General features: G+C 39.1%; 4 protein-coding genes across 9 annotated transcripts in view; all 4 read right to left on the reverse strand.

Annotated features, from left to right (window-relative positions):
* Nucleotides 1-488: 488 nt before the first annotated feature.
* Nucleotides 489-6,878, reverse strand: LOC119261911. 3 transcript variants are annotated; one of them, XM_037532047.1, is made up of 9 exons: nt 6,796-6,878; nt 5,813-5,953; nt 5,238-5,395; nt 4,933-5,069; nt 4,738-4,831; nt 4,312-4,644; nt 4,058-4,223; nt 3,852-3,976; nt 489-3,337 (listed from the first exon to the last, which is right to left on the reverse strand). In XM_037532047.1, the coding sequence occupies exons 3-9, from the start codon at nt 5,385-5,387 to the stop codon at nt 3,014-3,016; spliced, it is 1,329 nt and encodes a 442-aa protein (XP_037387944.1). In that variant the 5' UTR covers nt 5,388-5,395; nt 5,813-5,953; nt 6,796-6,878; the 3' UTR covers nt 489-3,013. The 3 variants fall into 3 exon arrangements, with proteins under 3 accessions (XP_037387944.1, XP_037387943.1, XP_037387942.1); XM_037532046.1 differs by lacking the exon at nt 6,796-6,878 and adding an exon at nt 6,076-6,186 and having other exon boundaries at nt 5,238-5,377; XM_037532045.1 differs by lacking the exon at nt 6,796-6,878 and adding an exon at nt 6,076-6,186.
* Nucleotides 6,879-13,245: 6,367 nt separating this feature from the next.
* Nucleotides 13,246-26,882, reverse strand: cxxc1b (CXXC finger protein 1b). Of its 2 annotated transcripts, none has more exons than XM_017719133.2 (14): nt 26,664-26,882; nt 26,015-26,130; nt 25,789-25,889; nt 25,532-25,659; nt 24,803-24,958; nt 24,276-24,413; nt 22,973-23,080; nt 22,499-22,674; nt 21,997-22,204; nt 19,364-19,474; nt 18,865-18,914; nt 18,485-18,581; nt 17,317-17,469; nt 13,246-14,303 (listed from the first exon to the last, which is right to left on the reverse strand). In XM_017719133.2, exons 1-14 carry the CDS (start codon nt 26,667-26,669, stop codon nt 14,157-14,159), a joined length of 1,695 nt encoding a protein of 564 aa, XP_017574622.1. In that variant the 5' UTR covers nt 26,670-26,882; the 3' UTR covers nt 13,246-14,156. The 2 variants fall into 2 exon arrangements, with proteins under 2 accessions (XP_017574622.1, XP_017574621.1); XM_017719132.2 differs by having other exon boundaries at nt 22,499-22,677.
* Nucleotides 26,883-38,696: 11,814 nt separating this feature from the next.
* On the reverse strand, nt 38,697-54,845 carry tfe3b (transcription factor binding to IGHM enhancer 3b). 3 transcript variants are annotated; one of them, XM_017719135.2, is made up of 9 exons: nt 54,759-54,845; nt 52,014-52,242; nt 49,612-49,836; nt 47,022-47,117; nt 45,828-45,939; nt 45,226-45,282; nt 44,983-45,058; nt 44,743-44,890; nt 38,697-39,850 (listed from the first exon to the last, which is right to left on the reverse strand). In XM_017719135.2, the coding sequence occupies exons 2-9, from the start codon at nt 52,197-52,199 to the stop codon at nt 39,419-39,421; spliced, it is 1,332 nt and encodes a 443-aa protein (XP_017574624.1). In that variant the 5' UTR covers nt 52,200-52,242; nt 54,759-54,845; the 3' UTR covers nt 38,697-39,418. The 3 variants fall into 3 exon arrangements, with proteins under 3 accessions (XP_017574624.1, XP_037388174.1, XP_017574623.1); XM_037532277.1 differs by having other exon boundaries at nt 54,699-54,835; XM_017719134.2 differs by having other exon boundaries at nt 54,216-54,835.
* A 14,110-nt stretch (nt 54,846-68,955) lies between these two features.
* gnl3l (guanine nucleotide binding protein-like 3 (nucleolar)-like) overlaps nt 68,956-72,089 on the reverse strand; it is a 12,248-nt gene continuing 9,114 nt past the window's right edge. Inside the window, exons 11-15 of the mRNA XM_017719136.2 lie at nt 71,436-71,578; nt 70,541-70,677; nt 69,660-69,808; nt 69,377-69,551; nt 68,956-69,177 (exon numbers count right to left, since the gene is read on the reverse strand). Of these exons, the coding sequence (XP_017574625.1) occupies nt 69,110-69,177; nt 69,377-69,551; nt 69,660-69,808; nt 70,541-70,677; nt 71,436-71,578 (672 nt within the window). The 3' untranslated portion in view covers nt 68,956-69,109. The remainder of the gene's footprint in view (nt 69,178-69,376; nt 69,552-69,659; nt 69,809-70,540; nt 70,678-71,435; nt 71,579-72,089) is intronic.

Consider the following 72,089-nt stretch of genomic DNA (forward strand, 5'->3'; position numbering starts at 1 on the left):
TTTATCAGCTCCACCAACTATATAGGTGCACTTTGTAGTTCTACAGTTACAGACTGTAGTCCATCTGTTTCTCTGCATACACTGCAAAATTTCAAGTGTTAAATTAACACTGAGAGTGTTAAATTTAACACCGGACAAGTGTGTATATGTGTCCACACTCGTCAGTGTTAAAACAACATTTACACTAGTGTTACCTTTTTGACACTAAATCAGAGTAAATTTAACTCTCTCTATAGTCAAAAATCAACACTGCCTGTAGTTGAATTTACTCTACACTGGGGTAGGTGTTACAAAAATAGCTCTGGTAGTGTTAAATTTTAACTCTACTATTTTAACACATTTGAGTGTAAACGCAAAAATAACTCCACCAGAGTAAAACTTTAAATCATATATTTCAACACTTTCAGGAGTTAACAGAAAGAAAACCACACTAGAGTAGATTTTAAACTAGTATTTCTGGATTGTACACAAAAAACCCAAAAACTAAGTATATTAAGAACCTTTTATTTAAAATGTTAACTTATTTCATCATCTTCAAACATGAACTGCACTGATGTGCTGAACTGATGGCGTTTCACATAAAGTTGCAGTAAGGTACAATATACATATGGTCATCCATGCTGTAAGAAAATTGGCCATCATAAGGTCTGTAGTACTTCAAATCATCAATACAAATCACTGTAAACAAATCTGTTGTCTCTTCAATACAGAAGGCATTCATGTGCTCATCAAAACGCACTGTAATGACATTTGTTGTTAGAAGGAACGCTTGCTCATCTTTAACAATTATATTGATAATCTTTCTGAAAACAGGCATTTCATTTTTGACATCACTGCAAACAAACATGCCAATCTGATACTCTGTTCCATAATTTTTCACCCAGCAAGTAGTAGAGATGTAACCAGACACATTTAATACATCACTTAAAATTTCACTGCCCTCTAAATAGTCAAGCACAACACTTTTAATTGGACCAAACTGAAATCTTCTAAAACTAAAATTTTCCCAGTGAAATGCCAGCTGACTCTGATGTTTCTTAACAAGTGATTTTGTGATGTTTTTGAAGTTTTTAACAGATTTTTTGAAAAAGTTGTGTTTCCCTTCAAATCTCATGCACCACATATGAATGAGTGGTCCAATTCTCCTAATACATCTTGGATAGTGAATCATTAGATGATGCTTTGGAATCAGGTTTTGTTCTGGATACAGAGACTTAAACAATTTATGATGGTCAGCTATTAAATGCTTCAAGTAGCAAGTCATACCATCACTTACAACTGGTGAAAATACAAGATTCACAATCTGTATCAAATAGAGAATCAAAATCCAGTAGCAATCGTTTCTGTCAATTACATCTCCAAATATTAAGGGAGTGTTACGCAAAAGACACCAAGTCTGAATAGCATTAAGTCCAAGATCTTTGCGACCATCATCCATTTTCAACATGCTTGGTCTGTTTTTTCTCTCTATGTATCCATAATTGAAACTTTGAATCCTTTCAGACAAATTGTTCAGAGTTATGAATTTTTTTACCAAGTACTGAAACAGAAGCTTCAACTCATACTGTGCAACTCCTTCTAGTAAATCATGCATTATATCTACAGCATAGTTATCAGATACATGAAAAAACTGCAATGAATTGAGCAAACAAGTTCTTTTGACACCAAAGGTTGATGCTACAGATGGATTTTGTAGAAGGGTATTACAATGTTCTGAATGAAGTTCTTTTGTGCGAAAAACCAACCCTGTATGATCTTCGCAGAAGACTGACTGCAATTCTGTCTTATCAGTTAAACAAAACCGGCAGGAATAAGCTGCACTGAAAGACTCAACAAAACCAAATATTCCATGTAATGCCAAATTGTCACCAGTAACCTGAATAACAGATCCTTTCAGTGGTGCAGTTGAAAAAGGCACCTGGACTCCTTCAGTCTCCAAAATTCTCAAATCATCAACAAGTGGCTTTAGAATTGGATCAAACCCATATTTCTTCAAGTCTTCTGAGTGAAAGAGGGTAACAAGGTGAATATTCATCAGCACAGAATTAAGCTTAGGTGGCAAATTTCTTAAAATGAAATATATGCAGCCAAGTTTGTGTATGCCCTTCTTCGAGCCTAATGGATTAGCCGTTTCAAAGTCATCGTAATACAGCTGGATCTGAAAAGCATGTTCTTGCTTTGAAAACAAACAATGTTTTTTAAAGTATGACCCATCATTGATGTCTTTATAGATACCCTCTTCTTGCAGTTTTACTTGCTGAAAACTTTGACACAGCTCCTTGTTACTAAACATTGACTTCAGAGTTCCTAATATAGGTACATATGTGAATGTATCATTGACTGGAACCTGGCTTTAAGTACCAGTTTTGTTTTTACGTACATCAAAACGGACACCAAGAATAGGCTCTACAGGTTCAACTATATTCCACTTTTGCTCAAAGTACCTCTGTCTCTTAGTTTCAGTGTTCATGAATGAGAATGGATTTTCAAGCTGATCAAAACAATCCTCAACTTTATCCAGCGCTTGTTTAGGTAAATCAACAGAAAGGCATTTTATCACAGCTTCCTTTGCTTGTGCATGGATGTCATTTACAAGCTCCTCCATTGAACCAACCAAACATTGTACCGTGCCTTCAGGAATTCCAGATGCTTGCACCTGAGCAACAACAGAGCTACACATATCCAACAAATGCTTCTTTTCAATAGCAGGCTGTACTGTGACAGGACGCACCTCATTTACTGATTGCGAACCACAAGCTACAATATTGTCATGAACCTCTAAATGGTCAACTGTATCAGAAACAGGCACTGTATGTACTCGTAACAAGTGCTTTTTAAAACCATAATAAGTGCAAAAACCAGATGAGCACCCAGGTTCTCCACATTTTAAACGCAACGAACGTCCTGGACATAAACCATGCTCAAACTTCAAATGGCGAAATAACAATGAACAGTTTTTTTGGTGTACTTTGCAGACGAAACAGGTCCACATTGTTCAGCAAAATAAATGGCTTCACAGGTCACGTCGAAGAAGCCTCACTCGAATTTCTTTGACCCTTGGACTCTCCTTAGCCTTACCCACATCAATGCCATACACTGTGGTTTGGATGAATGTGAAGAAGTTGTTCAAGGCTTCATCATAGGACACAGCAAACACAAAGTGTGCCTTGAAGAGCTCGTCAAAAGCTGCAACAGCGGTCTTGGCCTCACAAGGAACTGCTCTCTGGTCCAGAATGATGTAGTAGTTGTGGATGCTGTTCTTCTTTTCCCCAACACACAGAAGATAGGGCTGTGCTGATCCACTTTTCTCAAGAAAGGCCACCATGCTCATTCCTACCTAAAAGAAAAGAAGACATATACACAAAGACAGGACTTTAATTTTCATCTGATTTGGTCATTCCAATTATCCAATCAACACATAAGGGACTATCACATACACTCTCTAAACAAGAATGAAGACAAGCAAGACAGGCTTCCTCCAATATAATGTTTTATTTTTTCAGCATGTATGATAAGTCTGTTGCTTATGCATCACCACCAAGCAGCTAAACATACTGAAGAAAGCACCAATTGCTCAGCTCTGATGCATCATCCAATACATCTCTATGGTAACAAGCAGGACACTAGTTGTGATGCTTGGAGGGTGCAATAACTACCTGCCTAAAGAAAGCAACAACAATTGTGCTTCTCTTAGGCTACAGCTGCTAATAAGACAAAGCAGCATGATTCAAACTGCTGATCCTCAAATCATATGGTCGGCACCTTAGCTTGCTGAGCCACTACTTCTTTTATTGAACACAAATGTATACAGCATTTACTTTTAAAATTTTTATCACTTCTAAAACACTTACTCTCATGAACTTCACCAAGCGGTCCTCAGCCTCAGATGCACTGATCTTTCCCATTTTTTTGCCCTTTGATGTTGGGGGTAGGAGATGAAGTAGCAACAGGATACATGCCAGGTCACTGTGCCATCCTAGTGGGGTTCATCAAACATTTTCCATTTTAATTTCAACCATTTACCCAAAATGTCAACACTCATGAAGAATAACATTACCATGATCAGATTCTTGGAATGCTAATGCAAGAAGATCATCCACATGTGAATTAGAGGGTATGGTTTTGCAGTCTGCAATTATCTTTGGCTTGAATATTGTTGGCCACTTCGCAAGGAATCTTCCTGAGACTTCCTCTCCAAACAGCAGAGTGAAATCCTGGGCAACCTGAAATCAAAAGGAAAATCAAATACAAGGTTTTAATACCATTTTTTAACTTTGACATTATGTGATGGAATTTACAAATTATTATTACCAAGCCAGTTGTATCTAGAAATCGAGGGAAGAGGTCTAGGATGACTGAAGTCTTCTCTGGATCATGAACAAGTTTCTGTCTGTGCTTGAATGTTGCTTTCATTTTGTCCTTAACCACTGTTTTGTCAGGTGAGTGGTTCATCAGGGACATTGCCTCTTTGCATTCATCACCAGATAACTGCTCTCCACAAACAGGCATCTCACGATGGGTCTTCGGGCCACCTTTGTAACTGGATGTACTTCCGCTCTTCCCCTCGCTTGCTGAGCTGCGCTGAACTGTTTTCAGTCTCCAGGCCAGGTAACCGGACCCACTTTGAGGATCATAGTAGTGCTCCTGTGAAGCAAAGTTCTTTTTTAAAGCCTGAAAGGAATCAGAGCTCAACCATGCAATAACTACATGTGCATATTTGTTCACTAATATACTTACATAGCCATTTACTGAATCCAAATCCTTTAAGTGAGGGAAAAGTGTTATTATCCCAAGGGCATATGAAATGCGGACATTTACAGGTGGGATCCTCCTTCATTAAAAAACAGAGAAATAACATTAATAAAAGTGGGCAGGATAATATGCTGACCGATATAAAATGCAGTTAAAATCAATCCTGTGTTGTTCACTCACCCATGGCCTTCCACCATATCTGCTACAAGTATGTTCACCATCTTTCTTCTAGTGCCATCAGAAAGGCCACTTGTTTTGTGATACTCCTGAAATATCTGGTCACCACCTGGCTTTGAGTGAAGCGCTACTTTGACTATCTGAAACATCAACAATTACATATGCTTTAAAATTGAGATTCACATTGTTTATATATCCCCATAAGAGTGTCACAGAAAAATAATAACTTTTTATTGCATACTGACAAATGGTCTAAAAAAACCCACCCCTATTGAATACCACAATGTGATGTTGACCTTCAAACTCACATCTCTTGCTGTAGTGAGATCAACTGGTCCATCGATCAACTGCCGTCGCCGTGCCTTTGTGGATTCCAGAATTAGAGTTGAACCTGATGAAGCTGATTCTTCTGAGCAGAATGAGGATTCAGAAGAGGATTGTCTCTCATCTGAGGACATGCACAAAACTGTATTGAAAGAGTCAGAGAAAAACTTATGACACTGGAGACAATTAAATTTTTTTTTTTTTAATTTAAAATGAGATCTTTGAACACAGAAGAGGTGGTGCAGCACAGAGACTCCCATTCAATGTGTTGTAGAGCTGATTTTTTAAAAATTCCCCTTTTCTTCCCAATTTAGGAAGCTAATTACCCCACCCACCCCCTTACACTAGGAGGGCGAGGACTAGCACATGCTTCCTCCGACACGTGAAGCCAGACTTCACCTCTTTTCCAAACTGCTGCAGCACTGCTGTGGAGCTAGCGCGCTTGCGGCTCCGATACCTCAGCTCGCAGATGAGCTGACATCACCATAAGGACATCACCTTAAGAATGATGTAGCGAAATACACAATGCTTTAATTTATTTAATATTTAAGCTACTTACCAGAGCTCTCTTCAGTGGAGACCACAAAAGACACTTGAGATGACTTCACAAGTTCATCAAAGATGTCTGAATCAACATCAATGCCAGACGAATCCTTCAAATCCACATGGGTTTCCTTTGGTAACCCAAATTTGGTTAAAACTGAAAAACACAGTTATACAAGTTATACACAAATAATGAGAAAATAAAACTAAAAACACAATAAGAAAATACGCGCAATTGTGACACTTGCCATCAACTCAAAAGACTGTCTTATGACTGACTTTCTGTAATGAACTCTGAGTAATCGTAGACATCTTCTTTCTTTGACACCCTAACCCATTTGCGAACTTCCTTATACTCCACAGGAACCAGCATCTTCACACTGAAAACAAAGTACATATAGCTGTATTTCAGTCTACAACTGCTCTCAACCCCCCCTCACACACACAACCACCCCCCCCCCCCCACCTCACACAGAGACCCCGCGCTCTCTCGTCCGTCCGCCGCCCCCACGCTTCTTATACCCTAAACACGACAGTGCATTTTTAAGTCTGTAAACACACAAAATACTTCATATAAAACATGTCCAGTTCAGTTGGTTGTAGAAACCCTCAGTACATGATCTAGGCTACATAACACAGTACACTACGACGGAAACCTAGCATTTGGGATTTATCCAAACCGCTAACGTCAGTTTCAGGTGGACTTGATGATAAATCTATGTATTTTAGTGTACACAGCACTGGTGTAACTCTGTAGGATGTGTGTGTTGTTGGGTGTGCGTCGCTCCAACTGAACTATTCTCATACCCACAGTGACTGTCTCTCGACAACAGGCGGGAGAGATAGCAAACTAGCTAGTTAGCTAGTTTTAAAGTGGCTCTCTGGCGAGCAGGAACAATTCGCTTAATACTTAACACAAACAGAACTACTGCACACCAACCGCTGTTTGTAGTCATTTAAGAGTGTTTCTACTGCAAAACCTGCATTTAAGACTCTTACCTTTGATATATAGAGAGAATTTTCTTCCTCCCAAGTCTTATTTCAGAGAGAACTCTCCTCCTCGCAAAACGGCGCCGATGCAGTTTGAAGAAAATGAAAACGAGGCTTGGGGGCGTGGCTCCGTTCTACACTGTAGATAGTTAATTGGTCTTAACACCTAAATTTTTCACCAACTCTGAATTAAACTAACAACGGACAGTGTAATATTGTGTATGCCCAGAGTTAAAACAACACCAACACTAGTCATTTAACACCAACACCAATTTTTTAACACTCCTGCTTTTGCTGTGTACCTTTTACCCTGTTCTTCAGTTGTCAGGACCCCCATGGACCCTACCAGAGCAGGTACTATTTGGGTGGTGAGTCATTCTGAGCACTGCAGTAACACTGACGTGGTGGTGGTGTGTTAGTGTGTGTTGCGCTGGTCTGAGTGGATCAGACACAGCAGTGCTGCTGGAGTTTTTAAACACCTCAGTGTCACTGCTGGACTGAGATTAGTCCACCAACCAAAAATATCCAGCCGACAGTGTTCTGTGCCCACTGATGAAGGACTAGAGGATGATTAGCTCATACTGTATAGCAAGAGATGTCATCTCTCTTTTTACATTTACAATAGAGTGGACAGTGAGTGGACACTGTTTAAAAATGAGCGCAGAAACAAGGAGGTGTTCGTAATATGTCTGATTGGTGTGTGTACAGATATAACATTGAGTCTTTATTAATCTTCAGCAACACTTTAGCCTCAAAATCCTTATCAGTGACTCCAGCTTTGGGTGAGAATCAGGCCTCAATCATCTCTCCGCTGATTTAAGATTTAATTCACCAGCCTTTAACGCTGAAGACTGACGTGCAGACTGTTGATCACACAGCAACACAGAGAACGACGAATCGATCATTTGGAGATGAATGAACTTAACATGAATCCACATTTATAAATCACTGGTTTCCTGATATGTTTAATCTGCAGCAACTCGGAAAAAATGTCCGTTTCTTTCGAATTCTCCCGCTTTAAATGGCGCAGCAGTACAATCTGGCGCCTCAGGCACCATTTAAGGTGGAACGGGACAATTCGAACGAGAAGCTGGCTGATGAGAAGTGACTTCAACTTTATAAAAAGTCAAACACTGAGAAACATTTTACAAGAAAGTCGCGGAGACGTTTCCTGAGATACAAGAAAAGCGGCTTCAGCTGAGCTAAAGGTTAACGCAGAGCAAAGTGAGTCTGAGTTTGCGTTTCTATTTTTAGCCTCTATCAGCATATCAGCACACACTGAGACATACAGCCAAGATGGTAAAACGGACATAGAATGTGCTTCCCAATGTTGTTTCAATATTGCTGGAAGGACAAAACGGCTCTTATTAACATTTCGGTTGCCGGTCCCGCTGATAAATGGTGAGGGTTGCGTCAGGAAGGGCATCCGGCGTAAAACTTGTGCCAAAACTATCATGCGGATCACAAATATGATTGCCATACCGGATCGGTCGAGGCCCGGATTAACAACGACCGCCTCCGGTGCTGTTGACCAGCAGGGTGCCGGTGGAAATTGGACTACTGTAGGTCGAAGACCATTAGAGAGGAGAGGAGGAAGGCGGGTTAGACGGCAGCGAGAGAGAAGGAAAGGCAGGAGTGTGGAGGTTAGGGTAGGGACTCTGAACATAGGGACAATGACTGGTAAAGGCAGAGAGCTTGCAGACATGATGGAGACAAGGAAGGTAGATATTCTGTGTGTCCAGGAGACCAGACGGAAAGGAAGCAAGGCCAGGAACATTGGAGGTGGATTCAAACTGTTCTATCATGGTGTAGAGAGGAAGAGAAATGGAGTAGGGATAATCCTAAAGGAACAGCTTGTGAAAAGTGTTCTGGATGTAAAGAGAGTGTCAGACAGGATCATGAGCCTGAAGTTGGAGGTTGATGGTGTGATTTTGAATGTGGTCAGTTCATATGCACCACAGGTTGGTTGTCAGTTGTCAGGAGAAAGAGGAATTTTGGAGTAAGATGGATGAAGTGGTAGATGGTGTCCCTAGAGAGGAGAGATTGGTGATTGGTGCAGACTTCAATGGACATGTTGATGAAGGGAACAGAGGGGATGAAGAGGTGCTGGGTATGTATGGTGTGAAAGACAGAAATGCAGAAGTTCAGATGGTTGTAGATTTTGCAAAGAGAATGGAAATGGCTGTGGTGAACACGTATTTTCAGAAGAGGGAAGAACACAAGGTGACATACAAGAGTGGAGGGAGGTGCACACAGGTGGATTATATCCTTAGCCAGAGATGCCACCTAAAGGAGACTGGAGATTGTAAAGTGGTGCCAGGGGAAAGTGTAGCAAGGCAGCATAGAGTGGTTGTCTGTAGAATGAGGTTAGAAACAAAGAAGAGGAAGAGAGTGAAGACAGAGCCAAAGATTACATGGTGGAAGCTGAAGGAGGAGGATTAGGAAGTGCAGAGAATTAGTAAGGTGGAAGTGAGGGCAGCTTTAAAAAGGATGAAGAATGGAAAGGCAGTTGGTCCAGATGACATACCTGTGGAGGTATGGAGATGTTTAGGAGAGAAGGCAGTGGACTTTTTAACCAGGTTGTTTAACAAAATCCTGGAGAGTGAGAGGATGCCTGATGAGTGGAGAAGCAATGTATTGGTCCCCATTTTTAAGAACAAGGGTGATGTGCAGAGCTGCAGTAACTACAGAGGTATAAATTTGATGAGCCACACCATGAAGGTTTGGGAAAAAGTTGTTGAAGCAAGGCTAAGGCGAGAGGTCCAGATCAGTGAGCAGCAGTTTGGTTTCTTGCCCAGAAAGAGTACCACATGCATTGAGAGTGTTGGTAGAGAAGTACAGAGAAGGTCAGAAGGAGCTACATTGTGTCTTTGTGGATCTAGAGAAGGCATATGATAGGGTGCCAAGAGAGGAACTGTGGTACTGTATGAGGAAGTCTGGTGTAGCTGAAAAGTATGTTAGGGTGGTGCAGGACATGTATGAGGATAGTGAGACAGTGGTGAGGTGTGCAGTTGGAGTGCCAAATGGTTTCAAGGTGAAGGTAGGGTTACATCAGGGATCAGCTTTGAGCCCCTTCTTGTTTGCAATAGTGATGGAAAGGTTGACAGATGAGGTCAGGCAGGAGGCTCCATGGACCATGATGTTTGCAGATGACATTGTAATCTGTGGTGAGAGTAGAGAGCAGGTGGAAGAGAATCTGGAGAGGTGGAGGTTTGCACTGGAGAGGAGAGGAATGAAGGTCAGTAGAGACAAGACGGAATACATGTGTGTGAATGAGAGGGTGGATAGGTGGAAAGGTGAAGATGCAAGGAGTAGAGGTCGTAAAGGTGGATGACAAATATCTTGGGTCAACCATCCAGAGCAATGGACAGCGTAGAAAAGAGGTGAAGAAGAGGATGCAGGCGGGATGGAGTGGGTGGAGACGGATGTCAGGGCTGATGTGTGACAGAAGGATAGCAGCAAGAGTGAAAGGGAAGGTTTACAAGACAGTAGTGCGTCCTGCTATGATGTATGGTTTGGAGACTGTGGCTCTGTCTAAAAGACAGGAGGCTGAACTGGAGGTGGCGGAGATAAAGATGCTGAGATTTTCGTTGGGAGTGACAAGACTGGACAAGATTAGAAATGAGCAGATCAGAGGGACAGTGAAGGTGGAGCAGTTCGGAGATAAAGCCAGAGAGGCCAGGTTGAGATGGTTTGGACATGTGTTGAGGAGGAATAGTGGATATATTGGGCAAAGAATGTTGGAGATGGAGCTGCCGGGTAGAAGGAGAAGAGGTAGACCTCAGAGAAGGTTTATGGATGTAGTGAAGGTGGACATGGAGATGGTGTGAAAGTAGAGGAGGCAATGGATAGGGCAAGATGGAGGCAGATGATCCGCTGTGGCGACAGGCCTGTTTTCTGAGCTTCTGCGACTTCTGCGCTCTATTTCTGCTTAACGTGACGATAATTTTTAAGTGTGGATGAATAAAATATGACCATTTATTCTATTTCTGTCTGTTTATTTTTTGGTTTTATGATTAGCTGGTGAAACTGTAAACCAAAACAAGAACTGACCCATTTCCCAGTTTTCAATACTGGATTTTAAGGTTAAAATCAAATGAACAGAGATGCACGGACCTATTTTCTGCTCATATATGCAATGTTAAAATTGAAAATTTACATTCAATTCTGATTTTAAATTTGCCATTTGGTATAATACCATTGACATTTCATTTTTATACGGCGCTCCGCTGGTGAAATCCTGTGTAAATAAAAATAACACGTGGCCATGACTTAGGAAAGCATGGGAACGAGATCCTAATGCATGGCCATGCCTTACTAAGTTGTGCCATCCTGGATGTGCTGCACTACCTGAGCCACTTGTGTGGGTTGTAGAGTCCGTCTCATGCTACCACGAGTGTGAAAGCACCACCAACGTTCAAAAGTGACCAAAACATCAGCCAGAAAGCATAGGTACTGAGAAGTGGTCTGTGGTCCCCACTTACAGAACCACTCCTTTATTGAGTGTGTCTTGCTAATTGCCAATAATTTCCACCTGTTGTCTATTCCATTTGCACAACAGCATGTGAAATTGATTGTCAATCAGTGTTGCTTCCTAAGTGGACAGTTTGATTTCACAGAAGTTTGAATTAATTGGAGTTATATTGTGTTGTTTAAGTGTTCCCTTTATTTTTTTGAGCAGTGTAGTAACAATGACAAACAGATCTGTATCATTCACTGTTACCACTACTACAACTACTATTAGAAACACACCACAGAGAATGTCAGTGACTACTGTTAGGGGTTTGTAATGATGTGTTGTAATGATCTGTTAGTATGAATATGAGAAGCACTTAGAGTATTGTGAGGTAGGTTAAACAATGCCTACGATTAAATAGGTGCATTCGGCAGTATCATCAGAAGTGTCAGTGGCATGCAGATGAGGCTTTCTGCACAGTGTTGGACAGCAGGTGTCACCACTACCTTGAACAGTAATGATTCAGTAGGTTTCTCTGGAATGATGCATTTAACATATAAACACCCTAGAATGTGTTTACAAACAGCACTTCCAAAAAACGAGACAGTATGTAAAATTATGAAAGAAAGAAAGCAAGAAGAAAGAAAGTTGCTTCAATCGTTTGACCTGTATTAAATTAAAAATAGTGCAGAAACACCTTTTAGATTTTTTTCCCCAAAAAGTTGGGACAAGAGCATGTTCATCACTGTATTACATGATCTTTCCGTTTAACAGCATTTACCAATCATTCTTGCTGTCATTGTCATTGTCGGGGTCTTGTTCATGAGTGATGGTAAAAGGGAGCAGGAGATTGGTGCTGGGTCAGAAGTGATGCGGGCTCTTTACCGGTCTGTTGTGGTAAAGAAAGAGCTGAGCCATAAGGCAAGGCTCTCGATTTACTGGTCGATCTACGTTCCCGCCCTCACCTATGGTCATGAGCTTTGGGTAATGACCGAAAGAATGAGATTGCGAATACAAGTGGCCAAAATGAGTTTCCTCCACAGGGTGTCTGGACTCTCCCTTAGAGACAGGGTGAGAAGTTCGGTCATCCGGGAGGGACTCAGAGTAGAGCCGCTGCTTCCTCACGTCGAGAGGAACGCTAAGGTGGTTCGGGCATCTGGTTAGAATGCCTCCTGGACGCCTCCCGCGGGAGGTGTCACAGGCAAGTCCAACCAGGAGGAGACCCCGGGGAAGACCCAGGACACGCTGGCGTGACTATATCGCCCAGCTGGCCTTGGAGCGCCTCGGAATCCCCCCGGGGGGGAGCTAGTGGAAGTGGCTGGGGAAAGGGAGGTCTGGGCCTCATTGCTTAGGATGCTGCCCCTGCGACTTCAACCCCGTAGAAGCGGAAGATAATGGATGGATGGATCTTGCTGTCATTCCACTGTACAAGCATACAAGGCTTTCATCATCTGGACCGCAAGATGGCCAGTTCAGCACCTGCAGTCTCTTGATTACTGGCATGTTGAAATAAGCATGGACGTCCCTGATATAGACGTGCAGAAGGCAGCATATGTTGCTCCAAAATGTGTTTGTATCTTTCAGCAATAAGCCTTGACAGATGTGCTACTGATGCCATGGTCACTAAAACACCCCATATCATGACAGACCATGACTTTTGAACTTTAGGCTTGTAACTATCTGAATGGTCCTTTTAGACTGTCACAAAATTTCTGGAATGTACTGCAGATATCAATTTCACAAGTATAACAAAAAACAACTAATTTGATAAGGTAAAATATTATTGTATTCGTACTGATTTTGTTTAAATGCAGGTTGAAGTGAATTTTTTAAATAAAAACACCGCTTTCTGTTTTTATTTCACATACTGTCCCAACCTTTTTGGAATTTATGTACATGTTAACTATTATGTGGAACTTCCCCTTGAGATGAACACTATGAAAGAGCTGTTGATACATTAATAGATTACTTTAACTGTAAATTAAATTCACAACATTCACAGATGACTTTCACATGAATTCATAAAGAAAAGTAGAGAAGAATGTTGGCAAGTTCACAATGAAGAAATTTCATTAGACAAATTCAAGTAAAGCTGACAAGTTGACAAAGAAGACACCAAATCAGGATCGGCTTCTAGAGGCTATTCACACAGCATAGACAAAATAATGGAAACATCAGATGACATGGAAACTACAGTGTGAGTCACATAAAACTCAATCTAGAAACAACACCGGGGTTATTAAAGGGCCATTATCACATTTTATTTTTCCCTGAGGTCTACAACATTTGTGTGGGTTTATGTACTAAAATCAGCCATCATTGATTTTTACACGACCATTTCCTAGGGCAGTTTTTTATTACTATGCTTTTAAGACTGATGTATGTAAACAATGTCCATTCTAATTGGTTGAGCTGTATTGTGATTCGTTCTAAAAGCAGCCAAAGCTAAAACACTTCATATAGCTTTAATGTGAATGGGCAATCTATCTCTAACTGCTATAGGCTTCAATACTATATCCTACATAGTAAATGTACTGTGGAAATGCACTGGTTTTCATGACAACACAAAAACACTAAATTCAGTGTGAGTGGTTGTTGCAGCTTAATTTCTATATATGGACTGGGGAGTGAATAACAACACACACAACATGAAACTGATTATAAAAAAAAAAACACCAAAAAAAAACATGTTTTCATGATATGGACCCTTTAAGATATATAAAACAATGAAATAAAACGACCAGAAATTATGCAAAATTATGAAACAGTTGCCTGCATTACAGAATGCAAAATCCTATATATCCCTTTGTACTTGTTTAAATTACATCTTAAATAAAAAACGTATAACTGATAATACAGATAGTGAATAACCACAACTGCAACTTCAAGATGTCAAGTATAACAGGCTGTATGGCTATCTGTCCTTGTTGCTGCGCAAGTCAGTGGTCAATGGGTCATGCTGTATGGTTTGGTGCAGCATTAGGGCCAGCAGGCCCGCTCTGTTCGTCATCGCTGTCCTCACGTTGCGCTCCTGCTCAAACAACTCATCCAGCTTGTACCACTGGTACAACACAAAAAACAGAGACAAGTTTAGTTACAAAGTCTGACCATCTTAAAATGAGAGCATCAGACTAAAAAGTTTAATATTCTCCCTGAATCTACTCATCAGCTCATTACAAAGCCATTCCTGAACTGATGTCTGGTGGAGCACAGAAAATGATCGGCACTGCAGAGTTGTGTCAGGCAGTGACAGCCTTTTTGTGATTAACCAGATCTTATCTGTAATGGCTTAAAGGAGTAATTTTTCAGTTTAAACCATAATTTAGGCTAAATAGCACTGCAAACCTAGCTGTAAACAATTGTTTTAAAATGCTTACTGCAACAAGAGTTTAAAAAATCAGTTTACAGTGATTAACATGTTTTCCATGGAGTACTACAATAACTCTCAAATAATCACAATTGTCCTTTTTTACCTTATTAGTTCATGTCCCGTCATATAAGTAGTGACATACAGTACCATGAAAAAGCACTTGCCTGCTTTCTGTATTGCTGCATGTTTGTACTAGTGTGTGTGTGTGTGTAATATTATATATTACACACACACACACACACACACACACACACACACACACACACACACACACACACACACATATATATATATATATATATATATATGTCAAAAGTCACAGGTTTTATTTTATTTTATTATCGACTTTTATCTTTGGGGCCATCTCAAACAAATTGTGTATGCTGAGAAAATCCGCAACAAACACCACCTTCAGCAACGCATCGTGGAGGGTGTGACAGCATGAAAAATAAAATTAAATGAAACGGTGTCCTGTGACTTTTGACTCTGTCTGTGTGTGTGTGTGTGTGTGTATGTGTATGTGTGTATGTGTATGTGTATATATATATATATATATATATATATATATATATATATATATATATATATATATATATATATATATATATATATATATATATATATATATATATATATATCCCACACACACAAAGTACAAAATTATTTCATTTATTTAAGGAGCAAAGACATCCAACATGTGAATATGCCATATGAAAAGGTGTTGTGATCATTTTCCATGCATGAACTGCTGGTTAACCTTAATATGAGTGAGATTGAAAATCAACAGGAGGTGAATATAATCAAGCCTGACTGTGTTCAATAAGCTATATCCTATAATTAATAAAATTTGGTTAATTTATTACATGAGTTTTTTCACAGGGGTGCTTTACACTTTGGATAACAGGCTTTTTAAAACAACTGAAATAACCAAAACGGTTCTCTTTGTTTAACGTTTCTGTCAAAGATGTATTGTCATGGCCAAAAGTTTTGAGAAAACCAACATTTGTGCCATTCACAAAGTTTCCTGCCTCAGTTTTTTTAGAACCTTTATAGCATTCCATACGTGTGTAAATTTTTTTATTGACAAATACATCCAGTTTAAGCAAAGACTTATTTACAGTGCTGACCCTTCTTCTTTAAGACTTATGCAATTCGCCTCGGCATGCTGGATATCAGCTTATAGATTTTCTCTTTTCCCACTTTGTACTATAATACTTTATACTAATAATGTTTGCTATCCGGTGTCGACCGTAGGAGGATGGTTTCCCCTTCTGAGTCTTGGTTCCTCTCAAGGTTTCTTCCTCTTTTAGGGAGTTTTTGCATGACACAGGACTCATGGTAGCGCTCACCTTTTCTTCACCAGATAATCATTTTTCCAGATGTCCCTAAAAGTCTAAAGCGGGCTTCATCAGAGAAAATAACTTTACCCCAGTCCTCTGCAGTCCAATCCCTATACTTCCTGCAGAATGTCAGTCTGTCCTTGATGTTTTTCTTGGAAAGAAGTGGCTTCTTTGCTGCCCTTTTTGACACCAAGCCATCCTCCAAAAGCCTTCGTCTCACTGTGTGTTCAGATGCACTCACAGCTGCCCTCTGCCATGCCTGAGCAAGCCCTGCACTGGTGAAGACCCGATCTTGTAGCTGCATCCTCTTTAGGAGATGGTCCAGATGCTTACTTGACTGTCTTAGGCGTCCTGAAGCCTTCTTCACTGCAGTTGAACCACTCTCTTTGAAGTTCTTGATCATTCGATAAATGGTTGATTGGGGTGCTATCTTACAAGCAGCAATGTCCTTGCCTGTGAAACCCTTTTCAATGATGACTGCATGTGTTTCCTTGGAGGTAACCATGGTTAACAGAAGAAAACTTCTAAAGCAATCGGTCTGCTCTTCTAATCAGCATGACAGAGTGATATCAGCTGTCTTGTCCTCATTAACCTTTTCTTCTGAGCTAATGAGATCATCACTGAAATGACGTTTGCAGGCCATTTTGTAGGGCTGAAATGCAATGGTTGGAATGTAGTAATTTTTGTGATATGGTCATTTTTCATGGCAGGGAATGACTGCAATTAATTGCAATTCAACTGATCACTCTTCACAATCTAGAGTTAATACAAATTGCCACCATAAGAACTGAGGCAGCAAACTCAGCAAACGTTTGGTGAAAACCAAAATTTGTGCCATTATCAAAACTTTTGTCCACCACTGTAAAAGCATTCACTGTGTAAAAAATGCAATAACAGAGAAAATGAGGAGCACTGCGAGTACTATTTCAGGGCACTTAAACACAAAACAAAAAAAATAAAAATAATAAGGGGGGGGGGGAATGCAAACCTTGTCCTTCCCACCACACACACTCACTCACTACCAAGTGAAAAAACAGAGCTAACACAGAAACTCTCCGTAATGCCATAAAATGTGTCATGGCACAAAAGGAAAATGTGCTGCGGTTTTCTATTCAAATTGCAGCAATGTTCACAACGTTGCTTAATTTTGTATCTTCAAAACATATCTATATATTTTAAATATCTGTCTGATATATCTCCCAGCCCTGCTTGCAGAACGTGTGATTATGCAGAGTGTGTAAAAGTGTTATCTAGAAAAATTCACTGAAAGAAAACTTTGTAGTTTGAAAATAAGGTTAAAGACTGTTGTAAACACATACACACTGAAACACTGTAACTGGGAGTGTGCGTGTGTTTTGACTTACCACTCTGACACGCTCTAGGTCCACTTCTGCCCTCCGGAGTTTCTCCCAACAGTAATGTTTGTTGCATTTGCGCTTTGAAACCCTGCAGTATTCACCTGTCGGCTCAAACACATTCTGCACTAAAGGACATCCACACACCTCATCCACTGGCACCTGCACAACAGAGAAAGAGCAAGAGAGAGAGGGTGAATGACAGACGGACAGAAATAGGGTACTGACAGTAGGAGTCTTCTTTTTGATACTTTTTTGGACAAAATAAAAACAGAACTTGTTAAGAACTTTTTAAAGGCATTTCTTCGATTTAAGACCATTAGCACAGCAATGATAAACATTAATAATGAGGGATAACTACAAGAAGACAATAAGGGAGACATCCATTCCTGAATTTAGGGGCATTGTAGGGATGACCAATTCCGGTTTCTTAAGGCCAAACTGGCCAATAGCCAATTTTCATTAGCCTATTTTTCTAAGCTGAAGATCACACTTTGTGGGCTAAATGAACACATAAAACACACTAGAACATTTCCAGTATTTTCTATTAGCAAAAATATAAATAATTGCTCTTTAATGGATGAACTGACATTTTAATTCATAAATGAACAAGGACAGTGTCACTGATGCAAAACACTGCTCTTATGAAGCATTAAAAGCTGTTTGCTAACGCCCTGAGAATATGCTACATGTGGACATGTGTGAATAAGAAGCCAGAACCATGAGGTTGCGTGCATTCAACAATCTGTTTAAATAGCATCAGCCAAATAAAGTGCTAATGAGTAATGACTCATACGTAATGTAACATTTTGGTATAGATGCAGCAGCAGCATGCAAATATACTGCAAATGCACTTACCTGCCTCACATTATTTGTGATGTAAAATCGCAACATAGATTAATAAAGAGGCCAATTGCTGATTGCACGTCTGAGGCCAAACATCTGCTGATTCCACTTTTGCACCACCAAGTCAGTTTTCAAAAGCATTTATTTATGGAATCTAGCATAGCTTTAATTTTGTGTGCATAGGCAATAAATTATGCAGCAAAACTAGCAATACTACTTTTTTGGTGTAACAGTTTAATAATATAGATCAATACACCAGATACAGTACATCCACTGTTAAGCATATATTTACATTATATTTCAGGACTTCAGAGAGAAAATAGTTTCTTACCTTTGGGTCTCTGGAGTGTTCTGGACATAATACTTGAAGTCTTTTGCAGTACGTTTTACTCTGAGGGTTATAAACATCACAAAACAGTCTCGTCGCCCTGGTAACACGGGGGTTATATTAAATCAGAAGGGGAAAAAGAATAAAAATAGTATTTATTTATATATGAGTTTATTTACAAAAAGTGCTTTACATTGATGATAAGCAAGACATTGGAAAGCTAAAACACTGGTTTTTATATAAAAAATTATGAAAAATAACATTTAAAACAAATTATAGAATACAAAAGAAAACAGACCCAATAAACTAAGCATACCATCAGATTTGATCCACCAGTGACTATGTTAGCCTGCAATATTAACTCTAAAGTAAGATTAGCTTACCCTTCTATTCGCGTTGGGAAAATAGACCCAAACGATGTCTGGCTTTCATACTGTCCAAGGCAAAGTTCATAAGGATGAGGGTGGGGGCACAAAAAATGTAAACAATTAATAATACTGGTTCTTACATACTTAAAATCCAGTTCATTTTGAATAGAAGAACTACAAGTCATTTGATACTTTGATTCAATTACGTTACATATTTTAACACCTGTACACTGTTTAGTTATTGATCATACTATATACACAGTATAAGCATTGCTTAGGAATGATTGTGGGGTGGTGTGAGTGATTTGGTAGTGCTTTATTTTGTATTTTTAAATTTTTTTTTTAAACATGCAACTTTGATAAAATCCTAAGTAAACATACTGATTAAGTGTAAAAGCACACCACATTTCGCATGCTAATGTTTTTTAACCATGTAACTTAATATGGGAAGATGTTTGTTACTGAATTGCAGAGATGAAGAAGAGATGGAGAAGTTAAAATTTTGTGCATTTACCTTAGCGTAACACCTCTCCATATGCCTCAGCGCCACCTTGGGGTTAATGGGATGACTGCAGGAAACACAGAAGATCTGAAGATCTGTATCCTCACTGTCTGTTTCATTCACCTGCAGACAGAGATAAAAGACAGGTGTTAAGGCCATTGTTTTGAATGTCCACATCATGGAAATTTTAAGCTTTGTAACTAAAAACAAAGGAAAAAAGGAAAAAAAGTTTGCTGTAGTTGATTTCCAAACTGTGGCACGCATACCCCCAGGGGTACATCGAATGACTTTGGGGCTACATCAAAAAACCTTCATTTCATTTCATTTAATCAGTCAGGTGCACAATTACACACTTCACTGATACAAGAAACACACACAATTTTTCAGCACAGGGCTAAATCTTGTTCTAATAGGTCAGCATTTCACTCTTTTATTCTAAAAGGTTGTATCAAAAAAAAAGAAAAAAAAGAAAGTGTTTCACTCCAGCCTATTCTTAGTGCTGTGCATTAAGGAGAAACTAACAGTAGTGTTGATTCAATTTATCATGCATTGCTGTGAGCATGGATAAATGCGCATCCTTCACTAACTGTCGTTTAGGCCTGTATGATGCTTGTTAGTCGTGCACTTGAGTTATTTCCACTTATGCAAATGTGGTTATTAGTTTGTAGCATTAAACTGTGTAGTAAATGCCTAAATAATGGATATACACTATGTTTCCAAAAGTATTCACTCACCCATCAAAATAATTTAATTCAGGTGTCCCAATCACTTCCATGGCCACAGGTGTATATAACCTAGGCATGCAGACTGCTTCTGTAAACATTTGTGAAAGAATGGGTCGCTCTCAGGAGCTCAGTGAATTCCAGTGTGGTACCGCTTGTGAAATTTCCTCGCTACCAAATATTCCACAGTCAACTGCCAGTGGTATTATAACAAAGTGGAAGCGATTGAGAACAACAGCAACTCAGCCACGAAGTGGTAGGCCACGTAAAATGACAGAAACTTTCTGCAGTCAATCACTACAGACCACCACAGACTACCAAACTTCACGTGGCCTTCAAATTAGCTCAAGAACAGCACCTAGAGAGCTTTATGGAATGGGTTTCCATGGCTGAGCAGCTGCATCCAAGCCTTACATCACCAAACACAATGCAAAGCGTCGAATGCAGTGGTGTAAAGAGCTGCCACTGGACTCTAGACTAGTGGAGACATGTTCTCTGGAAGGACGAATTACGCTTCTCCGTCTGGCAATCCAATGGACGTCTGGGTTTGCCGGTTACCAGGAGAACGGTACTTGTCTGATTGCATTGTGCCAAGTATAAAGTTTGGTAGAGGGGCCATTATGGTGTGGGGCGCCTTCGTCAAAGGAACTCTTAATGCTTCAGCAGGCCAAGAGATTTTGGACAATTTCATGCTCCCAACTTTGTGGGAACAGTTTGGGAACGGCCCCTTCCTGTTCCAACATGACTGCGCACCAGTGCACAAAGCAAGGTCCATAAAGACATGGATGAGAGAGTTTGGTGTGGAAGAACTTGAGAGTCCTGACCTCAACCTGATAAAACACCTTTGGGATGAATTAGAGTGGAGACTACAAGTCAGGCCTTCTCATCCAACATCAGTGTCTGACCTCACAAATGCGCTTCTGGAAGAATGGTAACCTTGTGGAAAGCCTTGCCAGAAGAGTTAAAACCGTTATAGCTGCATAGCGTGGGCCAATATCACATATAAACCCTATGGATTAAGAATGAGATGGCACCTGAATTCATATGCGTGTGAAGGCAGATGAGCGAATACTGTGTGTATATGTGTGTGAGTATATTTGTATAAGGAGCGAGAGGGCATACATAGTTCAAAGTTTAACACCTGAAGTTCAATGCTTGGAAGACAATAAAGAAGATAAATAAAAAGAGAATACAAAGAAAAGTGCAGTATCTATATAGAAGTAAACAAAAATGTAAGCTGTAAGGCTTCATCTCAATATTAAATGAACTGAACATTTTAAGTTAATTTACACTCTGATCTTGTGTTCTATATAAGGTGTGGCTCTTAAATTCTGAGCAAAATGAGTGTGAGGGGATTTTCTTATGTGGTTCAATTACTCCCTGCAAACTACAGACTCCACAACTGAATAAAGGTGCAAATCGGTAGCTATTAACATCTCTACGGAGCAAGTTATTTTTTTCACCTGTTCAGAATTGGCATATAGTGACTGCTTGAATCCTGTGGGGAGAAGTAGCTGCTGCAACCTGTTTTTATTTTCACAAGGTAAAGTTGGCTTCATGTTCGCCAGCTTTTTCCGATCCACCTTAAATGGAAGAGTAACATGTAACTGCCTCTCCATTTAAGATGGAATGGAAGTTCAAATAAGAAGCTGACTAAGTTCTTCACTAATGAGTTTGCACATCTGAGGTATTAGGGATACATCCTTGTGTTATGCCTTGCAATGTTGACCATTCAATCCACACTCTGCCCACTGTGTACACCATCCAAGTTTAAGCTAACCCAACCAGTTTTTTTCCAAGTTTATAGCATGAAACCTAACTGTATTCAATAAAAATTTAAAATATATTAGAAAATTCTAATATTTCACCATGCTCTGAATTAGTTCATAAAGAACTTTTGTAAAGCTGATGGCGTTCCCTCACCTCCTCATCCTGCTGCACCACCTGCTGTTTGGCTTTTGCAATGATCCCCTCCAGTTCATGGAAGCGACGCTCCATTTCAGCGAGGCGCATACGTGCAGCTTGCTGCTCACGCCGGATTCGTTCCAGCTGCTTCTTGCCCTGCTCCTCTGCCACACACGGACTTTGCTGCCATTGTTGGATGCGCTGTGGCAAAATCTCATAGATCCGACTGCCGACACAGACCAATACATAAAAACGTTTTTTCTATTTAGGAAGTTCATACCCCATCAACTAGCATCATGCAAACTGCATGTCTAAATCATGTCGAGTTGTTAAGTAATCTTAAATAGATTGCTTATGTTGTTTCTGTGTATGACACACAGTTATCTATAAAAGTAAACAAAGGTGCATCTTCTAGTTAAAAACAATAGGAGCAGGAGTCAAACTATTTCTAAGATTTGGTCGCACAATGTTTACGGCACTGATTGAACACAAACGGTGTTCAAACATGAGATGAACCTACTTGGCTGCTAGCTTCATGCCACAGTCCTCAGAGCAGTATTTAGAGTTTGGGCGGGCTGCCTCAATACAGTTTGGGCCCAGACACTGGTGTAAATCTCCAGTATGACGTCCGTCCGCCCTGTCACTGTGTCGCATCCTATCTTTATGCTTCTGTTTCTGCTTATGCCGACGAGACTCCTTCTATGCATACGATACACAGGAGCAAAGAAGAGAAGAACATCATTTAAAACCTCTGTAGTGCATTCTCACCTCTAATTTGACACAATCAGAATTAGCATTATTTGGCCATTTATACTTTTGATTTGACATTACCTAGCAAGGAAATTGAGAGAATAATAAGTATAAAAGACTTAAGTCAGAGCCTAAAAGCAACTAATATATGAATATGGACATATGATCAAGGTTTGCAAAGACACATGATCCAGCCTTGTTTTCAATATGTTACAGTTAAAATTACATTGCTCAATTTTCTTACCTTTTTGTCAATTTTCTTCTCTCGCCGCTTAACGTGCTTTACTTTTATTGCTTTTTTGCGTCGAGCAGGGCTATAAATAGGCCCATCCTCATCCTCACTTCCCCATGGCTGAAAAATTGTTAACAGACAGTAATGGCAAGTTAAAAACAGTGAACTAGATTACTATTACATTTCACAAATTTGGTAGCATGGCAAAAATATAACATCAAACCACTTGAAACCATATTCATAATACACAATACATATCTTGATAATTAATTTTTGGGAGTTTTTTTGTGATCTGTGAACAAACTAGAATGGACAAAATGCTCCAGTAAAACTGTACTGGCACATTTTAAAAAAGAACTTGAAAAAACTAAATTTTATATTTTTGGAGAAACAGGAGGAACAACCAATCAAACAACAGGCAAAATTAAATTAATAAAATAAGATCACGACATAATGGACTGTGTCAACTACCTGTTACTTACAAAGTAAGCAATTATTAAGCACTGCTTACTAATGCCCATGATATACTCATTTGGGCAACATAGTAGTGTACTCTGAAAGAATTTAAATCACAATAACATCATATTACCCAGCTCTACCTAAAAAAAAAAATATTATAAAAAGAAGTACAACATCATTCCCAAAAAAGCTGGGACATTGTTTTTATTTACATTTTGCACAATGTAAATTAAATGTTCTTTTTATACCCCATTATGTGTATATGGTTTCTTCTTTGCATTTCTAGTTTTAACTTGCATTTGTGGATGCAGTGACAAAGACCATGTTTTTCGGAGGTTTTTCTATGCCCATGCAGTGATTTCCTCTACAGAATCATGTCTGTTTTTAATGGAGAGCTTGAAGAATATGGCCAGCAAATATTGGTTTTCAGCCGGCCCCTTGCATACAGTGATTTCTCCAGATTCTCTGAATCTTTTAATGACATTATGCACTGTAGATGATGAAAACCAAAGTTCTGTGCTATTTTACACTGAGAAACGTTACTCGAATTGTTGCACTATGTGACCGCATAGTCTTGCACAGAGTGGTGAACCGCACCTCATCTTAACTTCTGAAAGGTTCTCTGGGATGTTCTTTTTATACCCCATTGACATTATACCCTGTTGTCAATTAATTTTACCAGCCTTTTATTAAAATGTCTCAATTTCAACATTTAAGATGGTGTTTACTATTTTCAATGAAATATAGAATTTAAATGATTTGCACATCATTGCATTTTATTTATATTTACATTTTGCACAGCGTCCAACTTTGTTGGAAATGGGGTTGTATTATGAAATTGTTGCTTTTACATTACCATGTTTTGCTCCTTGTAGTGCTGGTATAGCTCCATCTCATTCTCATCAAAGTCGTCTGAGTATCGTCTGTCTCTGTGCATTATGTTCTCCCTCCTCTCACGGAGGGAAAACTCCTCATCCCGAACGCGCAGCATTTTCTAAAGAGACAACATTAATAAGTAAACAATAGCACTTGGAAATAAAACAACACTCTTAATAACCATCTAAGACAGTGCTACAAGAGCTCTTTTAAAATGTTTTAGATCCATTCAGCTGATGTTTCACGTTTTATATTTGACTTAGATTTTTTTTTCTAGCACTACAAGACTACAGATAACTTTATACTTACAGATTTTATATGTCATATACTTATATTTAACTCTAAAATAAAGAAATGTAACTAGGTTCTCTGGTCTCTTGTTTTCTCTCTTCAGCTGTTCTGTGTTGTACTTGACCAACATGTATTCAGGGCAAAAACGTCCTTTACATACTGTGCATATGCATGATGATGCATAAAAGACTTGTTGATGTGACCTGTGGAAATTACCCGTGCACGAACTACACACTGTCGCAGTCGACATTTCTGCCGGATTTTGTTTGGGCCTCCGAATTTTTTCATGTCTTTGCAGAAGTCACATTGAGCACAGTCCTCAGTGCGTCGGCAGGGTTCACATTCGCCACACATACGTGCAGACCGCTTGACCTGATACACATCATGCAAACAGAAAACTTTCTTTAGTTACTTACATAAATATTCATGACTGTTTCTGTTCTCAGCTAAAAGTTGACTAAATCAACCTCCCCACTCTGAGGCCAATATTTATTAAATAACAAACACAGTATGGGAGAACAGTGGACTGAACAAATTAAATTAAACACTACATATGTTCTTTAAAAAAATGTATTGCACTTTATTGCACTCAACTCAGCTGGCTGTAATTTAGCATGACACAGCCTCATACACTTGTTTTAAGCAATGCAACAACTGAAGGATGTGATGCAAAAAGATATATATTTCTGTGTTGCATAGTTATCCAGAATAAAGTTGTTAAGAAAAAAATAGAATGATATTTTAGCCAATCAAAAATGTTTTAATGATTATTCGACTAGCCTGAGAGTGGACAGCGTTAGTATTTAATCACTGACAGAAACATACAATGAATACATACTTTAACAGGCCTCTGTTCAATGTTTTATGAATTTAAAGGCAACCAAGTAACTTACATTTTTTTGCGCTATATATACACACAGTGTGTGTGTGTGTGTATAAACTCACTTTAGATCCTCGACGCTTATCAAGTTTGAAGTCTGGAGTGCTTGACCGCTTCTCAGCTCTCTCTGGTTCTGCTTCCTTTTCTCGATTCTTCTTGGACCGGTACTTTATCTCAAGAGACGGATCCATCTCTGTCAGGCAGAGACACTTCAATTCAGGTTAATGCTGGAGCATTTAAAGCCACTGTGGCACCTTACTACAGGTATATCAGCAACAACTGAGCTATGATAGAAATAATTAAGAGAAGTAAAACCACTCACCCTGACATCGCTGGCAGTACCACTCTCTGATAGCTTTGGCCATCTTTTCAGTCACATTTATGCAGTGACCATGGAACCACTCATTACAGCTGTCACATCCACTGTGTACACAAGCAATGAGACTGTGTCAGCAATGCAACCATGATCCACTTACAACCAAAAACTTCTGCATATGCATTTGCACATGTAAGGGACATAAACATTATCCATTTTACAGTGACCTTACATCATGAAACAGTTGATATCTGGTTTCCGACATATGCAGTACAAGGGTGCATTCTCCTCCTCCATGCTGCTGTTGCCCACCGCTGGAGGCTGATCCACATCAGACATTTCACTGTCCTTGGGTGTAAAACAAAAACAGATTAGTTGGGGGAAAAAACATGACTTAACTACATCTCACAGCCCCACTCTCTAAAAAGAACAACATGGTCTATTTCTTTTTCCCTCTGAAGTTTAGTAACTGAACATTTTCGTAGAGAATCTGCCCGTTTCTATCACCGTGGTCGAAATGATGGCAAGTAACGTTAGCCTCTCAACAGATCAGTCAGTCAATGCTTTGACCCATTAGCTATATTAGAAGTACACGATCGGTAACTGCACGAAAATAAATAAAACTAGCTCACGATAGCTAGATATATGAAAGTTGTTTCTCAGTGTTCACTGTGAAGTCTGTTAGCCGATTAGCTTAGCTAAGTAAGCTAACGCTAGCGCGCTAACGTGATGACTGCAGAGCCAACAGCAGACCAAACTAACTCTAGAAAACTCTGACATGAAACTGGATCGAACATGTTACCCTAATTAATCACGATAACTTAACTATCGCTAACTATATTTGTTTTGTTTATTTTGCAGCGACCGGCCAGCAAACTTACCATCATCGCTAACGCTAGCCTGCTGGATGCTAACGTATATGTAAATTTGAAATAAAACTTTTCCTCTGATTAAACTAGATACCGTTTAACTGCGTTTTGCTTAATAGTCTTATAAACCTGGTGTAATTTTTAAAACTTTTCCACCTATTAAAGACACTTTGCGCAATAATAACAAGAGGGTAGCAACACAGGGTTGTTTCTCCACCCATGTTCCGACCGTTCCCACCCTCTGTGCGTGGGAACTAGCAGCCAATCCTGGCACAGGCGGGACGATCCTACCAGCCAATCGAAGCGCAGAATGGGCGGGCCGGGTCGGAATACCAGCAAGTAACTAATAACAATGGAAAGCGGAAAGTTTTGCGTGAAGTGAGAACTTCAAAGTAAAAGTCAGCAGGCAAACGAGTTTTGGTACCCATATTAAATAAAATATAATCGGAACAACTTCCCAAGTTGTTGTTTTAACGGAAAATCAGTTTTGTACGTGTTTAAGTTTTTATCTTATTGTTTTCATTTAGATTAAATAAAATCTGAAGCTCTGATATGAACGTGGAGAGCGATGTCTCAGTGGAATAAGAGGAGCGCTCGCAACAACCAAGGGATGAAAATATCGCGCAGGCTTTTTAAGGTTAGTTTCTTCATGATTTTAATGCGCTAATTGATTATTTTGGCCATTGTAGTTGATAAATTATTAACATTTTCAACTGATAAAACCATTAAAATTGTGATGAATTAATTATGTCATTTTGAAGTAAATATTTAGTTTCCCAGTTTCTAAAAAAAGCTGTATATTTTAGGACAGTTAAGAGAGCTTAACAGCAAAATGAGGTAAGCTCGACTTTAAATGTTGCCGTTAATTTATATGATACATTTAAATTCTGAAATGATCACTTTTTGCTTTGATGTTTAAACCTTAATTTGCATTCTTTAAAGAATGTAAATTAACTCCCTGTGTATAAAGTTTCATTGTTTTTTTTTTGCTGTTATTTTAAATATAACTGAATTAATAACAAAAGGAAACCTATCTATATTTTCTAAATACATTAAAAGTGGTTGATGTGCTTTCTCTAAAATACATTGAATGAAGTAAGCAAACGTTTAGGCTATTAGCTTGCTGTTAAGATTTATTACCCTCATTTTTTATGCTTTATGACTCCATCTTACCTATTGTAAATATATGTGCCAAATGGATGAATATTAATAATAGATTAATAACCATGCTATACTGCGCTTCATTAGAGCATTTCTGCTTGGCTGTGTACTTTGCATAATGGAAACCATCACCATTACTTTCTGGTGATAGATTCTGCCAATACAACACTTTCAGCCTCACATGAATATTCACTCAATGTGTTTCCTAATCTGCAGTTGAATTCTGTGACTGCTCAGATCTTAAAGCAGTGAAAATCCTAAGAGGGTTCGAAAACATGGATGATCTGGAGAGTGGAAATGGCAGAATGGGCCTAAATGAATCAAAATCCTCTTCAGTGAAAGATCTCATCATATCTGCAGACTCCACTGAATCGTCGGCAGTGAAGTGCATCGGTGAGACCAGCAAGCAGCACGTCTGCTAAAACTGATTCTAAAGGAAGCTTGCAGTGGACTCTTAAATGGCCGTATCCTGCATTTATCATGTTGTGTTTCAGATGCCGGTATGCTGGTCAACCAGCATGACCATGCAGGGTGTCAAGTTAAACCCAAACCAATCCAGCAACAACTAGCTTGGACCAGCATTGTATATGGCTTTCATGAAATTTAGTTTTCATATATAGACCATATGGACTCAGAAGTGAATGATGTTTTGAAAAGAGCAATTTATTGCATGCTATATCAGACTCTTTTATTTTTATTTTCTTTCATGATGTGGGCCCTTTAAAGGAGTCTACCAGTGTTTTTCAACCTAACAGCACATTATCAGTTACCACAGACAGTAATTTCAACACAGTTTCCCTGTGTTGAACAAAAAATTGTTAACCTAAAAACATACTTGCCATTGGGCAGCTGCTGAATTCTGTCCATAAACTCTTACATAAAACACACATTTTTCACTTTCATGAATTCTTAAATCCAAGGTTTTATTGAATAAAGCTATAAATTAAACAAAATTCATTGTTTCAGAGATGTAACTTTTAAGTAATAGAAAAAAATACCAGTGCAGTGGCGTGACCTGAGATAAATTATTGCAACACATCCACAAGATGTAATAAAATATGACATCAGCTGAACAGACCTTGACAGCAACCATTTCTGTCATCTGTTGAAGAAAAACAACTGTTGCTGTGACCTTGTTGTGCAAAATTATGAGAAATCAAAGCAGGTCATACCTCGCAAGTTAGCTTCCATTAACACTACATAGACAACCCTGACTGCCATCTTATTCAAAATCGTCTCATCTATTGTATCTATTATTTTTGAACAAATCCTTTACAACCCACAGCGTTAACAACTTATTAATAATTTCAAAATCTTAAAAAGGTCATCTAATAATAACACTTATGTTACAGAGACACTCTTGCTAAAACGACAAATTGCTATATCTGTTGCAAACATGTTTACTCGCACGCAGCTGTAGTAGTGTAGTGGTCTAGTGTTTAGAATGAAATTTTCTGTTTGTTAAAGGCTAGGGAAACCTTCTTCTGCTGATGTATCTTGAAGGTAGGAGAAACTTAAAAAAAATTAACTGCTTTGGGATGAATTTTTGGGGGTGAGCAGTTTGGAATTCCTTTTTGGTGAATATAGAAGAAATGTAGATATCTAACATTATTGCTATAGGAAGCATCTTACGGCAATGGTATACCTTGTGTATCTGTCTTCAATAGATTACTGAAGTGATAGAAAATTAGCAAGACAGCCGGCTATACTTTTCTCTTGCACAAAGGGTGAAATATGTCTCCAGCACCCATCTTGTAATGAATAAAGAGGGAATTGCTGTTTTCTTTGCAATGATATGTTTAAGTGCATGCTGGGTATTGTATTGAGAGAACAGTAGTAAACAAAAACACGAAAAACATGTAATTCTGCTGTAATACCACGTATCATGACAAATAACACTATAAATTCTAGTTTTAGGGAAAGTGCCTTTGATAATGCTAGTTAGTGGAGTGACATGCTTTTTATGTTGAGCAAATTATGTTGTGTTATTAACTGAAAATAATTTTTGTATAGCCGCATTATACATTATACATTATAAAATGTATTAATTGCTTTGTGCTGCAGCCCATAAGATCCTAGTTACGCTACTGCTCGGAGAGTGTAAATAATGCTGCACACACATAAACAAAGATTAAAAATGAGGTATTCATGTAGTTCAGCAGCTGTTTCTTTATGTTTAAAGCAGGTTTTCAGTCCTTTTCTATATACAGTGATATGTGTTCAAATCATTGTCTGTGGTAATCAACTGCTGCAGCACACAGATTAAGTTGAAAAGGTTTCTGGAATACTTCTTTAAATTTCTATTAATGTTCTGATTTCTCTCCCTGATGGTTATCAGTTAGTGAGTGTGACAGACCTGACATTAATGACAGTGAGCTGTCCCCAAACGACGATGCCTCTACCGCAGAAAAGTCACGGCCACAGCCTGCTTCTACACTTCTTGCTTTGGGTAAATCACCAAGTCTTTGGTTCAGACAGTTGTGTTTAAGTCTGATCAACAGTTTGGAGCTAATAAAGGTGCATTTGCTTTCCTCACAGATTTAGCTTTGCAAAGTGCAGAGTTTCCAGTAGAGAGGCTGTTGGTGAGGGATGCAGGCAGTTTGGTGTGTGATGCTCTACCCATCTGTACTCAGACACCTCCATCCAGGCACATCTCAGCTTCACTCTGCACCACATGCAGGTTTCACCCACATCATAACACCACCTCCACTGCTTCAAAGAGTGAACACGGCCTGAAAACTGCTAAAGCTAACCACCAACAGCTGGCTGGAGATGGTGAGATTGACATTGATCTAAGTTCATCACTTTGGTTTCATCGTTGTACAACCCCAATTCCAATGAAGTTGGGACACTGTGTAAAACATGAATAAAAACAGAATATGATGATTTGCAAATCCTTTTCAACCTATATTCAATTGAATACACTACAAAGACAAGAAATTTAATGTTCAAACAGATAAACTTTATTGTTTTTTGCAAATATTCACTCATTTTGAATTTGATGCCTGCAACACAATCCAAAGAAGTTGGGACAGGGGCATGTTTACCACTGTGTTACATCACTTGTGTTACATCACTTTTCCTTTTAACAACACTCAATAAGCGTTTGGGAACTGAGGACACAAATTGTTGATGCTTTGTAGGTGGAATTCTTTCCCATTCTTGCTTGATGTACAACTTCAGTTGATCAACAGTTCGGGGTCTCTGTTGTCATATTTTGCGCTTCATAATGCGCCACACATTTTCAATGGGAGACAGGTCTGGACTGCAGGCAGGCCAGTCTAGTATCTGCACTCTTTTACTATGAAGCCACGCTGTTGTAACATGTGCAGAATGTGGCTTGGCATTGTCTTGCTGGAATAAGCAGGGACATCCCTGAAAAAGATGTTGCTTGGATGGCAGCATATGTTGCTCCAAAACCTGTATGTACCTTTCAGCATTAATGGTGCCTTCACAGATGTGCAAGTTACCCATGCCATGGGCACTAACACACTCCCATACCATCAGACATGCTGGCTTTTGAACTTTGCGTTGATAACAATCCGGACAGTTCCATGATTTCCAAAAACAATTTGAAGTGTGGACTTGTCAGACCGTAGGACACTTTTCCACTTTGCGTCAGTCCATCTCAGATGAGCTTTCTGGGTGTTGTTTATATATGGCTTTTGCTTTGCATGGCAGAGTTTTAACTTGCACTTGTAGATGATGTTTTGATGATATTATGGACTGATGAAATCCCTAAATTCCTTGCAATTGCACATTAAAAAACATTGTTCTTAAACTGTTGGACTTTTTGCTCACGCAGTTGTTCACAACTGGTGGTGAACCTCACCCCATCCTTGCTTGTGAACAACTGAGCCTTTCAGGGATGCTCCCTTTATACCCAATCATGACACTCACCTGTTTCCAATTAACCTGTTCATCTGTGGAATGCTCCAAACAGGTGTTTTTAAGCATTCCTTAACTTTCCCAGTCTTTTGTTGCCCCTGTCCCAACTTTATTGGAACATGTTGCAGGCATCAAATTCAAAATGTGTGAATATTGCAAAAAACAATAAAGTTTATCCATTTGAACATTAAATATCTTGTCTTTGTAGTGTATTAAATTGAATATAGGTTGAAAAGGATTTGCAAATCATCGTATTCTGTTTTTATTTATGTTTTACACAACATCCCAACTTCATTGGAATTGGGGTTTTAGTAGGCCTATGTAGCCCAGAGATTTTTATATACAACATATATATATATATATATATATATATATATATATATATATATATATATATATATATACAATCTGGTATATATACCAGAGAAATCCATATCGAAATGGATCTGAGCCAGGTAATGCAGTGCTGAAGAATTTGGTCACCTGGCCCATGTATGTTATACATTGATGATGAAGGGGAATTCCATCAAATTTCTGGAGAAACTTACCCAGTCAGAACTATTCCCAATGGTGACAGGAACCAGACATCTGAAGAGTTTACTGCCTCAAAATGGTATTATTTTGGATAGCAAATTTAATGGCTCCAGGTTCATAGTACCACCATTGTAAAGAAAAGAGCTGATCTTCAATGCAATATTTACATAAAGCCGCTCTGAATAGCTTTGTTTCTCAGCAGTTTAATTAGCTAAAAATGTGAAAAATTGGTGGAATTCCCCTTTGACTCTTCTCTTCTCTTCTTGTAGACCTGTGTGCATCGCTTGTGCTGGCCTGTCTGTTTTGTCGGGGTGAGGAGTGTGTATCTGCTGCAGCAGATGTGCTGCAGCAATGTGTGAGCTTTCTGTGCTCTGAACTCTGTGCTAAACTGTGCTGCTGTGACCCTGCTTCTCTCGAGCCCATTCTGGAGGTGTTTCCCAGCTGTGACCCAGCTGGCTGCCTGGACCCGCACTGCTGCCTCTGCGGAGAGTGCTCAGTGTGTGAGCTCTGTCTTCATGCTACAGAGTGTCTGGAGTTAGGCATGGAGGTTTCCCAGCTTCTCTTTCATTGAAACACTTGTCACACTCTCCTGCATGTACAATAAAAAGAGCCTAAAGAACCCGTAATGTGAGAAAGCCCAGTTCAAAATGGTGTCCTAAGCCCTGCAGTCCTTAATAAGGGAATCTATTTGGAAGCAGTGTATGCAATAAAAATATGGACAATCATAAATACAAGTGATAAGGATGTTTTTTACTTTTTTTTCCTTATTTTATGTCCATCTGCTTACTGAACTCTAAAATATACTGCTCAAAAAAATAAAGGGAACACTCAAATAACACATCCTAGATCTGAATGAATGAAATATTCTCATTGAATACTTTGTTCTGTACAAAGTTGAATGTGCTGACAACAAAATCATGCAAAAATCATCAATGGAAATCAAATTTATTAACCAATGGAGGCCTGGATTTGGAGTCACACAAAAAATTAAATTGGAAAAAAACACTACAGGCTGATCCAACTTTGGTGTAATGTCCTTAAAACAAGTCAAAATGAGGCTCAGTATTGTGTGTGGCCTCCATGTGCCTGTATGACCTTCCTACAACACCTCGCATGCTCCAGATGAGGTGGCGAATGGTCTTCTGAGGGATCTCCTCCCAGACCTGGACTAAAGCATCCGCCAACTCCTGGACAGTCTGTGGTGCAAAGTGGCATTGGTGGATGGAGCGAGACATGATGTCCCAGATGTGCTCAATCAGATTCGGTACCTAATGGCAGTCAGGCTACCTCTGGCGAGCACATGGAGGGCTGTGCGGCCCTCCAAAGAAATGCCACCCCACACCATTACTGACCCACTGCCAAACTGGTCATGCTGAAGGATGTTGCAGGCAGCAGATTGCTCTCTACGGCGTCTCCAGACTCTGTCATGTCTGTCACATGTGCTCAGTGTGTGTGTGAAGAGCACAGGGCGCCAGTGGCGAATTTGCCAATCCTGGTGTTCTCTGGCAAAAGCCAAGCGTCCTGCACAGTGTTGGGCTGTGAGCACAACCCCCATCTGTGGACTTCAGGACCTCATACCCTCATGGAGTCGGTTTCTAACCGTTCTAACCTAACATTTGTGGCCTGCTGGAGGTCATTTTGCAGGGCTCTGGCAGAGCTCCTCCTGTTCCTCCTTGCACAAAGGCGGAGGTAGTGGTCCTGCTGCTGGGTTGTTGCCCTCCTACAGCCTCCTTCATGTCTCCTGGTAGCGCCTCCAGCCTCTGGACACTACGCTGACAGACACAGCAAACCTTGCCACAGCTCGCATTGATGTGCCATCCTGGATGAGCTGCACTACCTGAGCCACTTGTGTGGGTTGTAGAGTCCGTCTCATGCTACCACGAGTGTGAAAGCACCACCAACGTTCAAAAGTGACCAAAACATCAGCCAGAAAGCATAGGTACTGAGAAGTGGTATGTGGTCCCCACCTGCAGAACCACTCCTTTATTGGGTGTGTCTTGCTAATTGCCAATAATTTCCACCTGTTGTCTATTCCATTTGCACAGCAGCATGTGAAATTGATTGTCTATCAGTGTTGCTTCCTAAGTGGACAATTTGATTTCACAGAAGTTTGATTTACTTGGAGTTATAATGTGTTGTTTAAGTGTTCCCTTCATTTTTTTGAGCAGTGTATATAAGCCCAAAATGCCAGGTGCTCCAGGTGAGGATAAAAAAGTTTCCCTGCAAGCCTGAGACAGGAAATCACTCAGTAATAATAAAGGACACTGCTGCCCACATAGAAGCTCAGTTATTTCAGTGAACCAGTGATTCTCTGGTCAGTAGGGGATAATCAGGATAAGAAAGAGACCCTGTCGCGATAGAACTGTTGTGTTCAGGTCTCCCAGACAGCTGCATACAGCAGGGTCCTCGGCCACTTGTGGAATTGCGTCCAACTATCTCTGTTCTGAGTTTCCAGTCTCCAAAAGGTGATCTACCCTGGAAAGTAAATCTTCACCCAGATTTAAAATGGTGGTTACCGGAAAGTTTCTAAATGACAGGAGGCAAAAGCTCCTCCACAAAATCAGGAAGTGTTTCAGTGCACGAGGTAATGCAAGACATTTTAGGTAGTTTTGTGCACCGACTGCATGCGCTGACCTCCACCCTGGTTATCGTCCTACCCTTGTTTGTAGCACCCCAGCCCAGATCCAGGAGTCTGAGGCACACACCATATTTTAACAGTTTCTGTGCTCTTTCTGCTGCTATGCAAACTGTGTCTGAGGATAGCCCTAGGAAAGAGGAGTCTGGGCACTGTTCTTCCAGTTTATCAGGGAGCCTAATGCTGTCAGATGTTCTTGGAGCACTTTATTGTGTTGAAGTGTTTCCTAGGGCTACCAAAAGTCAAACCTGTGAGTTAACAGCCAGATGCGTTCTTTGAATTCTCTCTGAATTGTGTGATTGTTATCTCTGTCCACTTCCGTGCCACTATTTGGCAGGGCAGGCCTGAACCTGAGCCTGTAAATCTACTTTGTGACAACAGCAAGAGAGCTCCTCTTTTCCTCACAATGCATTTTCATGGTGGCCACTGCTGGGTGGTCCACATGCATGTTGTTGCTTCTGGACAAGCTAAGCTATCATGCCCATTCCTGAGCAAACATTGGGGTGCCTTGTAGCATGTCAGTCCTTTCTTTGTAAGACAGGTCTTTCCGTTCTTGCTAATGGCCACACTTGTGGTTTGTGGTCTTGCTTAAGTGCACACTTACCTTACGTTTGTATTTAGCCTAAGTGTGCAAGCACTCATTAAGAACACAAGCAGGTGGATATTTATCTTGGCTTTGTGGAACAGCTGGGCTTAAACTTTCTTAAAAGGTGAGCCCAACTGCATGTAGTCTATGAGTAGTTTGGAAAGAAACATCAACTCCATTATCTGCAGGCAGTGAAGCTGATCATTAGCACTTCATTACATCATTTATTATTTATATTCATGGATTATTCATTTTTATTTCCCTTAAGGTGCTATAAGACAGGAGTCCACCCATTGTAAGATGGCTTTCCTGCTACCTCTTGTTACACATTCACCAGCTATTGCAGCATTCACCAAATACAAAAAAAGTAATAAAGAAAAAATATGAACACAATCTTCCTCATTCAATTATAAATCATCTTTTTTCATGAATTAAAATATGAAAATATGTAATATTTTAAGAATTGAAGAATACATTTTTAAAAAATCCTTTTAACTTGCTCAACAGATGACAGAGACTGCAGCAAAGCAAGTTTTAATATACTTTGAAAGTTAACTGCATGAACATAGTGCAAATTAGTTACAGTTGTGTCTGTTCATAGTGCACTGGTCTGCATTATTAACAAAAAGATTGTACAAACTGCATCACTAAAATAAATAACTAAAATAAAGCACTAAGAACCTTAGGAGATCAATTAACCATGGATGATCTCCTAAGCCCCTTAGGAGGCAGTCATGGGCTGGAGGTTAGGGAACCAGCCCTGTGACTGGAAGGGCGCCGGTTCGATCCCCAGAGCTGACGGTACATGTCTGAGGTGTCCCTGAGCAAAGCATCTACCCCCAACTGCTCCCTGGGTGCTGCAGATAGGGTTGCCGACTGCTCTGGGCAAGTGTGCTCACGAGTGTGCATGTGGTGTTTCACTTCACGGATGGGTTAAATGCGGAGGTGAAATTTCCCCGTTGTGGGACTAATAAGGGTCACTTAATTACCAATTATGCTTTGCTATATGAACTTAATTTAAAAAGAGCAAAGTAAGCATATAAAGACTTTGATAACTAATAAGGGTCTTTTAATTAACAAAAAAAAACAAGAGTGAGATGCATGCATTAGTACCTGCTACTGGTAATCTACAATTGTAGGTAAAATTGTGCCTTAGACCTTTAGAAAGAAAGAAAAGAAAAAAAGTAATACAAAGATCAGGGTAGGGTTCAGGTTTATGCAGATCAGGAAAATACAAATCCATGTAGGCATTATTAAAAATATTCTAGTTTTAAATAATTTATTTTTCTTTTTTTATTTATTTGTAGAATGAAGAAAATTAGTTAAAGACATTAAAATCTCTGTATGCACATTTGTACACATTTTTCCCTTTATAAACACAGCCTATAACAGTCCTGATTAAAGGTAAAGGCACAAATATGGGTATCTTCAGAAAGGGGGAGCTTGGCTCTAAAATTCAGAAATTTCTTGTAAAAAGTTTCAATAATCAAATTACAGTGATCTCACTGATACAAACACTCTAGGTGGAGGTAGTTCTACAGTAGTTACTACTGAAAAGCCATCTGTGACACATGAAATACCAGATTTTTTATGTAAAAACATTTGCTATGTTATGTAAAGAATGCAGGAGAATAGTAAAGTGTAAGCGATGTGTAAACAACATATATCCACACAATCCCCTGGAAGTTATTAGTTAAGAACATAAGAATGTGATGTAAATGTAATAAAACCGTGCATGATCTATTATTAGTACGGTTACCTCCCTTTAGTTAAAAAAAGTAATTTTATATATATATATATATATATATATATATATATATATATATATATATATATATACACACACACACACACACACACACACACACACACACACACACACACACACACACACACACACACACACACACACTCTATGGAGCATTGTCCACCCTTATTCAAAGCCATCTTACAAAAGACAAACAAAAAAAAAAACACATGCATTCACATTCAATATTTACAATTTTTTCCCTCACTATGTTATACAAAAATGAATTAATGTATTTTAGCGGAGACATTTTAGCTGTTCTTTGTTTTCGTTTTTTTTAGTTCATTTTTGTTTTTAGTTCATACAAGTGGCTGTGACACCTTATTGCTTAGGAGAACATTATGAGTGAGTTAATTCTGCAGTGAGGAACCACATATCACATCACCAAGATAGAGGAAGCTCATAAAAAAACAGAAGGAACGTTGTGCATTTCATCAGAGTGGGGGTAAATAAATCAGCACCCTCTGTTAAATAACTGGAGCTACTTTAAAAACTCCAAAGCTATCAGACCTCAACTCTATTTAAGTTCAACCATATGCTAGTTATAACATGGTTTTAACTAATTTAAGCTTTACACTTACACATTACTACATCAAACCAGGTTACACCACACTAACTCTCTTTGATATTAAGCTTCTTAGCTACAAAAAAGTTCCATCTACCCCATGGAATTACACCAATTTTTTAAATCTTCTGCCTAATTGAATCATCAAGATGTAAACAAAGTCATTCAGTGTTTTGATGTTAAATGCATCCTTTCTAGGGAACCTTAAAAGTCAAAATTGTTTACATTATTCACTGAAGAGTTTAATGTCTCATTGTTTTACAACAGTTTTGAGAGAAGGTTTTGGCCTAAAATGTATTTTTAAAGGCTTTCATGCACAGTGTTGAACAGCAAATTAATATTCACATTTTTTAGTATTAACTAAACATTTTTCTTCAGATTTAGCAGTATTTTAACATTACATATAAAACTCAGAAGACATATGGGTTTATTGGTTTTTCCCTTTACATCATTGACATCATGACCTTGGTTCCCATCACTACCACTGTAAATGAACTGAGTTGGTAGGTTTCTCTACAATGCACTATTTCATAGCAAAACTCTGAATCACTGTTTACATCTAAAAGACAGAACTATTTAGAAGTTATCAGTGTAATGTCGATAGACATTAAGGTTTTCCCCTTTAATGTCTAACATTTGTCTCAGTAAACACTTTTATGACTAGCCTATGTTTGAACATACATGTGTCGGTGCAGTTGGAAGGTAACATTCTACCTCATTTAACACATCTCATTCATGTCAACTCATTATGATGTAATCAAATGCATTCGGCTGCTGGGGGTTGGACAGGCTTTACAGAACGCTGGCAAAGATTCCATTCAATGTCATGAGAAATGGTGGCACAGAACTTTGTTTTTTGAAAAAATAGCTAAATTCAATGATTTGTAATTAAGGGACTGAAACAATCATACTGGTACATACAAGCTACAAGCATTTACTCACATTCAATTTATTTCAGTGAGGTTGACAATCACAAGTACCCCTGGCAACCTCACCAAAATACCTCCAACAAGCATGTCTGTTAAGTAGTTTTGGCAGTAATTGGCTACAATTTGAGTTGCTGGTGTTTTTCCTTCTGTTGTACTACTACTGGTGGTGTTCTACTACTACTACTACTACTAATAGTGAGCTTATTTTCATGCAGTGGCAATCACATCAAATCAAATTACATTTCTTATCACATCACTTTAACACAGGTGTGAAGGTGAGTGAAAATCTTAGGTGCATAGCCACCTTGTAACACTGGGGCACTGGGTAAGAGTGTTCGCTTGTATATAGCAGTTTTGGTATTTGGACTATTTACTGACCTTGTAATTTAGAGGACCTTGTTGCAAAATGTATGCATGACAAAACTGGCTTTGCAAATTGGCTTTGTTTTTTTGTTTTTAGTTACAACAGGGGTGATTTTTGAAAATGACCTTCATTGTTCCCATACAGTAAAACAGTAGACCCAGAGTTCCTTAACTGGGCATGGCACCAAAGTTGGTGGCACGGCACTCCGAAGCCATCGTGAACTGAATTTGATGTGTTAAAGGAGGAAAAACACTGTGGACTTCCAGAACCTGAGTGTAAAACTCCAACTTCAATCTTGTCACAAGTCCTCCTCCATGTCGAGGCTGCTGCGCTGGCTGCTGGTTTTGGATGCTCCGGGTGAGTTTGAGTTGAGCAGGGCGTTGGGGGCCGTCCCAGGGGATAGAGTGCACTCCTCCATTAGCATGTCCCCCAGACTTACGTCTGGGTAAAGGCTTGAACCTGCAGGCTCATCGAGCTCTGAAAAACTTAGAGTGCCCAGGTCCAGTGGAGCGGCCAGGGCCAGGCCGGGAGACCCAGATGGGGGTGGGGCCAGGAAGGAGGAAGTCTGACCCACGGCTCCATCCAGGCCCAGGTGTGTGTGCGAGTGTGAGAGAGGCTCTCCCACGCTGGCCTGGGCTGGCGGCTGGAGAAACGGAGAGTCTGAACTGATGCCAGAGGAAGATGACAGATTGGAAGACAGGCCATGCAGTCGGGCCTGCATCTCCAACTCCTGTTGACACGCGTATTAGATTTTATACAATGTCAAAATGCAATATCATATGAATATCACATTATATATACACATATATATTCACTTGTGTTGCCCGCTATTTAGACGTGGCTGTGTATTGAATTATTTTCAGAGGACAGTAAATCTATACAAGCTGTACACTGACTTAATTTATATCCAAGGTTTATTTCTATAGTGTTGTTCCACGAAAAAATATAATAAAATATTTGCAGAAATGTGAGGGGTGTACTTACTGGGTGTGTGTGTGTGTATATACCACCTCATTGTGCATTTTATTTTATCCCCTTATAATACAGGTACACTTCATAATTTGTAAGCCCCCTCTTCAATGGTCAGAACCCCCACAGGACAGAGCAGGTACTCAGAGCAGATACCCAGCCAACACCGTCCTGTGAGCAGCATCCTGTGACCACTGATACTAGAGAATGACTGACACAAAATGTGCAGCAACATGTGACCTACCGTCTCTGACTTTACATTTACAAGATATGTCTATCTAACAGAGTGAACAGTGAGTGGACACAGTGTTTAAAAACTCTAGCAATGCTGCTGTGTCTGATCAATTCGTACCAGTACCACACACTAACATGCCACCACCACTTCAGTGTCAGTGCAGAGAATGACTCATCACCCAAATACTGCCTGCTCTCTGGTGGTCCTGGTGGGGGGCATGTTATTTAAATTTAAAATTACCATGTAAAAATGACCATTTATATTGGTAATAAGTGTTTTTGCACTTGTAAATACAAAACCAAATATGTTTTAAAAATTAAAAAGTGACTTACCACATCTCTCTCTCTATTATACACACACACACACACACACACACACATATATACACACTATATTGCCAAAACTATACTACTAAATATTCCTGAGTCAACTGTCAGTGGTATTATAACAATGTGGAAGCGAATGGGAACGACAGCGAATCAGTCACGAAGACAGTGTTTACTATGTGTGTACTATGTGTGTACTATTACTATGAAATATACTATGAAGTGGTAGACCACGTAAAATAACAAAGCAGGGTCAACGAATGCTGAGGCGCACAGTGCGCAGAGGTCGCCAACTTTCTGCAGAGTCAATCACTACAGACCTCCAAACTTCATGTGGCCTTCAGATTAGCTTAAGAACAGCATGTAGAGAGCTTCATGGAATGAATGAGTTACCATGGCCAAGCAGCTGCATCCAAGCCTTACATCACCGTAAATGTAAAAGCATTGAATGCAGTGGTGTAAAGAGCCACCACTGGACTCTACAGCAGTGGAGACGTGTTCTCTGGAGTGATCAATCATACTTCTCTGCCTGGCAATCCGATGGACCAGTCGGATTTGGGGGTTTGCCAGGAGAATGGTACTTGTCTGACTGCATTGTGCCAAGTGTAAAGTTTGGTGAAGTTACAGTGAAAGGAACTTTTAAAGTTTCAGCATCCACTGAACAATTTCATGCAACTATGGCCTGTTCCTGTTCCAACATGACTGCACACCAGTGCACAAAGTAAGGTCCATAAAGACATGGATGAGAGAGTTTGGTGTGGAAGAACATGACTGGCCTGCAAGGAGTCCTGACCTCAACCCAACAGAACACCTTTGGGATGAATTAGACCTGTGAGCCAGGCCTTCTCATTCAACATGAGTGTCTGACCTCACAAATGCGCTTCTGGAAGAATGGTCAAAAATTCACTCAAGTCACTCAAGTTCATATGCGTGTGAAGGCAGACAAGCAACTACTTTTGGAAATATATTCAGTGGATCACAAAAGTGAGTACACCCCTCACATTTCTGCAGATATTTAAATATATTTTCATGGGACAACACTGACAAAATTACACTTTGACACAATGAAAACTAGTCTGTGTGCAGCTTATATAACAGTGTAAATTTATTCTTCCCTCAAAATAACTCAATATATAGAATTTAATGTCTAAACCACCGGCAACAAAAGTGGGTACACCCCTAAGAGACTACACCCCTAAATGTCCAAATTGAGCACCGCTTGTCACTTTCCCTCCAAAATGTCATGTGACTCGTTAGTGTTACTAGGTCTCAGGTGTGCATAGGGTTCAGGTGTGTGTGTGTGGGTGTATTTATATATATATCTGGATCATCTGCCTCCATCTTGCCCTATCTACTGCCTCCTCTACTTTTACACCAACCATCTCCATGTCCACCTTCACTACATCCATAAACCTTCTCTGAGGTCTACCTCTTCTCCTTCTACCCGGCAGCTCCATCTCCAACATTCTTTGCCCAATATATCCACTATTCCTCCTCAACACATGTCCAAACCATCTCAACCTGGCCTCTCTGGCTTTATCTCCAAACTGCTCTACCTTCACTGTCCCTCTGATCTGCTCATTTCTAATCTTGTCCATCCTTGTCACTCCCAACGAAAATCTCAGCATCTTCATCTCCGTCACCTCCAGCTCAGCCTCCTGTCTTTTAGACAGAGCCACAGTCTTGAAAACCTTCCCTTTCACTCTTGCTGCTATCCTTCTGTCACACATCAGCCCTGACACCCGTCTCCACCCACTCCATCCTGCCTGCACCCACTTCTTCACCTCTTTTCTACACTGTCCATTGCTCTGGATGGTTGACCCAAGATATTTGAAGTCATCCACCTTTACGACCTCTACTCTTTGCATCTTCACCTTTCCACCTGCCTCCCTCTCATTCACACACGTATTCCGTCTTTTCTCTACTGACCTTCATTCCTCTCCTCTCCAGTGCAAACCTTCACCTCTCCAGATTCTTTCCACCTGCTCTCTACTCTCACCACAGATTACAATGTCATCTGCAAACATCATGGTCCATGGAGCCTCCTGCCTGACCACATCTGTCAACCTTTCCGGCACCATTGCAAACAAGAAGGGGCTCAAAGCTGATCCCTGATTTAACCCTACCTTCACCTTGAAACCATTTGGCACTCCAACTGCACACCTCACCACTGTCTCACTATCCTCATACATGTCCTGCACCACCCTAACATACTTTTCAGCTACACCAGACTTCCTCATACAGTACCACAGTTCCTCTCTTGGCACCCTATCATACGCCTTCTCTAGATCCACAAAGACACAATGCAGCTCCTTCTGACCTTCTCTGTACTTCTCTACCAACACTCTCCACGCAAAAATTGCATCTGTGGTACTCTTTCTGGGCATGAAACCAAACTGCTGCTCACTGATCTGAACCTCTCACCTTAGCCTTGCTTCAACAACTCTTTCCCATACCTTCATGGTGTGGCTCATCAACTTTATACCTCTGTAGTTACTGCAGCTGTGCACATCACCCTTGTTCTTAAAAATGGGGACCAGTACACTGCTTCTCCACTCATCAGGCATCCTCTCACTCTAACTGTTCCAGAAGTCTCAAGTACACCCCCACAGCCATGGTTTGTTAAAATCTTTCAACAACACGCTTGATCTCACATAATACCAAACCAGGTTTGGATAACTACAATCAATACTGAGCTTTCTTGAAGAAAGGTTTGGAAACGGTTAAATGAACACACTGATGTACATAAAATTACTACTTGTTGCAACATTATTATTTATATTTATTGCAATATTAGTGTTTTTCAGAGCAAATATACCTTTGCTGTCCAAATAAACTGCTTTTTAGTTTTTTGGACATTCCTGTATATATTACTGTATGTAATACATACACACATATGCATCATATACATCTAATTATCTATATGTAATAAAATAGCCTATTCCTAACCTCTTAAACACAGGAATCAAAAAGATTATAAAACATGGTTATAAAACATGGATCTTTTTGTTAGTCTTGTTTGTTGGTGGGTTTTACTACAGTCAGGATAAAGCAATAGTCTGTTTATGTTCAGAAATCAGAGATGAATATTACATGCCAAATGCAATACAACAGCAATGTTTTGGTCAAACATAAAAATGTATAATTAAAAGATATTACAATGATTATTATCATCATTACATAAATATTTTATTTACTCTTATTACTTTTAATATAATAGTATTACTTTTATTTTGATTTTTAACTTTAATAAAATTTTATTATGATTTTTAATTTTAATACATAATTACAGCAGAAAAGCATGTTATTTTCCAGGCTGCATTAAGACTCATTATGTCTTAATAATATATATTATTATATATAACATTTGTGATCATCAACTACTACTCTTTGAAGGTGGCATGTGTAGGCTGAGACTATGCTAGCTCTAAATCCAGTTAACCCAGAGCATAAAAGGGGGATATAAATTTAAGCCAAGTATTAAAATAATACATAATAATAATAAATAATAATACAAAAAAACACTCTTACCAACACTATTGTTATCTGCGCTACAACTCTTTGGAGAACTCTCCCTAAAAGCTCTTCCTAAGAACTACATACCTTTTTTGGTTTGTTTTGTTGTTTTTTTTATAGTGCTATATTAAGTTAACTAACCAGCTACAGTTCACTAGTAACTTTAAAATACAGTCAATTGACTTACTGTATTTTTTTATTTCTCTATGTATTTAGTTTTGTTGTTTATATATTTACTTATTCTTGCATTACAGCTAAAATGAACTATTTCTGCAACTAGAAATTTTCAATTATAGAAGTTGTCAGTCTCTGTATAAGTACTCTAATATTGTGTTATTCTGTTCATTGTATTTTCTTTTTTAGTGCATCAATTATGCACTGGGTACTGAAGAGCAAAGGGGCATATGACACAGATGTCGAAAAAAAAACCTGTCTGTGCAGGCACACTTTGGAATTTGGAAAGGAGATTTTAAGAAGGTTTTTAAGAAGATTTTAAGAAGGATTTTAAACTCGTTACAGCTTAAAATGTGATGTATCAGAAAGGTTTAAGCGCATAAGGTGTTCGTAAGACAGTACCTGAATGCGTAGCAGCAGAGTCTGATTGGCATGCTCCAATTTTTTCTGCTTCATCTCAATATCTTTGGCTCTCTGCTGCTCTTTCTGAAGTTTCCTTATGTAGTCCACAGATGCCTTCAGAATGGTCCCCTTATTCCATCGCATCTCCCTGCAAACACAAACACATACAGAATAAACACATCCAAGAGCACTACATGGGATGTATGTGTTAAACGGTAAAAAATAAAAATAAAAACTCACGGGTCACTAGATTTTGGTATAAGAGCTCCCAACTCCTTTATTCTGTCATTTATATTAAACCTTCTCCTCCTTTCAACTGAGCACAAAAAAGCACAGTTTAGCATGATTGTGTATTGCATTTGTAATCTTCTTTTGTAATATGTGTCAATAAAAAGGCTATACAAGCCATTTGTCCGTATTATGCAGCACTAGTATACACAAATGCCACAGCACATATTCTGTGACTAGCTGAAATAAACTCACTGAGATTATGGTTGTCTTTCTTCTGTCTCTCCTTCAGCAGAGCCTTGGTCTCTGCATCTACGGGAGAAAACATTTCTAATGTGATGTATAATTACAGACCAAGTACTATGATTTATTTATGCATGGGATGGGCATTATGATGATAGTTTTCTGAGTATATCATGGGTACTGTCAGTACACGGAACTGCATAGAGAGCTATTGGTTTGGCTGGCAGCTCCTCATGTCACTGATTTGTTTTATTTGTTTATTTAAATTAGTTATTTGATTTTTCCTTCTGTTACAACTTAAATAGTTTCTTTTTGGAAATACTGCATTTGAAAAGAACTGGACTGATGTTTCTGTAGTCATTTTTCCAAACTTATTTAAAAGTCAGAAAAACTAATCATACTAATAATAATATAAAAAAATATACATACTAAACACAACTCAGAAAAGCTGACATGATATATACTGTGAGAATGTCTTCAAGAATGATTTTACATTTTTGCCATATCGCCAACCCTTATTTTCATATAACAATTGGACTGTCATTGCAAGCACACAGGTATTCAAACGTGATGACTGATGACATTTTTTTTTGCCCTGAGTGTTAAAAACTTACCGGTTAATTCTGTTTTGATTTTGGGCAGATCTGCAGGGCATGAGTTGCTGACAGTGATGGTGGGGGGTGCCACACCAGGACTGGCGTAGACATCCAGCAGGTTGCCTGGCAGCTGGAACAATGGCAAGCATATAAATATACTGCAGCACTATGGAGTAACAAAACTAAGGGAACACAGACACAATTTGTTTTTTTTAGAATATATCTGACAGAGGGAAATCACAAGTTATCTCAAAAGATTACTTCACCTGGAGCCTCAACTTTCCATCCTTATTCCTTTCTAGAGGTGACAACAGAGAGCATCCTGATCAGCTGTCTCACTGTCCAGCATAGGAACTGCACCATCTTGGACGGCAGTACCAGTACATCTTTACCCACTATAAACACCTTCTAAGCATTGCATCTGCAAAGCCACCAGCAAATTGGACAACCCCTCCCACCTCTCTTAAGGACTCTTCACCAACCTGGACCAGAATCTCAAAGGAATACATCTTGTGTAATCCATGCAATAAAGAACTGCAGATGTTTTGAGAGCAAAGGGAGATGCTGACAAGTATTACTACTGTGTTACCTATAAGATCCTATGTGAGTGTATATCTGATGTATATCTAGTAATCATCACTTGCATTTATTGTCCTGTTTAATTATTATCTTCTATGTTTCACAAAACTGTATACATGTCATACTGAAAAATGATAAAGACCACTTGACTTGAAAAATAAAAGCTTTCTTAGAACACAAGCTATTAGAACACACAGGAGGACAACCAAGGCTTTAAGGTCTATTCACACTAAATCCTCAAATGTGGATGTGAAATTTAATGTTGTGGAACCTTCACATAAAGTTGGCTCCATTTTTAAACACTATGATGTGAGAAAAAAACAGAAGAGGAAGAAGGAATGACCTTGCGTAGCAGTGCCGATTAACAGATTATTAACTAAAAGGCGCACACACTGGGTTCACTCTGTTCTACACAAAGGTGAACATCGCAAGTTCCACCACCCTTATTCAAGAGCTGCAGCTATATGCAGAAGAATACCAAAATTATTTTCCTGTCATTCATAAAAATGGGGCTGAAAACTACACATATTGTATCTTGCACATTTGCTTGGCCTGCTCTGATTGATTCACCTGATTTTTGGACACTTCAAGACAATGCCGAAAATTGAAACTCCTAAGATCTAAACAACTTACTGTATTTGGGAGCTGTAAGCCGGAGTCTATAAATGACATAATATCATCGTTGAAGCTGGATTCAAGGCTAATGATGTCATCTATTACATCATCAATCTGAGGAAAAATAAGTAAGGTACAAGAATACTTCCGTGACATCAAAAAAACAGAACAAATTGCATTTTGCAACATTACAGTGAGTTTGAAGAGAGAATGCTGTTTTTTCAGACAAGTATAACAATCATTAAGATTGCTATGTATGTACAGCTCACTGGGACACAGGGTGGTCAAGACAAGTAATGTCTTCATTGACGCTTAATAAATTCTTAACAAATACCAATCAGCAAGAAGAGAATTCCATTGATGTTTATTTACATTTTGATGAAAAATCCTCTTTATAGAGAAAATGAGTCAAAATTGTTCACAATAGTGGAGATAGGAATCAGGCATCCAAAGTAATTAGTGCCTCCAGATGTTTTTAGATGAAATGGCTTCAGACATGCTGCTATGAGGCCCAAGACATTTATGCTAGTTCTGAAAGAGGATTTTGGTCTAAAATGTATTTTTAAAATCCATTCATGGCATGGAGATATATGTAGGCTGTTATAAAGCATATAAAGCACACACTTTTATCATCAATAACATTACATATAAAAACTACATATAAAAGACCATACGTGTCTTTACATATAAAGACCATACGTGTATGCTTACTGGTCCACAAACCCTGTTTCAAAAAAAGTTGGGACAAGAGCACTTACCATTGCATTGGCAACAGCTTTCCTTTTCACTACAACTAATAATCATTTGGAAACCAAAAACAACAACTGATCCATTTTTGATAATGAAATTTATTGCCATTGTTCAGTTATGTATGTCTTTAGCCGTGCAACCGTACAGAACTTTTGTTGTCACATTTTGTGCCAAGTAAGAAACATTTTCAATGGGAGACAGATCTGGACTACTGAGACTACTGAGATGAAGCAGAAGAAATTGGAGCATGCCAACCAGACTCTGATGCTACGCATTCAGGTACTGTCTTACGAACACCTTATGCACTTAAACCTTTCTGATGCTACATCAAAATTTAAGTTGTAACGAGTTTAAAATCCTTCTTAAAATCTCCTTTCCAAATTCCAAAGTGTGCCTGCACAGTTTTTTTTTCCGACATCTGTGTCATATGCCCCTTTGCTCTTCAGTACCCAGTGCATAATTGATGCACTAAAAAAGAAAATACAATGAACAGAATAACACAATATAAGAGTACTTATACAGGCAGGCCAGTCTAGCACCAACACTCTCTGATTCAGATATGGCCTGATGTTGCCATGTTCAAATAAGCATATGTGTATCTGAAATGACTGCACCTAAAAGGCTGCATATGCTGCTCCAAAATGTGTTCAGCATTTTCACAGATGTGTTAGTTACCCACTAGAATCATGACAGACCCTGGCTTTTGAAACGCTGGTAACAAGCTGGATCATGAACCCTTAAAGGTTGACTCATCATATCACAATGCACATTTTCACTGTTCATCAGTCCATTTCAGATTTGCTTCAGGCCAGCCAGTATTTATTGACAACGGCCAGTCTAATAATCTATCAGAGAAACAGGCCGGTCTTTAATGGATCTGAGGAATTTAGATATCTCTAAATTCCCTGAATCTTTTGATTGTACAGAAGAGGGTAAAATACCTAAAATCCTGCTAATCCCTAGCTAAGGCATGTTATTTTTAAGCTGTTTTAAAATATTTTTAGGCAAAGTGGTGAACTTTGACCCATCCTTGCTCATAAAAGACTAGGCTTTTGGATGATCCTTTTATATCCAAGCATGAATTCTGAAAATTTTACAACCATTCTTGTCTTAAGCTGCCCTTGTCCCAACTTTTTTGCAATGTGTTGCAGGTATGAATTTTACACTGAACATATATTTACAAAAAACAGCAAAGTTGATAAGGAAAAACAACACATATCTTGACTTTGTGCTGTTTTAATTCAAACAGAGGTCAAAGTAGATGCATAAACCAATGCTTTCTTTTTTAATTAGCATTTTACCTAATGTCTCCTTTTTTGAAATTGGGTTTGTTAATAAAGTGGCTATATTTTCATTTGAGACAGCAACCTCTGGTTCCAAACATCCATCTGTAGATAACTGCGAGTCAGTAAGTTTCTTGACAAAATGCATCATTTCAAGCAAAGGCTATTCATTAGAAATAATGCACTTGTGCAATTATCCAATTTATGGCGGCCTCAAAATTAGGGTATTTTTCAAACGGCTCCTCTAGAGGTTCTCTAGAGCAGTCATTCTTAGTCCCATGCCCTTTTTTTTGTCATTTCCTTACTAATACATCTGATTGATTAAGGGCACGGGAATTACTGGAGTTGAATCACGTGGATCAGAATGGTATAATCAGTTAATTGTTACTTTGTAATTACTTACAAACATTTTTATTGTTTACAGGCTGCTTATAATTGACCTAAATCTGTCATTTTCATGATCTATATAGTTCAAGATAGTATTGATAACAAATATATAGTCAGAAAAGCATATAGTGACAGAATATAACAATCATCATATTGCACATCTTTATATGTTCTGTGTAGACTATTACCTCCTCTTTATTGGAGCCGAGGTTGAGCAGAGCCATTGGGCTGTTAGGGGCACTGCTGGTGGATGGAGCCACCTCAGGGGCAGAGCTAGACTGATGCACCGGGGAGATGGACAGCGTCTGAGAGGCTATTTTAGTACCCAGTGTGGTGGACAAGTACTGTTTCACCTGTTGCCGCTGAGCTTGCTGGATATGGTACTTGGTTGGGTTCTCTAAATGAGTTTGAACCTAGAGGGCAGGGAAATAATAAAAAAAAAACATGTTAAATCAATATTCTGCCACCAAAAACATGGCAATAGTTGATAGTATAATATAGACTGAATAATGGAGATTATAATGGTAAAAGTCCTTCTATCTGTTAACTTAATCCCTCAAACTGCAGGTGCAGTATTCGCTTAGTAACAGGGATGTAAATCTGCGACCTGACTGATTAAAATTCTTTAGGAAACAAAGTAACAGAATGGCTAATGTATCTCAAATTTTACTGCCATTGTTTATTACTGTTTTGGTACAATCCAAATCTATTTTTTTTTACACATTTTACACAATTACACTGAAAACACAAACATGAGTAGAATACAGACAATGAAAAAATTTTTTATGCTTGAAAACAGCTGACAAATTTCAGAAGTAAAATGCTTTAACTGTCCTCTAGTGCTACTCTCCTACCACTATTAAATACTATGAAAGATATGTAGTTACAGTGGGGAGAACAAGTATTTGATACACTGCTGATTTTTCAGGTTTTCCCACTTGCAAAGCATGTAGAAGACTGTAATTTTTATCATAGGTACTCTTCAACTATGAGTGATGGAATCTAAAACAAAAATCCAGAAAAATACATTGTATGATTTTTAAATAATTAATTTCCATTTTATTATGTGAAATAAGTATTTGATCATCTATCAACCAGTAAGAATTTTGGCTCTCACAGACATGTTACTTCTTCTTTAAGAAGCCCTCCTGTTCTCCACTCATTACCTGTATTAACTGCACCTGTTTGAACTCGTTACCTGTATAAAAGACACCTGTCCACACACTCAATCAGTCAGACTCCAGCATCTCCACAATGCCCAAGACCAGAGAGCTGTGTAAGGACATCAGGGATAAAATTGTAGACCTGCACAAGGCTGGGATGGGCTACAGGACAATAGGCAAGCAGCTTGGTGAGAAGGCAACAACTGTTGGTGCAATTATTAGAAAATGGAAGAAATGCAAAATAACAGAAAATCTCCCTCGGTCTGGGGCGCCATGCAAGATCTCACCTCGTGGAGCATCAATGATCTTGAGGAAGGTGAGGAATGAGCCCAGAACTACACTGCAGGACCTGGTCAATGACCTGAATAGAGCTGGGACCACAGTCTCAAAGAAAACAATCAGTAACACTCTACGCCGTCAAGGATTAAAATCCTGCAGTGCACGCAAGTTGCCCTTCCTCAAGCCAACGCATGTCAAAGCCCGTCTGAAGTTTGCAAATGACCATCTGAATGATCCAGAGGAGGAATGGGAGAAGGTCATGTGGTCTGATGAGACAAAAATAGAACTTTTTGGTTTAAACTCCACTCGTCATGTTTGGAGGAAGAAGAATGATGAGTACAACCCCAAGAACACCATCCCAACCATGAAGCATGGCGGTGGAAACATCATTCTTTGGGGACACTTTTCTGCAAAGGGGACAGGACGACTGCACCGTATTGTGGGAAGGATGGATGGGGCCATGTATCGTGAGATTTTGGCCAACAACCTCCTTCCCTCAGTAAGAGCACTGAAGATGGGTCGTGGCTGGGTCTTCCAGCATGATAACGACCCAAAACACACAGCCAGGGCACCTAAAGAGTGGCTCCGTAGGAAACATCTTAAGGTCCTGGAGTGGCCTAGCCAGTCTCCAGACCTGAATCCAATAGAAAATCTTTGGAGGGAGCTTAAAGTCCGTGTGGCCCAGCGACAGCCACGAAACCTGAAGGCTCTGGAGGAGATCTGTATGGAGGAGTGGGCCAAAATCCCTGCTGCAGTGTGTGCAAACCTTGTCAAGAACTACAGGAAACGTCTCATCTCTGTAATTGCAAACAAAGGTTTCTGTACCAAATATTAAGTTTCTTTTTCTGGTGTATCAAATACTTATTTCACACAATAAAATGGAAATTAATTATTTTAAAAATCATACAATGTATTTTTCTGGATTTTTGTTTTAGATTCCATCACTCACAGTTGAAGAGTACCTATGATAAAAATTACAGTCTTCTACATGCTTTGCAAGTGGGAAAACCTGAAAAATCAGCAGTGTATCAAATACTTGTTCTCCCCACTGTATATCAGTGACAATCCCAGGCCTGATATTGGGAACTACCACTTTATGGGGTTAACATGATAACTTTTTGCAGCAGAAACTGAAAGTGTAAACCGACCTTTAGAACCTCCATGGGAACCTGTGCAGGTGGGGGCCGGGCGGCTGTGGGGGGCACAGTGACAGAAATGGCAGGGGTCGCATCAGTAGGGCGGAGCTGAGCTGCCTGCTGTTGCGCCTCACGCCGTTCCTGCTCCTGAGCCTGCTCCCGCATCAGCTGCTGCCGCAGCAACACACGCGACGTCATTGCTCTGCACACTTTCTCACGTTCAGCACAAAATAAGCCAAACCTTGATAGAGATACAGAGACAGAAATGACAGTGTAATATGCCATGATTAGCATATAAATTACATCACAATATACTTTTACTTAGTACATTGAATAACTGCATGGATCACAAAAAAGACCACTTATAGATAGCATGTAAACAAGAAGAGTTGATAGTAACTGCATAAAAAGCAAAGTTAAAAGTAGCTGATTGGATAGCAGAACATTGACATCATATTTTATTAACTGAACTGTCCTTAAAACTTTATTTTTACAAACACTGAATAAAAGCCTTTCTTAAATGTATCATTACTTCATACTTTATTAATTACAAATTGTGATACTTATCATATATTGTGAAAATGTGTTTAGTGACCTTTAACGGTGTCAAATTAGAAGTTCACTAATATGTTTTCAGTGAGTTGGGAGTTTTATTACAATGCATATATTCTTCCAATATTTCTGCTGTGCAGCCATACTGTAATTATGACAAAAGTAACAGAAACTCTTGTACTGTACATAGTGTGTTTGTGGTTTACAATGAGGTTTTCTCAACTCCTAAAAGTATTCACTGTCGTCATTCTAATGAAATTCAACAGAAACATTAAAAGATGAGCTTAGAAAAAATGCCAATATGTGCATAGTATGTTCTACCAAGACAGTAGGCACTAAGAATGTCCAATATGTATTACAGTCATAGCCTTACCAGTCCAACAATTAAGGCAGTAAAGAATGTGGACATATTACATAGACACTGATATTAGATTTTTGGTTTAAGTAATTACACAAAACTAGCTTTCAAAATTCTACCATTCAGTGAAGAGTTAAGATGGAGACATATAATTTAGCTGAGTCACTTAGCTCAGATTGATGAGTGCAAAAAGAAATCCAATACCCTGTCTGTCTACATCATGTTGAGACAAACCTGTGCCTCAAACACTTCATTTAAAACAGGTGAAACTAATAAACTGACCTACAGGCTTTAAATGAAAACTACACCGAATCCATGTTAATTCTGAGTGTCGACTGAACATTTTCAGATAGACTTGGTATTGACTATGCTACTGATTAAAGACGGCAAAAACAGTGTGTTAACTTATTGTTTATTTTAAATAACACAGCACTGACTCACTGGTTAAAAAACAGCCCAAAGGTACATCAAATAACTATTGTAATGCTGATTCAGTGTTGTAGCAACCCATGGCATAATACGGATGCAGTGAGGATTATTGAAACTTTCCATTTCTCATTACCACAACATATTTGTGTTTTACAGATAACTACACTAGCTAGTTACATAGGCTAAGGGCTGCTGTCAACACATGTATGACTCCCTTACTAACAGCAAGTGAAGCATTCAGGTAACTTAATACAGTGTTATCCATGGGATGTGGCTAGCATGTTTTACTGTCGTAAACATTTAGATGTTTATTTATCCAATAACCCTGAAGCCAGCTGGGCTTTGGTTGGTCATCGAATTGATGGGCCCAGTTCTAGTTTTAACCGGAACAAAATAAAACTGCTCTTAAAGTCACCCCATTGAAAGACTGATCGTACACATGCTTGATAAATAAAATCAACAATTCTTAATAAACATGCAGTCACGCCACATGCAACCATATGAATCTAATATGCTAATTAGCCACGGCTGACCTTTTCGGATGTAGCGTTTAATAAAATTAGTAGGAACCGTAACAACAATATTACCACGATCGTCAACAGATTTACTATTTTTTGTATCGCTTTTTATATCAGTTATAACTTCTGAAACGTGATTAGCGTTAACGCTAATGTTAATCGGACTTACAGCCTGTCCACTAACGCAGCTAGCCGCTAGCAAAGCAGCAGGTAACTTTGCCTGTCGCACCACCAGCGCTCACAAATCTTACCCAAATTAAAGAATAAATAAAATAATTGTGATTCTTGGTAATTTAATTATATTGGATCATGAGCAGTCCTTTGGCAGTAGTCAGTTCCAGCCTGTCACTTGCTTACCTATATGCAGAAGTTAAGAGTCCTACTTCAGGCTGCCGCGCTAGCATTAGCATTAGCCTCCGTCATTGCCACAAGTTTCCTTGTTTTGACTGAAGGACGAAGCAGCTCGGTTTAGTAACAAAACGATGCTTATAACCAGAATTTCACTTAGACGGCCGTTAAAATCTAAGATAAATTGTTAAATACACTCGGTTCCATGTACTGAGGCACACTTTTGGTGCATTTGATTTTAGCGAATATTTCAGATGTTAATAATTTTACTCAGTCAAACTTATGAGGAATAGAATCTACTTTTTTCTCACTTCCTCTTTTAGGGTTTAATTTCATTTTGTTCTGTTGGCTAAGATTCTGTGACCTGTTTGCGGTTGCTCAAATCTCATTTCAAATGAGAAATATACAGATAAACAAAATCTACATAATTCGATTATTATGAGATATAGACATTAAGTATGGTTTGAGGAGAAACGTTCCTGTTAGAGAAACCTGCGTCAGATTTCTTTAGACTGGTGGTGACATGAATCAGACGAGGCTGAAGTTAGTTACTTATTCGCAGCTCCCGATTCGTTTGGCTCCTTTTTCGCAGTGTCTTATTCGCAGGCTGAACTTGGCTCACGGTTTCACGGTTTCTCTTTTAGCGAATGACGGCAGAAAAAAGGGACTGTTCACAAACGTGATATGCTGCGCAGTTTCCCATTTTAACAGATTCGAAGAGACTAAGGATGGAGACATACTAATGTAGGAATTAGGAATGTGTGCTGTGTTTATCTTGCCACTGTGAATATGATGATTATGACTATAAAGAAATTACATTAATTATGTAAATATACGATGTTCCTTCAATTCATTTCCAATGTTTTTTTATTGCAAGTTTGAAGAATGAAACTGAAAAAAATAAGGGTTGAGTTCATGAATTAGATACAATTTAGATTTGGATTAGCTTTCAATGTGATTAAATTGGATAGTTTTTTCTTCTTCAATCTCAGCTGTACCTGGCAATATGTCACAATTAGTAAATGTGCATGAAATGAAATAAATAGAAAAGAAACAAGACATTTCAGAGGGGTGTATTTGGGAAAAAAAACAGATTACAAACAGAAAAAACACTATTTCTGTAAGGAAAACCTGTTTTTAGCCTGGCCCAAGCTCATTTAATACATTAAAATAACTGGGAACATGGCACATTATGCATTAATGCACACAATGAAATAAATAGGAAGCTGAAATTCCAGGTGGATACTGAAGGCCTTATTGACTTTGGGCCAGGACAATTACATATCCTATATAGAGAACCAGTATCCTTCTGTAAGGTTAGGGTTAGGGTTAGGGTTTCCAGCCTGGCCCAACTCATTTAATACATTAAAATAACTGGGAACATGACACATTATGTGTTAATGCACAAACTGAAATGAATAGGAAGCTGAAATTCCAGGTGGATACTGAAAGCCTTATTGACTTTGGGCCAGGACAATTCTTCTTCTCCTTCTTTCGGCTGCTCCCTTTAGGGGTCGCCACAGCGGATCATCTGCCTCCATCTTGCCCTAACCATTGCCTCCTCTACTTTCACACCAACCATCTCCATGTCCACCTTCACTACATTCATAAACCTTCTCTGAGGTCTACCTCTTCTCCTTCTACCTGGCAGCTCCATCTCCAACATTCTTTGCCCAATATATCCACTATTCCTCCTCAACACATGTCCAAACCATCTCAACCTGGCCTCTCTGGCTTTATCTCCAAACTGCTCCACCTTCACTGTCCCTCTGATCTGCTCATTTCTAATCTTGTCCAGCCTTGTCACTCCCAACGAAAATCTCAGCATCTTCATCTCCACCACCTCCAGCTCAGCCTACTGTCTTTTAGACAGAGCCACAGTCTCCAAACCATACATCATAGCAGGATGCACTACTGTCTTGTAAACCTTCCCTTTCACTCTTTCACTGCTATACTTGTGTCACACGTCAGCCCTGACACCCGTCTCCACCCACTCCATCCTGCCTGTACCGTCTTCCTCACCTCTTTTTTGCACTGTCCATTGCTCTGGATGGTTGACCCAAGATATTTGAAGTCATTCACCTTCACAACCTCTACTCCTTGCATCTTCACCTTTCCACCTGCCTCCCTCTCATTCACACACGTGTTCCGTCTTGTCTCTACTGACCTTCATTCCTCTCCTCTCCAGTGCAAACCTCCACCTCTCCAGATTCTCTTCCACCTGCTCTCTACTCTCTCCACAGATTACAATGTCATCTGCAAACATCATGGTCCATGGAGCCTCCTGCCTGACCTCATCTGTCAACCTGTCCATCACCATTGCAAACAAGAAAGGGCTCAAAGCTGATCCCTGATGTAACCCTACCTTCACTTTGAAACCATTTGTCACTCCAACTGCACACCACACCACTGTCTTATTATCCTCATACATGTCCTGCACCACCCTAACATACCTTTCAGCTACACCTGACTTCCTCATATAGTACCACAGTTCCTCTCTTGGCACCCTTCTCTAGATCCACAAAGACACAATGTAGCTCCTTCTGACCTTCTCTGTACTTCTCTACCAACACACTCAACGCAAAAATTGCAACTGTGGTACTCTTTCTGGGCATGAAACCAAACTGCTGCTCACTGATCTGGACGTCTCGCCTTAGCCTTGCTTCAGCAACTCTTTCCCATACCTTCATGGTGTGACTAATCAACTTTATACCTCTGTAGTTACTGCAGCTCTGCACATCACCCATGTTCTTAAAAATGGGGACCAGTACACTACTTCTCCACTCATCAGGCATCCTCTCACTCTCCAGGATTTTGTTATTTGAACAACCTGGTTAAAAAGTCCACTGCCTTCTCTCCTAAACATCTCCATACCTCCACAGGTATGTCATCTGGACCAACTGCCTTTCCATTCTTCATCCTTTTTAAAGCTGCCCTCACTTCCACCTTACTAATTCGCTGCACTTCCTGATCCACTATCTCTCCCCTCGTTGTCCTCCTCTCTCTCTTGTTTTCCTCATTCATTAGTTCCTCAAAGTACTCCTTCCATCTACTCAACACTCTCTGTTCACTCACTAGTACATTTCCCTCTCTATCCTTTATCAGCCTAACCTGCTGTACATCCTTTCCAGGTACAAGTCCTTACAAGTCTGATACAAGTCCTTTACTCCTTCTTTACTGTCCAGCCTCTCATACAGCTCATCATAGGCCTGAGCCTTTGCCTTTGCCACCATTCTTTTCGCTATGCGACTAGCCTCACAGTACTCCTGCCTACTTCCTTCATCTCTCTGGTTATCCCACTTTTTCTTAGCTGCCTTCTTCTTCTGAATACTCTCCTGGACTTCCTCATTCCACCACCAACTTTCCTTGTCTTCTTTCCTCTGACCAGACGAAACACCCACCACATTTTTGCCAGTTTCTCTCACCACCTTAGCTGTAGTTTCCCAGTCCTCAGGTAGCTCCTCACTGCCCCCAAGGGCCTGTTGCAATTTTTCCCTGAACTGCCTGCAACCATCCTCCTCCTTCAGCTTCCACCATCTAATCTTTGGCTCTGTCTTCACTCTCTTCCTCTTCTTTGTTTCTAATCTCATTCTACAGACAACCACCCTATGCTGCCTTGCTACACTTTCCCCTGGTACCACTTTACCATCTCCAATCTCCTTTAGGTGGCATCTCCTGCTAAGGATATAATCCACCTGTGTGCACCTCCCTCCACTCTTGTATGTCACCCTGTGTTCTTCCCTCTTCTGAAAATACGTGTTCACCACACACCATTTCCATTCTCTTTGCAAAATCTACAACCATCTGACCTTCCGCATTTCTGTCTTTCACACCATACATACCCAGCACCTCTTCATCCCCTCTGTTCCCTTCACCAACATGTCCATTGAAGTCTGCACCAATCACTAATCTCTCCTCTCTAGGGACACCATCTACCACTTCATCCATCTTACTCCAAAATTCCTCTTTCTCCTCTAACTGACAACCAACCTGTGGTGCATATGAACTGACCACATTCAAAATTACACCATCAACCTCCAACTACAGGCTCATGATCCTGTCTGACACTCTCTTTACATCCAGAACGCTTTTCACAAGCTGTTCCTTTAGGATTATCCCTACTCCATTTCTCTTCCTCTCTACACCATGATAGAACAGTTTAAATTCACCTCCAATGTTCCTGGCCTTGCTCCCTTTCCATCTGGTCTCCTGGACACACAGAATATCTACCTTCCGTCTCTCCATCATGTCTGCAAGCTCTCTACCTTTACCGGTCATTGTCCCTATGTCCCAAAGTCCCTACTCTAACCTCCACACTCCTGCCTTTCCTTCTCTCTCGCTGCCTTCTAACCCACCTTCCTCCTCTCCTCTTTGATGGTCTTCGACCTACAGTAGTCCAATTTCCACCAGCACCCTGCTGGTCAACAGCACCGGAGGCGGTCGTTGTTAACCCGGGCCTCGACCGATCTGGTATGGCAATCATATCTTTGATCCGCATGACAGTTTTGGCACAAGTTTTGCACCGGATGCCCTTCCTGACGCAACCCTCACCATTTATCCGGGTGGGCCCGGCACCAGAAGTACACAAAGTACACCCCTAATGGCTGGTTTACTTTGGGCCAGGACAATTACATATCCTATATAGAGAACCAGTGCTCTTTCATAATACATATGTATGATGATGCACAACTCCATCTCTTGAGAGACCTGCAAAAGTCAAAAGCCTGCCTGCTTTACTTAGATTCCACTGGAACAGTTGTATCAAAACCAAGTTACTGCCAGCATAATATTCTGTACTATGCACTGTGCATATCAACAGTCCACAACCAGAACAACTCTTCCAGTTGCAGAGATGCTTAGCTCTGATCAGAGCACTCCAACAATCCAGCACTGGCTAGCCTGTTTGGGCAGAGATTTTTTCAATGGATTTAAGATTCAGCTGCAACCACAAAAGGTGGAAAATTATTTTAGTTGTGCCATGATACATGCAGTTACACAGGTTTTTAACAAATGCAACATTCAAGATTACTTAAGAAGGTGCTTCTTAGTTTGCCAGCAGAAAGAACAGTGCAACTTCACAGTAATCCATGTATGCTCTGCTCACATGATGAAACTCATGGCTGTCAAGATCGCCAAGGTTAAGGCAAAGAAATCAATAAAGGATCTGTTCCTCTACTCCTTTGGTCTTCTGTTAAATACAGCCTCACTGACCCAAATGAAGATTCTTTTCAGAAGAATTGTATGTGTTTTCATGGCAAATGATTGCAAGCACAGTTTAAGAGCTCTGAAGAAAGCCATTGACAACCAATCAACAGAATCACATGAGCAAGTTGAGTTTGGGATTAAGAAAAGCTCACCTTTTACAGATGTGTTGGCCAGCGTTTTTCTGCATGCACATGAGAGATTGAAGTTTGAAGCTGATGACAATGATGGAACATGTACTGAAAATTCAAACTTCTGCCCTGAGCTGGTGGATTTGTTGGAACATTACACGGGCACCATACTCCTTTGCTCAGGAGTGATGTTAAAACAATTTCACAAAACTCGAGATACAAATGCTCCAATAGAAAACTGGTTCCGAACTACAAAACGAATTGTTCTAAAAAACCAGCTACACCGCCGACCTGGAGATTTCTTACAGATAATGCATGAGTTTGTTGTGGGTAGAGTACGGTGGATGACACTGATGAGTCCTAAAAGACAAAAGAAAATCAGATCAGAAATGAAAGGACTGAAGGACACCAATATAACTGAAGAAGATCACTCCCAACAAGAGCCTTTTGTTCAAGAAGAAAAATGGCAAAAGAGATTGCCCAGGAAAAAGCCAAAATACTTTACTGCTCCACTGTCAAAAACAGCAACTGACACAAATAAAAAATAGAAACAGACAATTCAGGTGACCAATACATGCACTGTGGATAACCTCTTGTACACCATCCACTTGTCGATGAAGAAATTTCCCAAAATTGTAGAGGAACTAGAGTCTCTAAAGAATAAAGACCAGTGGATTGACTGCCTTCTTAAAATCCATTGCCATTTCACTTACAGGCAGTGGACAGAGTGGAAGATTTCATGGCTTAGTAACTTTCCAAGATTTCAAGGAAAGAAATACTGGGATTGCTTTGGCTCTGAAGAAGATTTCATATCATGCCGTCTCAATTACATCCAGGCAACACACTGGGAGGTAACCTGCTCTTCTCAGAACTGTCCATTGCCATCACTGAGAAAAACGTCAAATCTACTTGAAGTTTCGTAAGTACACTGAATTTTATTTTGTAACTGCTTAATATTTCTACATATGCATAATTCCTAAAAACTAAAACAATTCCTCTCTATTTTCTTTATTTTTTGTATACATTTCTACAGTAAGGTAATTTTAGGCTCTTTTAAAATGCAATTATTGTAACACAAAAAAGTATGTGGAATTTTTTTTTTCATAGTGCAAAATGTGTAAACGTTTCTTATGTTATTCAGATTAAGTTAACATTTAGCATTCTTTATCCATAGATGCAATGATTTCACAGAACTATATATATATTACTGAATTTATAAATGTAATGTATATCACATTAATAATTAATATGTCATTACAAATCTATTAATCTACTGTAGCAACAAGAATGAGCAGTGTAAGGGTGTGAGAACAACACATTCTAGATGTTTCGTTCATGGTCTGCCATGTTTAATGGTAATCTCCATGGCAACAACTACATCAGGACCTTTGCCATCTGAGCTTCATCCAATGTCATTGCCATCATCAATAACAGTCCTTGGAGAGAGGTCAGTTTTATTTTATTTTAAAATTAAAATAAAGTTAAGTTCTATATGACTGATTTTGGCTCACATCTCCTTTTCAATTTATAAAGGTACAAGCCTGCAGCAATGACCTACTACCTCAGCAATAAGATTAATTTAATTTGCTTTCATCGTCTTAATCAAGACAATGAGTGGTATTTTTATTATGGCACTGAAGAGCTGCATAGACCGGGCCATGGCGAAGTGAAAGCAACACCTTTGGTTATGCAAAGAACATTCTCCAGTGCCATCCAGTTAGGCCAGGTGCATTCGAGTAAGCATACTTTCTTTGGTAATACCACTTTTTAAGTAAAGAGCTGTTCATCTTTATGAATCTTTGTGAAGCTGTGAATGTATCATCTATTAATGAAAACATTTCCTCTAGATTTTGTTTTCAGCATATTATTTGGTCATAATTTATTCTCCTTCCCAGGTTGATCTTGCAACCCAGATGCAACTTCTTCACACAATGGCATCAGCAATTCAGAATAATTCAGAATGTAATTTAAAATTACAATGTAAATAAAAATACAATCCAATTCTAATGAAGTTGGGACGTTGTGTAAAACAAATAAAACAGAATACAATGATTTGCATATACTTTTCAAAATATATTCAATTGAATACACTACAAAGACAAGATATTTAATGGATAAACTTTGTTTTTTGCAAATATTCACTCATTTTGAATTTGATGCCTGCAACACGTTCCAAAGAAGTTGGGGCAGGGGCAACAAAAGACTGGGAAAGTTGAGGAATGCTCAAAAAACACCTGTTTGGAACATTCTACAGGTTAATTGGAAACAGGTGAGTGTCATGATTGGATATAAAGGGAGAATCCCTAAAAGGCCCAGTCATTCACAAGCAAGGACGGGGTGGGGTTCACCACTTTGTGAACAACTGCATGATCAAATAGTCCAACAGTTTAAGAACAACGTTTCTCTACGTGCATTTCATCATCTACAGTCCATAATATCATCAAAAGATTCAGAGAATCTGGAGAAATCTCTGCAAGTAAGCAGCAAGGCAGAAAACCAACATTGAATGCCCGTGACCTTCGATCCCTGCATTTAATGCGCTGCATTAAAAATTGACAACATTCTGTAACGGATATTACCACATGGGCTCAGGAACACTTCAGAAAACCACTGTCAGTGAACACAGTTCGTTGCTCCATCTACAAGTGCAAGTTAAAACTCTGCCATGCAAAGTGAAAGCCATATATCTATAACACCCAGAAACGCCGCTGGCTTCTCTGGGCCCGAGCTCATGTGAGATGGACTGACACAAAGTGGAAAAATGTCCTGTGGTCTGAGTCCACATTTCAAACTGTTTTTGGAAACCATGGACTTGGTGTCCCCCGGGCCAAAGAGGAAAAGAACTGTCCGGATTGTTATCAGCGCAAAGTTGAAAAGCATCTCTGATGGTGTGGGGGTGTGTTAGTGCCCATGGCATGGGTAACTTGTACATCTGTAAAGGCCCCATTAATGCTGAAAGGTACATACAGGTTTTGGAGCAACATATGCTGCCATCCAAGCAACGTCTTTTTCAGGGACGTCCTGCTTATTTCAGCAAGACAATGCCAAGCCACATTCTGCACGTGTTACAACAGCGTGGCTTTGTAGTAAAAGAGTGCAGGTACTAGACTGGCCTGCCTGCAGTCCAGACCTGTCCCCCTTTGAAAATATGTGGCGCATTATGAAGCGCAAAATCGTACAACGGAGACACCGGACTGTTGAGCAACTGAAGTTGTACATCAAGCAAGAATGGGAAAGAATTCCACCTACAAAGCTTCAACAATTAGTGTCCTCAGTTCCCAAATGTTTATTGAGTGATGTTAAAAGGAAAGTTGATGTAACACAGTGGTAAACATGCCCCTGTCCCAACTTCTTTGGAACGTGTTGCAGGCATCAAATTGAAAATGAGTGAATATTTGCAAAAAACAATAAAGTTTATCTGTTTGAACATTAAATATCTTGTTTTTGTAGTGTATTCAATTGAATATAGGTTGGAAAGGATTTACAAATTATCGTATTCTGTTTTTATTTATGTTTTACACAATGTACACAACTTAATTGGAATTGGGGTTGTACAATACATCTCACAGTATAAAATCTAATAATACATTATCTTGACCAATTATTGAATGTTTAGTTTATATTATATTATATATTTTTACGTTATTGAGAGGTTATGACATTTTCAGGTTGATCATATGCATTCATACCAGTATTCTTTTTCATAGCAGTTCCCAAAACACATCACAATTGTCTACATTTATTTCTGTCAAGTAAAACTTGCAGGTAGCTGGAAGTAATTAAATAGTTTTCTGTTTCGCCCTGGAGGTCTATCTAGTAACCACATTAGTACAGTAAATAACATTCCTAATGTAATCCCAGCATAACATCCTGCCCTGTACTTAAAATGATATAGTAATGTACAACTACAAAGTAGCTTAATAAAAATAAAAAAAAAACTGAATGTGGTTTTATAACTATGTTGCTTTAATATTTTACTAGGTATGCACAACGATTTGTGCACAATGCTGGGATACAGTGTGACAATATCTGTTTTTAATTTATTTTACTGCATTTGTAGCCCTAAATAAATAAATAAATGTTATATTTATTTGTGATACTGATCATGGTGGATTTAGTTAATTTCCATTTTATTAATGTTCATGTATCAGCATAAGCATTTAAAGCTCTTCATTGTGTTTACATTTAAGGGTACATGAAAGACTTGAGCAATCAGAATCACCTCTAATTTTTGTCCCTTGTGCTGAGTTCACAAATGGCAAATAAGCAAAAACAGTATGGTTTATGTTGTATAAAAAAACATTGCCCAAAACTAAAACTTTTAATTTGAAATATACTTTTTGTAAATGTGTAAACTAAATTCACATCATTGTCCCATACTCTTCGCTTGTTGTTTTGAACACAGTTTATGCTCTGTGAGCTTTATTCATTTTCATAAGTCTCAACCATTAGTAAAACTGTGTATTTCTACAGCCCAAACTGAAAACTGAACTGAAAACATTGAAAACACTTGATACATGTAATGAAACTGATATACTGAAAAAAAACAAATAATAAATAGGGTATCAATTTGCTATTCCTATGTTTAACGAAAAATGTGTTATTGTACCAATTGTATTTAATCACAATCACAGTTTTCATCTCAGCTGAGATTGTACTCAGGTTTTGACATCTATAAACAGTAGTCACATTTAGAGTTTTGTTCACAATAATTCCTCTGACTTCTTTTGTTGTTGTTTTGTTATATTTTTCTGATGTACTTAAAAAAATATATAAGTTTAAAAAAAATTGAAAATCTATACACATATATTATCGACTAATAAGTACATTTTAAGCAACAGTAATGAACTAATTAAAATACAAAAGCAAGTACAGTAAACACGCTAGCACTACTATGTTTTTTTTTTCATTACAGAAGCATAACATATGCCAAGAGATTTTGAAAGCAAACACTGGTGCACTGAAAACAAAGCCAATTTCAAGGGAGAGGTTGCACCACCACCACTGCTGTATATGACAAGTGATGAGGCAAATGAAGCCCTGCGCAAATTTGACTTACTGCCTGAGATTCTCAGTGAAGATGAAAAAGCTGACATCCTTGTAAATTTTTCATTTTTCTTCACAGAAATTAAAGATATGCATTTCTTTCTAGAAAATGTAAGCTTAGAGTTGACAAAATGAGGCATAGAGTTTGTTGCCAAAAAATTTAGATTCATGCACCCTTATTAGGCTATTCATCCTCATTAAGCCTAGACTCTAAACTGTAAAGCCAAGACTCTAAAACTTTGACAAGGGTAAACCTCTTACAAGGGTAAACCCTTATTGATTAGTTACACTTGTAACTGATTGTTTGTTTAACACTAACATTATTCATGTACATGTTTGCTTACATGTGTGTGTGTGTGTGTGTGTGTGTGTGTGTGTGTGTGTGTTTGTTTCTGTGTTTGAAACTGTTAAACACATTCATTTTTGGAGAAAAGATATTTTATTTTTAGCCTTTAAAGAATAAAGTTAAAAGCAATTATGCTTTTACAGTTATTTGTTTTTGCTGAAGTTGATCTTGATTTAGGCTCCTTAAAGATCAAATGCTTAGATTTTATTTTTATTGCTGTAACTGTTTTATCAAAAGGCAGTTAAACACAAGAAAAAGGGGGAGCCACAATCAGCAAAATATACATTGCATTTCTATTTTTTTTTTTTTAACCTGACATTTTTGCAATCGGAATGGTAATCCGAATGTACTGATGTACCAAACATATTTGTTTTCACAAGAAAAAGCTCTATAGGTTACTAAAGCCTATTCTTGTTAAAGTTTGTATTTTATTTGTTTGGCCAGGCCTGACAGGCAATAAAAGAGGACAGGAAAGAAAGACACAGACAAAGGGCAAGTGACCGGAGAGCAAGAGGCGATGAGCAGCCCACTCCCCCGGCAGGCCAACATCCCCAGCATGAGCCGAGCATGCGGCCCCCGAGGCCCCAGGCGCCCAAGACCGGCCGACCCCCGGCAGGACCCCCCCATGCCAAAGAGGCCCAAACCACCCTCAGGACACAACCGCCAAGGGAGCAGGGCAGGGACCACGCCAAGATGTCCAGCCATGCACCCAGGGACCCACAGGACACCCATACTCACACACGCCAGTCACCCACTCATGCACACACATGGAACATACATGGACTCAAAGTGTCGGCGGGCGGACACCAGCACGGGCCAGCGGCAACCCAGGGAGGCAGCCACCCCGGCCCCGAACGACCGGCCAGTCCCCCCAAACCGGGTGTGTGAGACTTCACACCCACCCATATACACGCAGACACAGTGGTCCTGGGTCCAGAACCAACCGGCCCTATGTGGTTGTCCCCCTACTTGAGCGCCCCACCCCTTCTCCCGGGAGGCATCCAGAATCCCGGAATGCCAGACAGACACCCCGGCGCGCCCCAGACCCCCCACCACCCGGCGGTGCGCCCAGGGGGGCACAGACCCTTCCAGCGCAGGGAGGAGCCCAAACGGGAGACGGGCGACCCCAGGCGCCAAGGCCCTAGACCCCGCACCCCAGCCCACACAGAGGAGGCCAGCCCCCCGCATTTCTAACCACTTTAGACTACTGGTCAATGTAGAGTCATTCTAAGTCAAATCACCTAATGACTGTCTGGTTATGTAAGTGATTTTCATGAAGAAAACAAAAAAAAAGTCAAGGCAAAATTGAACTGTGTACCAAGAAGTTTTAATTCTGAATTTTAAAGTTTTACAGAAGTAGTGACCTGAACTGGAATATTATTTAAGTATACTTAATTAAAATTGCACTTTTATTCAACTAGTTTGTATATGTTAATACATTTCCATAACAGTTAATTTATTGGTTGATGTTATTTTTGTTAGATTATGCAATACATCATCCTGAAATTACTTATTCCATCAAAATAAGAAACAGTTTTATTTTAGGTTTTATATATTACTCTTTCACGTATAGCAAATAGATGAGTTAATCATTTCTGCATGCAATATTTAAAGTGCCATGAGTTTAAAATAGCTTCACAACTAAAATTATATAAGCGTAATGGACAATGAATATACTTAAAAGTGACTAATCTAATTAGACCTTCAAAGTATATCTGAGATTTCAGCTTCTTATTCATTTAGTGGTGTGAAATGTTGCTCAGTGTGCTGTTACCAGCAGCAAGATATGAAATCACCATGGACCAGACCATTTTTAAGGTGGAAAGTGGTGCTCCTTTGAAAATACCTTTGTCCCATGATCATTAAGGACCTCCAGATCCATCTGCAATTTTAGCTTAGTGAAATTTACTTTAATGAACTATTGCTTTATGTGTCTTGTCAGCATTTCTGATTGAAAATGTATTCCAAATATTTTGTACAGGGGGAACTGTTCTGCCTGGGTGATTTCTCTATGACATGGCCTGACATAAATAAGGCCTTCAGCATCCCTGAAGAACTTAAGCTTTTTATTAAGCATGTGTGTGCATTCCTGCACTACTACATCATTTTGGGGCAGAATAAAATAAGATTTTCCTTACAGTGAAAAACTGCATGATGTGTCATTTGTCTAGCACAATACGAATAACATCTTCAATATCCACCTGGATTTTCAGTTTCCTATTCGTTTCATTGTGTGCATTAATGCATAATGTGCCATGTTCCCAGTTATTTTAATGTATTAAATAAGCTTGGGCCAGACTAAAAACAGGTTTTCCTTACAGAAAGTGTTTTTTCTGTTTGTAATCTGTTTTTTTCCCCCCAAATACACCCCTCTGAAATGTCTTGTTTCTTTTCTATTTATTTCATTTCATGCACATTTACTAATTGTGACATATTGCCAGGTACATCTGAGATTGAAGAAGAAAAAACTATCCATTTTAATCACATTGAAAGCTAATCCAAATCTAAATTGTATCTAATTCATGAACTCAACCCTTATTTTTTCAGTCTCATTCTTCAAACTTGCAATAAAAAAACATTGGAAATGAATTGAAGGAACATCGTATATTTACATAATTAAATGTTTTTTATTTCTTTATAGTCATAATCATCATATTCACAGTGGCAAGATAAACACAGCACACATTCCTAATTCCTTCATTCCTTAGTCTCTTCGAATCTGTTAAAATGGGAAACTGCGCAGCATATCGCGTTTGTGAACAGTCCCTTTTTTCTGCCGTCATTCGCTAAAAGAGAAACCGTGAATAAGGAGCCAAGTTCAGCCTGCGAATAAGACACTGCGAATAAGGAGCTAAACGAATCGGGAGCTGCGAATAAGTAACAAACCTCAGCCTCGTATGAATCAGGGCTTGCAACTTCAACAATACAAATATAACCTCTTACTGTCCAAAGCCAGGTGTTTTCTATATATGACAGTAATGTTGAGAATCGCGATAAATATAAAAAAATGGGTACCATTTTGCCTGACAATGCCCACAGCCTTAAAACAACTTAAGTTTCTATTTTCTATGCTGATAGAAGCTGGATGTACCAAGATGCTCCAATGCAGTTCTAAGGGAATCTCAGTACTTTACACGTGATTCTTTTTAGCTCCAGTTGTTTTATGACACCTTTTTACTTGAGTCATTAATACATCGAAGGAAACGTTTAATGGAGAACAGTTTAGACTTATCTACCCAGCTCTGGGTAAACTATGGCTTATTATTAAATTAAGCAGCAAAAAAAAAAAAAGAAAAATGACATTTGCTCAGCTGACAGACAAACGACTGTACAGCCGCTATAAAACACTTTTCACGCGCGGAGCAGGTAAATTTAATTCCATCTACCAACGACAATGATTACATCAGAAACAGAACGAACAGAGGTTTTATACATATTAGTAGAACACGGGGAGGAACCTAGCTGGATTAAAAATGCAATACAGCTTTTTAAATGTAGTTAAACAAACTCAAGTAGAATGCGCTTTTGGTCACACTCCCCCCATGTGATCTGCAGATTTTGACAGCTATCTGGCCATTCACCTTGAACATGAAAGTCTCATGAAACGTTTCTTATTAAAAATAATTTTCCAGTACAGAGTTTTCTGTAGTTCACACCATTATTTGAAATCACCCTCTTGGTACCTGTAAGTTAATATAAGCATAATTTTGAAGCACATAAATATCACACCTTCTCATCAGAGTTTGTTGTAACACTGTTCCTCTAAGCCTCCTAAAGAAAACAATGGTATAAGTACATACTGTTGAACCTTGTTGTTCTACTTTGTGGTCTAAATAAAAAAACTACTGGTTTTCTATAGGTTTAAACTACTCCGGTTTGTTTCAATTAACTCCAGGTAAATCATGCCTCTTTCAGCTGAATAATTCAGGTAGGCACCCGAAGCAAATATCAACTTTCCCTTTTGTAAGAGAGATGTGTAGCTTGCTTGTTAAAATAATTCAAAGTAGTTTTGCAGAAAACAAAATGTGATAAGAATAAGCAATTCATTTTTTATTGGCCTTCAACACCATGTACATAATTTGAATATACATACACACACACACACACACACACACACACACGTATGTATGTAAGTAGCGCAGTGTTCAAAGTAATGTGTCTTCCAAGAATGTGTCATTTTAGCCATCCAAAAAGGCGAAATTCATGGCTGAGGTGAGAGAATCAGAGAGTTTGGTGGCAAGTTTATCTGTGGAAAAAGTTAAAAATAAAAAACAAACAAAAAACATAACATCTATCAGTGAACCACAAACATTCAAACCCTGATCATATACTGTAGGTCTGTGTTTAGATTAATTGCCAACAGTTGTGTCAACATAACAGCAAATTGCTAGAATGATTAAAAAAAAAAAATCTGCAAAAGTGAGGGGGGGGGTCATGTATTGTACCTGCTCTTTTTTGCAGTTTTTTTCTCTTCTTGCTAGCAGCAAGAAGTGCCTGGCCCTGCTGAAGTGGGTCGACATGCAGGATTTCTCTTAAATCCACAGGTTTCGGTGCCTGAGTCTCCACAGCTCCACCAGATTTCATTTTCATTTCTTTGAGCTCTACCGTCATAGGTCCAAACTTTAATTAAGGAAGATAAAAACAAATGTAAGGTGTATTTACCTACACTTTATATGATACTTCTTAACATACTAAGATAATATGAAAGCAGACGATTTAGCGATGTACCTCTGGATCCTGATCTGGATCCATAGACTCATTTATTTCTTGCGCATCCGTTTCTTCCTCTTCTTCCAATTCTAACTTGGTTGGCTCTTCCTGAGTCACTCCTAAGGTAGCCATGCAGAAGCCCATCTCCATATCCGCAGAGTTACATTCTGAAACAAACAAAAAAATTCATTATAAAAGGTTGCTTAAATAACATTCCTGGGAATCCTAGAAACAGCCTACCTTTTGACGTGTCTTTTTTCCTCCTCAAGTTATAAATAAATAAATAAATAAATAAATAAATAAATACTCATAGCATAGAGACACATCTCAATGTGTGCATGGCCATCTCAAAACATACTACATATCAGGAAAACAAAAGATATAGTAATATATCATTTTTTGTTCAAATAACCTTGCTTTGGGATATGCTGTTATATACCAGAAAATCACTGACTCAACACTGGCTACATAATTAAAAACTGTAATTACATGTTGCAGTTGCAATGTGGATGGCAATATTGCAGAATATCGGCCATCGCTCAGGGTGCTTACAGCACTCAGTAAATCATTCAGTAATTGGTCTGATTTATATCTGCTCACCAGTATTGTGGAAGCTGATACCATGATAAATTAAGTGATATACTGAGCAGCTGTGGTGAACAGGTAGGGCTGTCATATCATCACTTTTTGCAATCACGAAAAACTCCAAAATGCAAAAATGTTCCTAGTGTTGTGTGAGCGTCCTGAACTTGATGTTTCCACATGAGTTTCTGTGGTTCTTTGATTAATCAAGGTATTAAAATACAAGCTGAGGCATATCACAAGTAGAATATGTAGCAATGCAAAAACTAAAATTCTAGTCTACCCTAATAGACAGACTAACATTAATGAAAATGTACCAGCCAAAGTCTCCTGATTGCCCTTCTCCAATTCATCCCAGTCAAACTCTTTGCCCATCTCAGCAACAATCTCCGCGCTGACGTGTGTGGGTAGTGTGTGTGTTTCTGGAGGGTGTGTGAAGTAGCTGATACGTCCTCTGTAAACAAACGGATGGAAACAATTCAACTACAGCGAGTAGACAGGCTAATGAACAGAACAAAATTATCACAAGTTAGCCCACAAATAAATAAATCTCTGCTATTTGCTACATAAGAATTAGAAGCCATCACCCTTGCCAGTCAACATTTACATGAATGACTAGTCCAAAGTCTTATGGATTTAGGTTTCAAGAAAAAAATATTTAGGAGGGCTGAAATAACTAATTAGATATCGGTCTAAAATGCACTACAGGCCTTTTTATTTGGGATTAATTTTTTTATTCTGTATTAATCTTATCTTCATTTGCCCACAACTAACATATTTATTGGCATCTAGTTTCTCCAAATAAGTTTGTTCCAGGACATCTCATTGGTTTGCAGTGCTGATTTCTAATTTCTTACTTTCAGTTTTTGATTTTTTTTTTTTTTTTTTTTTTACACACCCCTAAGGTAGCACACCCATCTTGAGTTGATCATGGTTTCAAAAGTGTCAGAATAGAGCAATCAGGTGGAAAGGATTAAAGCTGCAATAAAACTCTGAAGAGAATCAGCAGGAGTCAAGCGTTACAATCTGTTTCTAGGAACACTACCGCTGCATGCATTTAGGACCAAACCCATGTTCTGGGTTAATATACATATTACTGTTATCGCTTGATAAAATTTTATTTTATTTATTTTACAACATTAGTGCTGCTTCCAAACATTTGGCCCATAGTGCAACTCTGTGATATTAAAGCTCCTGATGTTTTAAACCAACCCAGTCCAGTCCATTAGGATGCTCTTGGCAGCTTTGTCAATGTCGGGTAAACCCCCCTTCCGCAGTTTTCCCTGGCGACGGGCCAGAAGTGCCAGAAACTCCAGGGCAGTGTGAAAGTCTGGAACGCCATAATGCTCCATGATCTACAAACAGCAAAATTAACAAATAAAACAACACCAAAGACTTCAGACCAACAAATAACTATTATTTGGATATTTTGTGATAATCCGCATCTATGGAATCAAAGAGTTTATGCAGTTTATGCAGTCTATCCAATTCACACTGTCATTTAATGGCCCACATGCAAATTCATCAGCACAGAAAAAAAGCAATTTCACCGCTTCGAGACTCTTCAGAAACTGCCTCTGAGGGTCTATAAATTGTGAATCATATTGTGTACAAAAACAGTAAAATAACTGTAACCTCATAACATTTCTAATGGATAGATTCCATTAGTGGTAACAGGTAGCCTATCAAATGATAATACTATATAGTTAAAAACTCTGTTACAGTAACTACAGTGGGAGGTTGTTTTTCTATTATCACAGGAGGTATTGTGGGAGGATGAGCTGATCAGTTTCAGCTTTGGAGATTTATTTATTTTTTGCCATTTTGCAAAGTGACTTGCTGTTAAATGACAGATTGGTAGACCTG

The sequence above is a fragment of the Pygocentrus nattereri genome, chromosome 21, assembly GCF_015220715.1.
Source record: "Pygocentrus nattereri isolate fPygNat1 chromosome 21, fPygNat1.pri, whole genome shotgun sequence".
NCBI lineage: Eukaryota > Metazoa > Chordata > Actinopteri > Characiformes > Serrasalmidae > Pygocentrus > Pygocentrus nattereri.

Bases quoted from the DNA above. Each gene is read 5' to 3' on its own strand.
- cxxc1b (XM_017719132.2), bottom strand. The intron at 25,890-26,014 runs GTAAGGTCACTG...TTGTGTACACAG, and splicing joins GATATCAACTGTTTCATGAT to TGGATGTGACAGCTGTAATG. The intron at 24,414-24,802 runs GTAATTTCCACA...TTGTCTCTTTAG, and splicing joins AGTGTGTAGTTCGTGCACGG to AAAATGCTGCGCGTTCGGGA.
- tfe3b (XM_017719134.2), bottom strand. From the start codon at position 54,268: ATGCTAATGCTAGCGCGGCAGCCTGAAGTAGGACTCTTAACTTCTGCA. The intron at 49,837-52,013 runs GTCGGTTTACAC...CCTGCCCTCTAG, and splicing joins TTCCCATGGAGGTTCTAAAG to GTTCAAACTCATTTAGAGAA. The intron at 44,891-44,982 runs GTGAGTTTTTAT...TTGTGTTTGCAG, and splicing joins ATACCAAAATCTAGTGACCC to GGAGATGCGATGGAATAAGG.
- LOC119261911 (XM_037532045.1), bottom strand. From the start codon at position 6,169: ATGCTGGTTCCTGTGGAGTATAAGGAAGTTCGCAAATGGGTTAGGGTG. The intron at 5,070-5,237 runs GTGAGTTTGAAG...TTGATGTTTCAG, and splicing joins ATCTCACTACAGCAAGAGAT to ATAGTCAAAGTAGCGCTTCA. The intron at 4,645-4,737 runs GTAAGTATATTA...TTTGCTTCACAG, and splicing joins TGGATTCAGTAAATGGCTAT to GAGCACTACTATGATCCTCA.